A 60,948-nucleotide genomic window follows, 5' to 3' on the forward strand; every position below is an offset into this window, starting at 1 on the left:
TATAGTCCCCGGCTCAAATGGAGCATGAAAAAAGTCTTTATAATCGACAGAGGCAGAAAATGTGGTCTCGGAGAAAACAGTCTTACGATTTTAAACTCGACATAACCTGAGTTAGCTGTCATGGTGTTTGTAGACTCAGGGATGACTGACATAGAGTGTGTAAGTCCAGGCTTGGAAAGAGCAGAATGAACAAAGTCTGTTGTATTACTATGCCCAGGAGGAACACAAAAAACATTTCTTTAAGCATGAGTGGGAAATTAGCCTCAGAAAAAACAGCCTCAGAAATTGTAATTCCTGGCTTCGACTGAGGGAGATGAAATGAGTCTTTTACCTCCATAGTTCCTAAATAAATGGCCTCAGAATATACAGTCTCTATTTCACCAGGCTTGGATGGAGTAATACATAAGTCTTTGTGACTCACCGCATCTACTGATGACCGCCGGTGGCACGGAAGTTTCTTCCTCCTAGAAGAGGGAGCGGTAGCAGCAGGGAAAGCTGATGGCGATGTGGAACAGCTCTGACATGGCTTCCCCTGCTGTGGTGTGGAAAAGTTGGGTGGAGCGAAAATTATTCCCAATGCTTTGCAGAAAGCCTGTGCTGGCATGAGCTGACCGCCCACGGGTAGAGTGTGCTTAAAACAGTCACTTCCACTGACCACTGGAGCTCTCTCGGTGAGCGAAGGATGACGGCGGCGTGAACGCCGCTTTCTCTGGGAAAAAGGAGGAACCGACATTTCGGGTGGCGTTACGTCCGGTGGCTTGTGCTGGGAGTCCTCTGCCGGGTCGAACTGCGAATTTTCCGGTAGTCCGGGCAGGTGAGCGGTTGGAGTTGGGCAATGAAGGTGCAATGTATTGAGAAGAAAATCCTGTATTAGCAGGTGAACAGAATTCAGTAGCCAGGGGTAACCAGAAACTAATCGCTGTAGCCGGTTAGCTGCAGCGTGATGTTACTCCTCCTCAGGAAAATCCAGCCACTGGTTACCATATTTTTCGGAAAGGCACACCGGATTATAAGGCGCATTAGGCGAAACAAAATCAGATCAAACTTTACTCAACTCATTCTTCTAGCTTCCTCCACTTCCGTACCATTGATTCATTAATGACAGAATTTAGATGGTTTTTAACTCTCAGTGATGCCGCAGTGTTCGTTTGACTTTGGGACCTGAGCAGACGGAGTTTTGGACCCAGATTCCATTACGGCTCCTGACTATGGTAGCGGTAATGCTCCAGCTGCGGCTTTGTAGCTTACCAAAGTCGTATTAAAACATTTTTTGAGTGCCGTGTACCACATAAAATTGGTTCGAGGTCAGTAAGCACAACCAGAATTCATACATAAGGCGCACTGAATTATAAGGCCTACTGACGATTTTTGAGAAAATTAAAAGGATTTTAAGTGCACCTTATAGTGCGGAAAATACAGTAGATAGCTGGTCCACAGAGTGAATGATATCCTGCCGGAGTTCTTCTGAGGGGGCGAGTGCTGCTGGATCCATTGTGTGGTCGCGTCATTCTGTCATGAAACAGCTGTGGCAGGCAGGATGTAGGACCCAAAACACAGAACACTCAGACGGAGGAATGAACTCAAAGAGGCTGCTTTATTATAACATGGAGCACAGAGACAGGCGTGACATAAGACACGACTGACTGGGGAACAAGAATAGCAATAATAATAATAATACAAAAATCAAAACACTGGGTCACTGATCCAGGACCGTGACAATCAGACCTGGGAATGCCTGAGGATCCCCCAGGAGGAGATAGAAAATGTTGCTGGAATACCTGCTTAGTCTGCTGGCACTGTGGCCCAACTTTGGATAAATGGTCAGACGGACTGTTTCAACACCTTCAAAATAATAGCAGCAATCACAAAGCCTTTTATTGAGAAAAGCAGGAAAAGGAGGTAGCCAGGAAGCGATTGCTCCAATCAGAATATAAATGTTTCCTCTTAAGGTACGGGGATAAACCGCAACCCTTTCCTCACAAGAACAGAGTTCTTCCTGTAGAGGTCAAACCATCAGCTGTCTGATGAACCAGCAGATGGACCACAGGGCTAATTTTCTCACAGCAGGACAGTCGGGCCATTGCTCACTCTGCTTCCTAAAAACCTGGTTCACTTAGAGTCCACATGTAGCGAGCTGAAAGGTCACCAACCCTCCAGAGCCCTGTGCTCCACTGTCCTGACCTTTACTGTGAGTGTCAGCGTTCAGCGTGCAGGTTTCGACCTCAGCGTGATGCTTGGGTCAAATCTCCACAGATGTCCTGTAGGGTCCGATATTTGACTGACAGCTGGCAGCTAGGACCCGCCAAATGGTAAATCTCCTCATTAATCACACACATTAATCACACACATTATAACAGCAATTTGGAGTTGCAAAATTTTAAGTTACAGACAACACTGAACACTGAACTCACCAAGCACCAAGCCCCCAGGTGATTTTCACCTGATGCTTATGTAAGTGCAAAATTTGCCTCATCAAGGTGATTTAAGCATGAAGCATGGGTCCAAAAGGCTTGTCTTCCCACAGTAAGGTTATATGTGGAGCAATGTTGGTGACAAAGAATGACAATAGGGACCAAAACATAAAAAGAAATATCTAAATTTCATTTCAGCATTGCACATCTGAAAACATCAAACCTGTTGGGAAAACACTGCCCCCTAATGGTAAAAAATAGAGTTAAGTCCCACAGAGGGTAATTACAAAAAGATGTGTAGATGTGTTTTATAAACTTAACTGCAGTTTAGTGAAAAACTAATTACACCTTTAATGTTTCCTAAGGAATTAAAATTAATAATCAGCAAAGGTGAGAACCTGTATAAAAGAAGAAGTATTTGTATTATGCTGGTCTGGAGAATTCAGACCTGGAGATGTGGAGCATGCTCAGAAAAACTGACAGGAGAAAGCCTCTACTCCAGAGGCGGAGCCAGACATTTGAAACACCCGGGGCTTAGCCCTAAAGGGTAGTATGCATGTGGGATTTTTTTTTTTTTTTGGGGGGGGGGGGGAGGGGGGGGGGGGAGAGAAATGACTGAAAGATTAATAGGCTCTGTTTTGAGTTTTGTTCAAAAAAGAATGACTTCATATAGGGAAAAATATATATCACATGTGCAGGACACCTTAAACTAGTTTTTTAATTAAGCAGCAAGGCAGAACAAGGTCGGGGCTGTATCAAGACACAGGGACTAAACCCCAATTCAACCAGACCCAGAACTGATCCAGAATTAAAACAGGACTACAACAGTTCAAAATCAGGACTACTGAGGACTTAACCAAGACAGAACCAGAATCAGAACTAGATGATAGTAGCACTAAAAATCATCATAGACCTGCACTACACTTATTTTTTAATTTTACCAAAGTACAGATTCAGAAAAGTTTATATAATTATTTAGCCTTGTTGTGCAAACAAGCCTGCATAACTTAATAAATATATAACTTGAAAAATAACAAACCTAAAAAGAAACACTCGGTACGAGATACATGAGGACCTATGATACGGTGATACTTTTGGTAAACAACCATTTGACTAACATGTGTGTCTCACCTGCTCTTGTTCATCTCTGTTCTGTTCCTCTCTCTCTCTTTGTGCTGACAATCAAGCCAAACACCAACATCATCAAATATACAGTTGAAACCAGATATTTACAAACTCTTCAGATCAAAACACAAACACTTTTTTAATTGTAACATCAAATCAGACTAAATGTTTATTTTTTTAGATTGATAAATATAAAAACATATTTGTTAACTTTAAGAGTAAAGAGAGAAACTATCTGTGTTTCTTAATTGCAAATGGCACCAAATTGTATTCAAACTTGAGCCACACTTATGGAGCTCCACAGTTCTGTTCCTGGTGTTTTGGTTGACATCTCTTGATTTTCCCATGTCAAAGAAACAGGCTCTGTGTTTTGCCTTATATGCATCCACAGCTGTGCCACCAGTTTACTCACATGGACTCTACGAACCTATCAGAAGCTTCTTCAGCTCAGAATGGAATCGTCTGGAGTTTTCTTATTAATTAACAATAAACTTAGTGTACACGTACTCCTAAATTTGATGAAAGTGATAAAAAAACAGAAAGCTCTGTCTCTCTTTATTCTGACATTTAACTAATTCAAAATATATTTCAATATTTATCCAAAACAAAACAAGTTTACTCTAAATTGATGTTGTACAGCAAAGAAATGTTCTTGTGTTTTCCATAAAGTGTAAATATCTGGTTTCAACTGTGAATATACTGCTGTGTATTGAAGTTCCTCTTGTTTTGCATAGAAATATACTGAACAACATACAAAGCATAATATATAAAATACTACCAGAGTTTTTTCTTTGAAAGAAGCCCCTTATGTCCATTCTTGTATATCAGTGCATTACTGAAACCGATTTATTTAGCCGTGGAGGGTAACAACTGAAAATATGAAATAAACACACATGTAAGCTAAGACTCTCTAAAGAAACAGCATTGTTGTTGTTCGGCTTTTCATTTCGCCATTTGTTGATTCCCTTGAAGAGCGAGTAATGTAATATGGGTCAAGTGATCAGTTTGACATCAATCTTTCGTGATACACCGTCATATTTACATTATTTGTACAGTACGAATGATTTGCTTTGGTACCTGGTCGAACTTCAGTTCTCCTCTGTCTGCCTGGCTCCGTTTCTCCAACAGCTCACTCGCAGGCAGCAGCTGCCCCGCCCCGCTTAGTGCCTGAGCTCGGATCATACCAATATCCAGGGGCGGAGCGGGGGGGTGGCTTACGGGGCTTAAGCCCGGGTTGTTTTGTCAGAAGCCCGGGGTATTTTGGAGTGTAATTTTTTCATAGTTAGATGCCTGGCTGACAACTGTATAAAACAAAAAGTACACACAATATTCGAAGCACATAGTGCACACTGTGGGAATTTACGACTGTGCGTGAATCCCCCCCTGATATTGGTATGATCCAAGCTCAGGCACTAAGCGACTGAGCGAGGGGGCGGGGCAGCTGCTGCCCGTGAGTGCGCTGTTGGAGAGACGGAGCCAGCCATACTAAGGAGAGCTTAAGTTTGACCAGGTACCAAAGCAAATCATTCGTACCGTACAAATAATGTAAATATGACGGTGCATCACGAAAGATTGATATGAAACTGATCACTTGACCAATATTACCTTACTTGCTCTTCAAGTGAATCAACAAATGGCGAAATGAAAAGCCGAACAAATGCTATTTTTTTTAGAGTCTTAGCTTACGTGTGTTTATTTCATATTTTCAGTTCTTACCCTCCCCGACTAAATCGGTTTCAGTTATGTACTGAAATATAAGAATGGACATTCGAGGGTTCTTTCAAAGAAAAAACTCAGGTAAATGTTATTTTATATATTATGCTTTGTATGTTGTTCAGTATATTTCTATGCAAAACAAGAGGGATTTCAGTACACAGCAGGATATTCACATTTGTAACCAGATATTTACATACACTTTAGGGAGAAAACATAAAACATTTTTACTGTACAACATCAATTTAGAGTAAATTTTTGTTTTAGATAAATATTGAAATATATTTTGAATTAGTTAAATTTCAGAATAAAGAGAGACAGAGCTATTTTTATCACTTTCATCAAATTTAGGAGTACATATACACTAAGTTTATTGTTAATTAATAAGAAAACTCCAGACGATTCCATTCTGAGCTGAAGAAGCTTCTGATAGGTTCGTAGAGTCCATGTGAGTAAACTGGTGGCACAGCTGTGGATGCATATAAGGCAAAACACAGAGCCTGTTTCTTTGAAATGGGAAAACCAAGCGATATCAACCAAAACACCAGGAAAAGAACTGTGGAGCTCCATAAATGTGGCTCAAGTTTGAATACAATTTGGTGCCATTTGCAATTAAGAAATACAGATAGTTTCTCTCTTTACTCTTAAAGTTAACAAATATGTTTTTATATTTATCAATCTAAAAAAATAAACATTTAGTCTGATTTGATGTTACAATTAAAAAAGTGTTTTTATCTGAAGAGTAAATATCTGGTTTCAACTGTATATTTGATGATTGTCAGCACAAAGAGGGAGAGAGAGGAGAATGAGGACAGAACAGAGATGAACAAGAGCAGGTGAGACACACATGTTAGTCAAATGGTTGTTTACCAAAAGTATCACCGTATCATAGGTCCTCATGTATCTCGTACCTAGTGTTTCTTTTTAGGTTTGTTATTTTTCAAATTCTGTATTTATTAAGTTCTGCAGGCTTGTTTGCACAACAAGGCTAAATAATTATATAAACTTTTCTCAATCTAAATAGTGGACTTTGGTAGAATTAAAAAATAAGTGTAGTGCAGGTCTATGATGATTTTTAGTGCTATCATCTAGTTCTGATTCTGGTTCTGTCTTGGTTAAGTCCTCAGTAGTCCTGATTTTGAACTGTTGTAGTCCTGTTTTAATTCTGGATCAGTTCTGGGTCTGGTTGAATTGGGGTTTAGTCCTCGTGTCTTGATACAGCCCTGACCTTGTTCTGCCTTGCTGCTTAATTAAAAAACTAGTTTAAGGTGTCCTGCACATGTGATATATATTTTTCCCTATATGAAGTCATTCTTTTTTGAACAGAGCCTATTAATCTTTCAGTCATTTCTACACCCCCCAAAAAAAAAAAAAAAAAAAAATCCCACATGCATACTACTCTTTGGGCTAAGCCCCGGGTGTTTCAAATGTCTGGCTCCGCCTCTGCCAATATCAGGGGGGATTTACGCACAGTCGTAAATTCCCACAGTGTGCACTATGTGCTTCGAATATTGTGTGTAGTTTTTTGCTTTATACAGTTGTCAGCCAGGCATCTAACTATGAAAAAATTACACTCCAAAAGACCCCGGGCTTCTGAAAAAACAACCCGAGCTTAAGCCCAGTAAGCCACCCCCCCGCTCCGCCACTGCTCTACTCTCTACAAAAAACAAGACAAACAACAACACAAAAACATGGCAGCACAGCTTAGGTTTGAAAAGCTGCATCTGAACAAACCAGAGGACTTTACAAAACATTATCCTTTGGACAGATAAGACCAAAGTGGAGACGTATGGTCGTAATGCACAAAACCACACACAGCGTGTCAGCTCTAATGTAAGGCCATCTGTCTGATATCCCAGGCACAGCAGCAAATCTGCAACAGAATGACTGAAAAAGAAAAGAATCAAAGAGTTGCAAAGTCCAGACGTCAACCTGATTGAAATGCTGAGGTGGGACCTTAAGAGAGCTGTGCTGTGCATGAACCACAAGGAGCTGAAACAATGCTGTAAAGACAAAAATTCATCCACAACAATGTGAGCGACTGAAAAATTCATACAGAAAATTATTAGTTTAAGTTATTGCTGTTGATGGTGTTTCACTCTCAACCAGTCACAGATGATGGCTAACCCTCTCTGAGCCTGGTTCTGCCTTAGGTTCCTGTTGAGTTTTTCATTCCCACTGTCACCAAGTGCTTGCTCCTATTGGCTCACTTGATTGTTGGTGTTTTCTCTGTATTATTGTAGGGTTTGTACCTTACAATATAAACCATCTTGAAGCGATTGTTATTGTGATTAGGTGCTATATACTGTAAAAAAAACAAAAAAAAACAGAGTTCAGTGGCGGTGTTTCTACAAGCTATTAAATCATTGATGTACTTTTTTTTCTGAAAAAAAAACTTGTAAAAAAAACCTTTAAAAACCCCAAAACAAAACACTGTAAAAAATGTTGTGCCTCAAGAAATGGAGTTTGTGCTAGCTTGTGTATTTTGAGTGTGCTGTACATAAACCTAACAATACACCAAAGTAAAAAGGCTCTAAAATGTTATATTTTTATACAATTATAATATCAATATCCTAGAGCTTTTTTTTTTAGAAGAGTACTTATACTGAATAAAAATTTATCCTTAATGTGCTACAAAACAGAGATCTGAGTTTTTGTCAGATTTCTGTGGTACATAGAGCGCACTGTTACAGAAACTCTGTTTCTGAGTTACCTGACCAACAATCCATGGAAAGCTTCACTATACATCCAAGTCTAAGAACAGCATTACTAAATGTAGGCTTGGAAGGTAAACATTCCCATCACTCTTTGGAGCTCTTAGTGCAGAAATATTCTTTACCTACTAAAATCAAGTCGAAATTATTGACTGAAGCAAATATGCCCATCAAGACTTTTCTGTATGTGGAAAAAAAAAAGCACAGATAATTCAATATAGATAAGTCATTTTCAAACAGTAGTCTAAATTAAAGGCAGGACATCATTTGCTTTCAGAGTGAATGAAGAGTCACTAATTCTACATGACAAAGTCTGTAACGAGGTGAAGTGAAGCGTGACGATCACTGCTCAGAGTGAGAGACGCGTCATGCCCTCGAGCTAAAATGGTAGATCAGTTTTAGAAAATAGATATTTGAATGCAGCCGTACACCCTTCATGTTATTTATGTTATCTATCCATGCAGTAACGTAAAAGGAGACCAGAAAGAAAGACAAAGAAGGACCTCGTGTTTCCGTTTTCCCTGCTTTGACTTTCAACCCAGCCTCAAATGCTCACACACCACCCAGTTTATGTGTGACATGGCTCTCATCATCTTCTTTCTCATCAGTGTGACAAATCGGGTTGGATCAGCGCATTATTTTGGCGACCCCAGCGAGCAAGGAGTGTAGAGAGGTTGTCGGATAATAAAACCAAACCTTCTTCCCCCCTCAGAAGAAGCAGACTTTCTTTATTGGACAAAGTTCTCGCTCACTCTGAAACTCTCAGTTTTAGAGTGGACTCAATTCTCAGGGTGCGTTTAATGAACGCATGAAGGCACAGCGCAAATAGAACACATCAGAAAAGGACATTTTTTCCCCATGGTAGTCCAGACATTCATAAGATTTCTACCTTTTATCCAGGTCGTAGAGGCCATTTAATCAATGACTTCAGATCAAGAGTTAGGTTCCTCCAACCTGCAGCATCCTCGGGCAAGGTGCTGAACCCCAGGTCTGTGAACATTAGGTTAAAGCTGCATACAAGAAAGTCCTTTGAGTTCATTGGTTTTACCTGTTCACTTCCTTCCATTTCTTTTCTTGCATCTCATTAGAATAGAATAGAATAGAATAGAATAGCCTTTATTGTCATTGTACAGAGTACAACGAAATTGGAGTGCCACTCCCTTGGTGCAAGTTTCAATAATAAATATAAATGTAAAATATAAAAAGTACAAAAAAAACAATCGTAAGTACTCAAACAATAGTATGTACAATATATACAGGATAGCAGCATTAATATAATGACAGTATGAATAGCAGCATAATATAATGACAGTGACGGTATGGAATAGGTTCAATTGTTTTTGTGCTTATTTACTACGGTGATAGCTCTGGGAAAGAAGCTATCCCTGAATCTGTTTGTCCTGGTTTTATGTGACCTGTACCGTCGGCATGACGGTAATAGTTCAAACAGTTGGTTGCTGGGGTGAGAGTGGTCCTTGATGATATTGCCAGCTCTGCTGAGGTACCGAGAGTTTGCAGTGACCTCCAGGCTGGGCAGAGAGCAGCCAGTGATCTTCTGGGCTGTGTTGATGACCCTCTGCAGTACTTTCCTGTCTGCAGCTGAGCACCCTGCATACCATGTTGTTATGCCGTACGTTAGGATGCTCTCTATGGTGGCTCTGTAAAATGTCACCAGCAGCCTCTCCTCCAGGTTGTTCCTCCTGAGCACTCTCAGAAAGTGGAGACGCTGCTGGGCCTTTTTAACCACCGCTGTAGTATTTGCAGTCCAGGAGAGGTCATCAGATATCTGCACGCCCAGAAACCTCATGGAGTGTACCCTCTCCACACAGCTCCCGTGAATGTAAAGTGGGGCCGGGTCTGCTCTGCCCTTCCTGAAGTCCAAGATAAGTTCTTTAGTTTTCGTGGTGTTCAGTTGGAGGTTGTTAACTGAACACCACTCAGTCAGTCTGTTGACCTCATCTCTGTAGTCCGACTCATCCCCCCTTGAGATGAGTCCAACCACTGTGGTGTCATCCGCGAACTTTATGATGGTGTTTGAGAGATGGGTAGGGGAGCAGTCGGATGTGTAGAGCGTAAACAGGAGGGGACTCAAAACACATCCTTGTGGAGACCCGGTGCTGAGTGTGATGGTGCTGGACCGGTGGGGGCCGAGTCTGACAGACTGTGGTCTATTTGTCAGGAAGTCCTTGATCCAGAGGCAGATGGGGGTGGAGAGTCCCAGGTGAGACAGTTTCTGGACCAGGATCTCCGGGATGATATGATTGAATGCTGAGCTGAAGTCCAGAAAGAGCATTCTCACATAGCTTCCTCGGTGCTCCAGGTGACTCAGCGCAGTGTGGAGCGCTATGGTGATGGCGTCCTCGGTGGAACGATTTGTCCTGTAGGCAAATTGGTGGGGGTCCAGAGTGGGAGGCAGACCGGCCCTGATGTGCTGACAGACCAGTCTCTCAAAGCACTTCATCACTACAGGCGTAAGTGCAACAGGCCTGTAGTCATTTGGGCTGGCCACAGCTGTCTTCTTGGCGATGGGGATGATGGTGGAGGTTTTGAGGCAGGGCGGGACGGTGTTTGATGACAAGGAAAGGTTGAAGATTTTAGTGAAGACTCCGGTCAGTTCGTCAGCACATGCTCTGAGAACCTTTCCATGTATTCCATCAGGACCTGCCGCCTTCCTGGGATTCACTGACCTTAGAACACACCTCACTTGGTGCTCCCTAAGTGTTAGTGTGCCAGTGCTGGGGGCGGGTGGAAGTGGTGTGGCAGCTGAGGGCTTGGTCGTCTCAAAGCGGGCGAAGAAACGGTTTAGATCCTCAGCCAGTGAGGCATCAGTCCTAGATGTTGCCTGGTTATTGCTTCTGTAGTTGGTAATGTGATTGATCCCCTGCCACATTTTTCTGGGGTCGTTGTCAGCAAAGTGATCTTCAATCCTCCTCCTATAGGCAGCCTTAGCTTTCCTGATGCCTCTACTCAGGTCTGCCCTGGCCGCCCTATACGCAGCCCTGTCCCCTGACTTGAAGGCAGTGTTGCGGCTTTTTAGGAGGGATTGCACTTCGCTATTCATCCAGGGTTTTTGATTTGGAAACACCCTGACCCTTTTGTTGACGGTGACATTGTCAACACAGTTCCTGATGTACGAGAGTACAGTGTCCGTGTACTCCTGGAGGTTGTGGCTGGAGAATAAATCCCATACAGTTGTTGAGAAGCAGTCCTGCAGTTGAGAAAGGGCTCCTTCAGGCCAGGTTTTTATTGTCTTTGTCTGGGGCTTTGTTTTTCTCAGCAGGGGGGTGTAGGTGGGGGTGAGGGACATGCAGAGGTGGTCAGATCCAGCCAGGTGGGGGAGGGGTGTCGCTCTGAAAGCATGCCTGATGTTTGAATAGACATGGTCCAAAGTGTGTTCTCCTCTCGTAGCAAAGTCCACAAACTGGATAAATTTAGGAAGCACAGTCTTTAGGCATGCTTTGTTAAAGTCGCCGGCGACAATAAAAACCCCATCGGGGTGGGCAAGCTGTTGTTTGTTTATGGTGTTGAGCAAGAGGCTGAGAGCCGTGCTAACGTTAGCATCCGGCGGTATATAAACAGCTATCACAATAACTACTGTAAACTCCCTCGGGATGTAAAAAGGTCTGCACGAGACTGCCAGAACCTCCAAATCAGGAGAACAGTGTGTGTGAATGATCCTGCTGTTACAACACCACTCGTTATGCACGTAAACACATAGCCCCCCTCCTCTGCTTTTACCTGAGTTGCTGTTTCTGTCATGCCGGTGTAGCGTGCGGCCTGCTAACTCGACTGCAGCGTCGGGAATCAGCGGGTGAAGCCACGTCTCCGTAATAAGAATAATGCTGCAGTTACGTGCAAAGCTTGTGTTGGCTATCTGTAGCTCCAATTCGTCAAGTTTGTGGGTGATGGATCTGGCGTTCGATAGGAAAAGGCTCGGAAGTGCTGGCCGGTGTGGATGTTTGCGTAGCCTAGCGTCTGAGCCCGACCGGCATCCCCTCTTCTGCTTTCTTTCCCTCCGTCGCCTTCTACGCTTGCTGGGCGGGCAGACCATCCACGGTGACCCTGGCGGTCTCGCTATCTCCACCAGTTACAGTTCCTAGGTTAGCTGTCTTACATAAATCCAACTTTGGGTTGGCTCTCCTACCAATTTTGTTTATTGTTTTACCAGTTTTACTCCCTCAACCACACACCCACTCCGTGGTGCTCTGAAAAAATGTGTACACATGAGTTTCAAAGAAGCTTCTCAGTAATTTCAGACTATTAAGCCTCAAAATCAGCGAGAGTAAGACCAAGATCATGAGGATGAAGCAGACAGGCAGAGGTTCCCTAGAAGAGGTCCACCCATTTACCCATCTACTGGGAGCATGGGGGACACGCATGAGTGGAATGGATGCAGATGTGATGGAAAGAAACAACAAACTCAAAGTGCTTTTCTGATTCTGAAGCTGAGGATGTTTAACACCGGTGTGAAAGCTATACTACACTCTGAAAGCTGTCTGTGCAAAAGATTACAAGTGAAGACTGCAGACAAACTTTCATAGTTCATAGTTTACAGTCCCATGACTAACTTGCTGACTTGGCAAAACATTACTTCATCATGATGGTCAGTACTGGACAGTCGGTAGTACTGCAGGACAAAAGTGTTTTGAGCCAAGACTACTCAGATCATTTATCCATGGAGGAGAAACAAAAATATGAAGAGAAACTATGAATTCTGACACTGGAGACACTCCTGGAGGGATTTGGAGAAGATTGCCCAGAGTTGAGCAAGCTGGTGGGGAATCGCCTTAAAGCTTAAAACTGAAGTCCACTTCTAACTATTTTAGCAGAAATTACATTTTATGGCCGGAGTTGGTGGCCATTTCTAAAATGTGCTAACATTTATGCTTATATCCACCTGTGAATGATTTCCCTGCACAAAATAAGAGAGTTTAAACTCAAATATGAAAAATGTGGAACCATAAATCCTTCATGGCACCAACAGGTGAACGTGCTGTTCCGTTTTTGACAGCTTCTCTTGTTGTTGCTGTTTGTTGTCTTGACTTTGATACGATGATGCTGAATAATTCAGAAGAGTTTTTAGCATCCTGCTGCTTTTTGGTTTTCAAGGAAGCTGCTGAAGCTCACAGATCAGGCTGACCTAAAAGCTCTGACATCTCAAGGGGCGATCACAGCAGTGCCTGTGTGTGTGTGTGTGTGTGTGTGTGTGTGTGTGTGTGTGTGTGTGTGTGTGTGTGTGTGTGTGTGTGTGTGTGTGTGTGTGTGTGTGTGTGTGTGCGTGCGTGCGTGTGCGTGTGTGTGTGCGTGTCACATGTCCAGACTAGAGAGCAGCTACACAACCTTGACCCAGATAGTTGATAAAGAAGAAGAAAAGGATTCAAGGAAAAGGACAAGAGCATCAATACAAGAAATGAAAGGATGGAGAATAAAGAGGTGAAACAAGGGCAGAGGAAAAGAGGCTGAAAGAGAGAAAGGTGGAGATGAAGAGAAAAAAAAGGACAAGGGGAGAAGAGAGATGATGAAGAAAGAAAAGGTGGAGCGATGAATGAGTTTTGGGATAATACAAGATAAAGTAGTAAGAGAGGAAACCAAGAGAAGGAAGCAAAAGGGGGACAAGATATGAAACAAAGATGAAGGGAAGAAATTAAAAACTGTGAAAAAAAGAGATTTTAACAGACCATGGAATTGTTTTCATAGAGAAGGAAAGTTTTAAAACCAGAAGGAAGAAAGAAGTCAAAGAAAAGTTAACTGAGAAGCAGAAACAGCAAATCCAAGACATGAAAAAAGAAAGGAAGAAGGTGAGTGAAGAAGAGGATAAGGGAGTAATGAGAAAGAAACAGAAAAGAGGGGGGAGAAGGGTGGAGGACAAAGAAAATGAGGAAAATAGGAAAAAGTAAGAAAGAAGGATGAATAAAAATGGGAAACACTGGAAGGAGAGAAGTAGAAAGACAAGGAGGAAAAGGAAAGGAAAGGAGGGAGTAAGAAGATGAAGAAAATTAGAAAAACACAAGAAAAAAGGGGAAAAGGAGGAAAGGAGAATTAAGAAAAGGGAAAGAAGAGGAGGAAAGTTGGGAAGGATGAAGAAAAAAGATGAGAAACGTAGTAAGAAATTGAGAAGAAGAGGAAGGAAGACGATGAAGAAAATGAGTAAAGCACAAGAGGGGTAGAGAAGGAAAATAGGAGGAAAGAAGGGAGAAGAAAATTATGGTAAGAGGTGGAAGAGGAAAACATAGGAGGGAAAAATAAAATAAGCATCATAAAAGGAAGAAAACAGGAATATGAAGAAAAAATGAAAAGCATGAGGGAAAGAGTAAAAAAATGGGTGAATCGGAGAAGAAAAAGCAGGAAAGGAAGAAAAAAGCAGGAAAGGAAGAAAAAAGCAGATGCAGCAGATATGACTGAAGAGGAACAGATGAGGTTGGGAAATAGAATGAGGGAGGAAAGCAGGAAAAGAATATGGACAGGAGGAAAGTGGAAAGGATTTGGGGGGAAAGCTAAAAAGCAGAGGAGGAATAAAACAAGGAGCTGGGAAAGGGATGAAGTGAGGAGCATTATTGGAGGTCACCGCCTCCCTCCTGTTGGTCTGATGGATCCACCCTGACAACCTCAGACCACTGGAGACGCAGACTGTGTGTGTGTGTGTGTGTGTGTGTGTGTGTGTGTGTGTGTGTGTGTGTGTGTGTGCGTGTGTGTGTGTGTGTGTGCGTGTGTGTGTGTGTGTGTAGGTGTTTTCTTCTTTACCGCCTGCACCTCTGTCTGGAAACGTGCACGCACACAGAGGTCAGAGTTCACACAAGAATTGTTTGGTTGTTACAGATGGTAGACTTGAGATCCGTGACCAGGCTGCAAATAGAATAAAACAAAACCCTGATTAATGTTAGTAGAGTGGCTAGAGTGAATGAAGCCGGATTCTCTTTTCCTAAGTGCTTATGAGGAATTCTCCTTTATCACACTTCATGAAGTTTTCCATTGATGAAAACGATCCAAATCTTCACCCTAAGGATTGTAAATGTACTCCACCCCTACAGATTTAGACAGTGGAGCTTGAAACCATAGCTGTCCATTTACTGGTTGAACAGTGGGTAGAAACTGAGATAATAAGAACATACAAGCAGCATAAGTGGTAGAATGAGGAACTCAGTCATTTGGAAGGAGTTCCACATTGAAAGGAGGCAGCTGCTTAGGATGTCTTCTAGATGAGGTGTTTTGGGTGTACCCAACTGGCAGAAGACCTTGGGGCAGATCCAGGACATAGTGGTTAAAGAAAGTAGACACGAGTACTGGGAGGCTAGGCGTACAGCAAAGAGAAAGCTGGCAAAAGGAAAGGAAATGGCCTATAGTGAGTTGTATGGGAAGCTGAAATCAAAGGAAGGAGAAAAGAACCTGTAGTCATTGATTAGACTGAGAGATCAAGCTGAAAAAGATCTGCAACAGATTAGGATGATTAAGGATAGAGACGGAAATATACTTATGACTGAAGATTGTGCGCTTGGAAGGTGAGAAGAATAATTTTTGGAAGTAATGTATGAATAATAAAACCATGGGGGTGGCAGGGAAGTATGTGGCGGTGATGCGGGACATGTATGAGAACAGCAAGACATTGGTGAGGTGTGCAGAAGGAGTGACAGATGGGTTATGAATCAGCTCTGAATCCCTTCTTGTTTGCAGTGGTGATGGACAAGAGATGAGTTTAAATACCTGGGGTCAGCCACTCAAAGCAACAGACAGTGCACAAGAGGGGAGAAGAAGAGAGCACATGCAGGGTGGAGATGATTTATGACAGGGTCAAAGTGATGGTTTGCAAGATGATAGAGACCTTCTACGGTGCACAGTTTGGAGATTTTGGAGTGGTGCTGATGAAAACATGGAAGTCCGGACTTCTGGTTGGCAGCGAGCAGAATGAGCTCCTCAAGGTCGAGCGAATTCCCCCTTAATTTCAAGTTTTCCGACTGCTTCTATGTTTAAAACAATACTGGGGGGAATAAAGAAAAAGAATAAGAAGATACATGAACCAACTGAACAGTATTTTCCAGAAGAACAAGAGGACACGCACGCTGATATGGCTAACTCAGATGAAGCAAATGGCGCAGGGGCCAATCTCGAATCTTTGCAAGAGGGCATTAAAAATATCAGCCAACAAATCTTTGACCTCCGGACGGAGATGAAAGCTGATTTCAACGCATTCAAAGAAGACTTCAGGCGTGAGTTGAAAGACGACCTAAAGAAATTCAAAGAAGACACAAACCCACAGCTCTTGGCTAACAAGCTAGCGGTCCAAGAATACGGCGAGAAACTCGAGGAAGCTGAAACACGAGTGGCGGGGCTTGAAAGCTGGTCAGCGGTGGCCTATGACGCGCTGAGACAATCGCTAATGGAGCAGAGGAAACTAACCGAAAGGCTAGAAGACCTTCAGTCTAGATCGAGAAGAAATAACCTGCGAATCTACGGAGTCCCCGAAGGAGAAGAGGACAGCTCGGTAATGAGCTTTGTTGAAAATGTGATCAGAAGAGAGGCTAATACCTGATGGCACTGACCCACAAATACAACGGGCTCACCGATCCCTCGGTCCTAAGCCAGGTGCTGATGCCGCTCCCCGTTCCATTGTCGTCTGTTTTCTTCAGTTCAAAACAAAGGAAACCGTCCTCAGAAACGCATGGCAGAAGAAGATCCTCGTCAAAGACAAACCCATCGGTTTCGACCATGATTGCACTGCTACGGTAGTACAACAGCATCGTGCATATAGAGAAGTGAAAAGCGCACTTAAACAAAAGGGCATACGATTCCAATCCCCGTTCACAAAACTCACAGTCCGGCGGATGCGGTACGAGAGATGCAGCGGAGGGGATTTATAGTGGAGGAGCCACGCGAAAGAGGAGGACTCGACCCTACGTCTCAACTAGAGCAACTGGAGAAAGCGTCACCATGGCAACCAGTGACCCGGAGAAGCAACAGCGGAGCCACTCAGAGAGTGTGCGACAAACTACAAGAGTTCCAGCGCAGAACAACTTGACTTCAGAGAAGGGTTTGACTTTGTAGAAACTATTTCAGTGTGGGGGCAGATGAACATTTCAAATATATATCTGCCTTTCCTGAATAATGAATATGTTCTTTATGGTTCTAGTTGTGTATAATCGCTCTACCTTGAGGTAGCCAACAACTTAAGATAGGATGAGTGTGACTCAGATCGGGGTTCTCACTGATTCTAAGAGAGGGCCCTCACTTTCGGTGTGGCTCTCCCTCTCATCATTGTGTGGGGGTGTGTCATTTACCTCATATTGGGAGTCATATTGCAATGTTGTTCGAGTTTTGAATTCTACAGTTCTCTGTAATTGTTCATCTATTTGTCCTACCGTGTTTTGGTTTAGGTTTTGTTTGTTTTCGAGGTCAGTGGTGGAGGATCATTTTACTTTCACAACAGTAGCCTATACTATGTCACAGTGTCTGGAATTGATGTCGCTTAATGTTAACGGTCTGGGAAATCCAATCAAAAGAGCCAGAGTATTAACAAAAATTAAAAAAGAAAATAAGGATATAATCTTTCTGCAGGAAACCCATTTGTCACCACAAGAGAACGAAAAATTAAAGAAACTTGGATATAGAAAAACATATTATAGCTCTCATATCAACAGCCATAAAAGAGGGGTGGCCATTCTTATGGCGAACATAGTGTCATTCGAACTCTTTAAAGTAATAAAAGATAAAGAAGGACGGTACATCATTGTGAAGGGCAAAACCTTAAATAGTGTCTTGACTCTTGTCTGTATATATGCACCACCAAATAGTCACAAATCATTCTTTAAAGATCTTTTTGACCTAATCTCAGTGGAGGCAGAGGGAATTTGTATTTGTGCAGGAGACTTCAACGTAATATTGAATTATAATTTGGACACAACTAGTCAAACTAGATGCAAAACACATATAGGCAGACACTTGAACTTGACACTTGAGGAAACGGGTGGAGATTACTGCATCCTTCACAAAAGCACTACACACATTACTCAATTCCACACTCAGTGCACACCCAGACTGATTATTTTCTAATGCAAAAGGAAGAATGTCACACAGTGTTAGACTGTAGAATCGGGGTAGCGGATGTCTCAGATCATAATGCGATTTTTTTTTACAATTCAGTTGGACTCACTTCCAAGGAACACGGTTTGGTGCCTTAATGTAGGGCTTCTGAATAATGAATCTATTACATATGATATTAAACAAGAAATAGATACATTCATTAAAGAGAATGACAACGGAGAAGTGAACCCTCTAATTCTTTGGGATTCAATGAAAGCTGTTCTGTGGGGAAGCTTGACAGCAAAAGCTTCTTTTGTTAAAAAAAAAAAGAATTGAAAAATATAATCAGCTGACAAAAAATTTAAAAGAGCTGAAACAAATCATCAGGACTAAAAAGGACCCCATAACACAGAAACAAATTTTAGAGGTTAAAATGCAAATAGAAAATTTATTGAATCAGGAAGCGGAAAGAAAGGCAAGATATTTGAAACTAAATTATTATGACCTAGGCCCTAAATCTGCCAAATTATTAGCTCGCAGACTGCGAAAACAGCAGATAGATACAGCAATACACAAAATTAGAAACCCTATAACTCAAAAGTTGGAACTAAACCGGAAGAAATAGTAAACATTTTCAACAATTACTACCAAAATCTCTATCTGCAAGAAGGAAATAATAGATGTACAATCAATAAAAAAATGTTTGTACTCACTAGATCTACCTACCATCGGGAAAAACCAAAACGAAGTACTTACTAAGGAAATCGCAGTAGAAGAACTGAATAAGGCAATCAATAAACTGAAAGCCAACAAATCCCCAGGCAGTGACGGGTTCCCCGCAGAATGGTAGAAGGTATTTCGGGAGAAGCTTAACCCTATCCTGCTAAGAACTCTGAACTCTGAGGAAGGGAAGGATAGAGATAACTGTGCAAATTATAGACCGATATCTATCCTAAATGTAGATTACAAATTGTACACTTCAATTATAGCTAAACGAATCGAACTGTTCATTAACGATATAATTGAGGACGACCAATGTGGATTCATTCCAGGGAGGCAAACACAGGACAATATCAGGAGGACATTGATAGTAATAAATGGGATGCAGCTCTTATTAGTCTGGATGCCGAAAAGGCTTTTGACAGGGTTGGGTGGGGATTCTTGTATCAGACCTTAGAAAGATTTGGTTTCACTCAAGACTCAATAAAATTGATAAGGGCAGTGTATCACCAACCTGTAGCTAGACTTAAAATAAATGGATCCCTATCAGCAAGATTCAGCCTGCATCGCAGAACAAGGCAGGGATGTGGGTTAAGTCCCATACTTTTCGCATTATATATTGAACCTCTGGCTCAAGCAATATGACAAGAGGTAGAAATAAAAGGGGTCTTTATAGGAAAAAGGGAGCATAAAATAGGATTATTTGCGGACGATGTAATATTGTATCTGAGGGACTTGAACACCTCCCTTCCTGAGCTTCTGGAAGTAATAGCAGAATTTCATGAATGCTCGGGATATAAACTAAACATCGCAAAAACACAAATGATTCACTTCAATTATGTACCGAGCAAAGAAATTAAAGAAGGCTTTAATATCAATTGGAAAACTAAAAACATTTGGGTGTCTTCATAACAAGAAGCCCAGCTGCATTGTACACTTCAAATTATTTTCCGATCACGGATGATATTAGAAAAGACTTGGAGAGGTGGTCAACATACCCGTTGGACTTTAGAAGCAGAATAAATGTGATAAAAATGAATATAATGCCAAGGCTGCTGTACATTTTCCAGGCACTGCCGGTTGAAATCCCATCTCAACAGTTCGAGGCCTGGGATAAAATGTTGTCGAGATTCATATGGGGAGGCAAAAAGGCAAGAGTACGCTTCTCCACTCTGCAGTTGCCAAAGGACAAACCTTAAATTATATTTCCAGGCAGCACAATTACGCCCTTTATGCCTGTGGTGTGATAATTCATACACTGCAAAGTGGAAACAGATTGAGACACAAGATAGCACGGACTATAATGTCCAGACACTGTTAGGAGAAAATACCTTAACTGACATTATTAAGTCAAAACTCGATCCCATATCCCAGTTTTCATTACAGATATGGTGCTCTATTGTCAAACATTTAAAACCGCAAAATGGCCAGAGGAAGTTGAGATGGAGAGCCTGGGGTTTTAAACCAGGACAATATGACAAGGCTTTCAAAGAGTGGACCAACAGGGGCCTAACTGCTCTCTGTTTAATTACCAAAAAGGACAAAGTCAGGAGCTTTCAAGAGCTTAAGGACATGTTTGAATTGGAAAACCGGGATTTCTTTCGATATCTACAACTTCGAGATTATTACAATAAAGAGATAGCTGAGGCTGAGATGATTAACCCTCTAATTGAAACGATGTGCGACGCCTACCAGCAGAAAACTACTAAACTATCATCCAAATTATACTCTAATTTGATGAAGAATCAAAGATTTACCTCTTTATATGTAAAGACAAAATGGGAACAGGAACTAAAACTGTCAATTACAGATGAAACATGGTACCAGTTATGTGGTTCACTTCAAACGTCTACAAATTCCCTACAGTGGCGGGAATTTAATTGGAAATGTCTTATTAGGTTTTTTTTATCACTCCTCACATTAGGAGCAAGCAGGTGGGCACACAGCAGCCTTGTTGGAGAAGCTGTGGTGAAGTGGCAGCTAACCACTCCCATATCTTTTGGTCTTGTTCTAAAATTATTCTGGACAACAGTGAATGATACCTTACAAAAAGTCTTTGGTTACAAGGTCCCTGAGGACTGTACTGCTTTATTTTTAGGAAATATTGATGATAGAGTTAAAAGAGAGGACTTATATTTAACTAAGCTTCTTCTTACTGCAGCAAGAAAAGCCATTACTAGGCTGTGGCTTAAGCCCGAGGCCCCAACTTTCACTGGACAAACATAATTCAAAAAGTATGTATGGGAAAATAACTTTCGCATTACGACTAAACTACAGCTCTTCACTCAGAACTGGAAGAAGTGGTCAATGTTGATCATTTCTGACGCAAGAATTGACTTTACTCTCAACAACAACGACATGTATTCCCCTGTGGATTTTTATGGATGTAACTTTTATTGTTATTATTAATATTATTATTATATGTGTACTTTATCTTTAGACCTGCATATAATCTGTACGAGGTGTTCAGTGGCGGAAACCGATATTATTGTCCTTTATGTGGACAAACGTTCTAATCTCTACAAATTTTCAACATGAAGGTTTTGGTTTCACAAAATTATGATCAAATTCTAACTTGAAATGGGGTTTCTGCGGCCGAGCTAATCTCCTACTCACTGTAACTCCTCCACTGCCTCTTTTCGTCTTTATAATTTTTTATGTTGTTGTTTTTATCTTGTTCTTACTCTTTTTTTTGGATTACTATGTAATGTTCTTTAAGTATTTTCTGTTTGTTAAAAAGAAAAAAAAAGCAATGCTAATAAAAAGAGATTTGCAAAGAAAAAGAAAACATGGAAGTCCGAGCTCAGATTTTCATTGGTAGTTACCAGAATGTCCGTGATTAGAAATGAGTACGTAAAGATTGAGCGGTTTGGAGACAAAGTTAGAGAGGCAAAGGCTGAGATGATTTGGGCATGTGCAGAGGAGGGATAGTGGATATATCTGAAAAAGGATGTTGGAGATGGAGCTGCCAGACGGGAGGAACAGAGGAACACTTCACTGAACAGCATTACTATTAGACTGATCACTTTGACCCATTGTTGTAGTTTTTCAAAGGTAGCAGCAGTAGTTTTACTGTGGTTGCAGGTTTAGTGTAGCTCAAGTACTTGTGACTATGATGTGCACATAGCACATCATTATTAAAAAATAATAATAGCAGCAGAAACCAGTCACACCAGCACGAGTACTCAGCCTTAGATGTGTGTAAAAATCTGCCAGATTGTTTATGAAGTTCTGATCTCAGCAGTAATTAAGTATCAGACAAATGATGAAGGTGGCGATGGTGACGATGACAGAAGTGATGATGTTTATTCAGAGGAATGGGTTCACACTCAGCGAGGAGCCTCCATCAGACTCTTTAACATCATCACAGCACAAGTGTTCTGATTTCAAAGGATTTTAAACTTTCTTTTTTTTCAGCACCCGAGATAAAAGAACTAAGTGGTTAAAATGTTGTATTTAAATATTTTCTTCATTTTTTTTAATTAAACGAGCACTGTGTTGATCAATCCTCAAAATTAAAATGGGATTGTTATTGTTTTGTTTGTTATATATTTTTTTTACATTTTTGTATTTATTTTATTATCAATATTTGTTATTTTTATGCTTTATTTATTGTTGTTTATGTCTCTCCACTGCCTCACAAATTTAATTTGTTTATAAGTATTTATCTGTTTATCTATCCTATAATAAAACACTTCAGCCTCCCCCACCAACAAACTGGCTGGAGAGGTGGTCAGAGACAAAGGAATGTCTTTGATCCTACAGTTTGAACTAAGACTTACAAATTTAAGTAACACAATGACAACATTCAACAATTTGACTCCAACAGTTGTCAACAATAACAAATTTCACTATTTATTCTGCTATTTATTTATTTATTGTTTTTATATTTGTATTTATTTACATTATATTGTCATCATTATTGATTATTTTTTATCTTTTATTTCCATCACCCATTTAAATGTATCTTTTTAAACATCAATTCTTTCATTACTGTTAATATTGCTCTTTCTGATCATTAGTTAGAATTACTTTATTTCTTCCTCTCGTCCCACAATTTCAATTTTTAGTTTATTTATTTATTTTTATTCTTACACCTTTTATTTCATTAGCATTTATTATGATTAATTAGTGTTTTTCATTTAATTTTTTTTTTTTTTATATTTATTTATTTACTTTAACTCCACGTAACACCCTGTCTTCTTCACGCCCTTACTCAGCCTACTAGTTAGGGGGACAGCAGTAATTAACAGTCACTTGTATTTAATAAATAAAGACATTCGTCATCACTTCCCTGGGCGTCCACTCGCTGTGTTTCAATCAGAGGACCTGATTGAAGACTTGACAGCGGCAGGGACAATCTGTTCCCGCCGGCACACCCCGTGTTTTCCTGACCTCCACAACCTCTCCGAGTCTCTTCCTGTCACCCAGTCAGAGCTGCCACGGCGGATCTGAGGAGGGGCGTGAACAGGCCGCCACGTCACTCTGCCATTGTCGGAGCTGTTGGCACCTCAGTGCAACACACACACACACACACACACACACACACACACACACACACACACACACACACACACACACACCTGCATGTTAGTGTTTTGACAATAAGAGCGACGAGTGATGGTCCTGTCCTGTAGAGTTGTGCGTCTATACTGAGTGTGTGAAGCCCTCTAATTTCATCTAGCGCCTCTTTCCACAGCTGGAAGCAGGCGTTTTTAGAAGGATTAATAAGTACTCACCTCGTCTCACCTCGTCTCACAGGTGGACGATGGCACCGCCTCAGAGGACAGGTTCCAGCAGCAGTCTTTGTTCTGCTTTGGTGAACTCATCATTCAGGTTCATCATGTGCTGCAGGCTGAGGACATTAAGAACGCTGGTTTGGTGTTTGAAGCTGCTTGGTTTTAGTCTTCTTAGGCATCAACTAAAACAGACTTGATTCATTGCTGAAGCTGCCATATTTGTGCTACAACTACTATTCCCATTCCCAGCCAGAGGTGGCTAAAATTAGAGACTTTCTTTATTTAAATAGAAGTACAGATACCTGTGTTAAAAAATACTCAAGCAAATATTTTTATTCGAGTAAAGGTGAAAAAGTACAGGCTCTGAAATCTCCTCAAAGTAAGAAAGTAAAAAGTAGTCGAATAACTTTTTGTTAAGTTAACTGAACCTTGTGCTGTATTAATATAATAATAAAGTAATATTAATAAATGAGGATAAAAATGTTTCAAATTTAAATTCCAACTCTAATGAGTGTACTCGGTTTGACCTGTTATGTAGGACATAAGCAGCGAAAGTGAATTAAAAAAAAAAACTATTTTCTGCTGCCTATATTGTAGAGGGTGACCTTACCTCCACACATAAAAGGTAAATAGCGTTCAGTCAGGGGTTACAGTGGGATTCATCAGGTGGATGAAATACAGGCTCAGCTCAGGGAAAAGAATCATAACTCACAATAATTTCTAACATGAGCTCCAGTAGGTTTTCTTAGTGCACATGATGTCAGCTGACCGCTCTTTGTAGAAAAGATCAGATTTGAACACCATCAGGTTGGTTTTCTTGGAGCTGGACATTATCACACTTGGACAAGACGATTGAACACAGAGTTATCCAAGGAAGCCACATCCTTCACGTAAATGAGAAGATCATGCAAGTACACATATATGCTAATCGGTCCTAAGTAAGAAAGAGTTTCAGTAAAGCTATCAATAGAGGCCAAAACAAATGTTCACATTGGGCTGTAAAAATTGTTTACTAACGAACCCCAGGTGGTGATTAGTGGAACTGCAACTTCTGTCAGCTTCTTTTAATTTTTCATCCCCAGAGGCTGATGCTTGATCTAAACCTGTGGTCCTCAAACTCAAAGCCAAAAACGTTCACTCCCACCAGCCCACAGTTTTCATCATGATCAATAAAATTATCATTAAAAATTAAAAAAGGATCCAATTTTAGTTTTATTGACGTAAAAGCCACATTTTGAGAACCATTACTACTCGTGCTGCTGCTCCGCCTGCGGTCTCATCCTTTTCTAACAGACCTGCTTCGCCCTCTGGTGGCCAGCAGCAGAAACTACACCAGATCTGCTCACAGCCTTCAGTAAATATCACAGCGTGTTTCACTTACAGCTTCTGATGCAAATAATGAATACAGTGTAAAGAAATTATGGCTGTAAAACCGTTTGAAAGCAATTTACCAAAAGAAGAGAGAATAATGAAAAATGAGCACAGCAGCTCGGGAAAAATACTGATAATCAAACTAAATTGGTTAGTGAAATAAAGAGCGACTTTAATGTTCCTCTCTGCAGCAGCAGGGGAAGAATATAAAGCTAATCCTCCTCCTCAGGGATTATCTTCATCTTCCACTGTCAGGGTTTCTGTCTTACTGTAATCCTCCGGCTCCATGATAGTCTGACAGCTGTTAACACAGACACCCAATCAGCTGGACACATTTGTGAGACAAGGAGGAAGTAAAAGTAAATTCAATATAGGTGAAAGGAGTGTTGGTACTGGTAGTACTGTGTACTGGGAACAGAGGAAGTACTGATAGCAGAATTAGATATAGAGGAGATTTAACAGTGATCACAGACGTAGTCATTGTTGTATTTTCGTAAATATATGAATGAAAAAAAGTGTATTTGTTGATTTTATTGTATTCATTATGAACAATAATACCTGGAATATTTAAATAAGATCATCAAGTAAGATTCTTGGTAAAGATTCTGGGTTTTTATTCAGAAGGAAAAAAACGGGAGTAAAGTTTTACAGAGATTTTTGATGTGATCGTTTCTGGACTCTGAAGTTTGAGGGCACTTTGAGGAACGGTGCCGCTGTTTTACACAGATCTGATTGGTCACTAGGTGGTGGATTGGTACATGATTATGTCTCATTTGGAACATAATCTGCTCCGCTGCTTAAAACGTGATCCACCTTGATAACATCGAGAACAGACGATCATCTCCGAAGTTTCAACCTCTGGTGAATCTATCAAGTTACATAAAACTTCTTAAAATCCACAAACTGTTGCTCTGTGCAGATTAAAAGCTAACAAGATAGAGGTTAATGCACACCACATCAAACTCTGTTTGGCTTTTAAATGAAAATAAAACCAGCTCTTTTCCTGCTCCACCTGAGTCTCAGTCCTCAGGACATCATGGGAGTCCTGAGGGAGTTATCGCTCATACCAAAACACACTGATGCTCCTTCGTCCTTGTCTCATTGACCTGAATTACTGTTTTCAGAGAGAAACCTGAGCTCAAATTGTATTGTTTTTGTTCACTGGGTTAAATCACTCTCTGCGTCATTGGGTCTGCTGGGTTTGGGGCTGATAGTTTGCACTGCTCTTTGTAGAGTTCTGGTTATTATTGAAGTGAACTTGCTGAGTCGTTGTATATAAATTATAGTGAACTGTTAATAAAGTGGAATGGAAAAGTATTTCCCCCTTTTCTCATTTCTTAGTTTAGTTGGGTTTTTTTTTGCATATTTATCAAGCGTGCATATTTCAACCCATCAACATATGTTAATATTAGACAAAGAAACCCCCAAGCCAAAAAATAGCTTGTCTCACAAAGTAAAGCAGGATAAAAGATCTCAAACACCAACACATCAGGCCACGAACTAAAGAAACAGCTAAGAAACAAAGTCAGTGACATGTATCAGTCTGGAAAAGGTTACAAAGCCATTTCTAAGGCTCAGGAACTTCAGTGAACCACAGTGAGAGACATTATCCACACAAAGAAGAAACCTGGAACAGTGGTGAAGCTATGGACTAAAATTACTCCAAGAGCTTCGATGGCTCATCAAGGAGGTCACAAAACAAAATGTAAAGGACTGCAGGCCTCCCTTGCCTCAGTTAAGGTCAAAGTTCATGATTCAACAATAAGACAGAGACTGGGGAAATAGTCTCCATGGGAGAGTTCAAGGAGAAAACCACTGCTGACCAAAAAGATCACAAAGGCTGGTGTCATATTTACCAAGAACACCTAATCAACCCAGAGAAAATGTTCTGTGGACTGACTGCTTCAGGACGACTTGCTGTAACTGATGGAACCATGAATTCTGCTCTCTACCAGAAAATCCTGAAGGAGGATGTGCGACCATCAGTTCATGCTCTGAAGCTCAGGAGCACTTGGGTTCTGCAGCAGAACAACGATCAGAAACACACCAGCGAGTCGACCTCTGACTCGCTCCAAAAAAACAAAATGAAGGTTTTGGAGTGGCTGAGTCAAAGTCTGGAGTTAAACCAGATTGAGAAGCTTTGACGTGACCTTAAACAGGCTGTTCATGCTGGAAAATCATCCAGTGTGTCTGAATTAAAGCAAATCCGCAAAGAGTGTCTTTGCAATTTCCTCTGCATCCAGTTTTTAAAAAAGACGCAGACACTGATCATGAAAGCACACAAATCACCCTTTCTTGTGATGGAACATCTGATCTCGAAATCTCGAAAACAGATTTGTTATATATTGATTTAGTTTTGAGTTTTTTGCTTTTCGGTTTGTTTTCAGTTGTTTTCTTTTCATTTGGTATATGGTCAGTATGTGGATGCACCGACGCCTCCTCAGGGTGGTTATAATGATAAATACTACAACTGAAGACATATTTTTTCCATTTTTTCTTTGATGATCCAATTTTTTTCCACACTTAAATGCAGCTGTGTGTACGAACCCTGCTGTAAACATGCAGGAACATCGGGGAGATAAACACAGCGGCGCCTGCGGTCAATCAAATCTGTCCAGACCTCCTAATTCTCTGCTCTGTGGCCCAGTTTGGCTTCAATCTCTTAAAGCTCCCATCTCCTCACCCACACCACACCACACCACACACCAACAGCACACCAACAGCGCTGCGTGGTGAATAATTGACGAGTCCTGCCTCCTCTCCCTCCCTCTCTGTGTTTCTTTCCATCACTCTGTCTTTGTGTTGTCGCTCGCCGGGTTCTCCAGACCGTGAAGACCCGCCCCTCCCTCTGCTCCATCACGTCCACTCTCCACCTGCTGTTGGCTGGATGTTGACGACTGTCAGCAGGTAGACAGACGGACGGAGGGGCAGGCAGGAGCAGCAGCTGCTGGTAAGATGAAACCGTTCTGTTACGGTCAGACAACACAGACTTTTTGGAGGTTTTTATCTCACAGGCTGCATCTGCTCCTCATTCTTCTTATTTCTCATGTTCAGGTATAATTTTATTAGAGGACGACATAGTGAATGAGTCTGCTGAGCATTCGTTTCATTTAAAGGATGTTTTTACTGCCGTCGCCCTGATGGGGACCCTTTTTTAAAACTGTGAGAGTGCTCGAGTCATGTATGTGATTTTGCTTTCTCGCTGCACCCAGTTTTCTATACTCAGATGAACTTTATTCATTCCCAGATCTGTAATCAATAAACTCCTTTTTTTAATGAATAGATGATTATTAGTTTTTTGTTTTTATCAACAAAATCAGTTTTGGTGACACAGGAGAGCAGTGATGCTTCTCTGGTATTATAACATGCTGTTAAACCTCTCGGTGCTCTATTCTATAGGATTTATGTTCAAATTCTGTTGTTATTAAAATCTATCAGACTACTTTTGACATGACGTCTGAATTCACGTTTGTCCATTTCAGAGGAGTAGTGCAGAGATGCTGCAGCTTTTACTAAATTATGACGAATCAGTCCGGCCCCCTGATGGCTTTACAAAGTCTGACAGTTTGCACAAAAGGAGTTTTGTTTTTTTTTACTCTGTTTTGCACCTGCAGGCAGATGTTTGAATAGTTTTCAGTTCCACAGTCAGCAGCCTATTTCCTGGAAATCTTTCTTGGAAAACTCCCAAAATCCTTTAATCACAACTCTGATCATCACATCAGGCAAAGATGAAAAATATTTTTCCATGTTTTTTTTTTTATGATAAATATTTTTGTCAGTTAGTTTAATTATGGTGATTCTCCATCAACAGCTTCACTTTAGCCTCCCGACGGCCACAGCTTGTCATGTCTTTGCATTTTGCTTCCAAGCAGCCAGACTTTGTTGTCATTTTTTAAAGTGGTCTTGATCAATCGTTCTCTGATAGTTTTTACAGTTTTATGTTGTACATTGGATGTTTTTTCATTCACTTTTACTTCAGTCCTTGTAACTGACCGTTATTGGAGGAATGTTTTTTTTATTTGTTTGTTAAAAACATAATTTTTTCCCATTTCTTTAATTGAATTTTGACAGAAGGTGATTCTCAGAGAGCTTTTAGCTGAAAACTTGCATGGTGTGCAGTCTGACCTTAAAAGATTTGAGGAAACTGCAAAAGTGGATAACAAAAGAACAAGTCTCAGTCTAAAGAAAACTATCTACAGTATCTGAAAGTCTTGTCCTTGAGACATACAAAACAACCTGAGAGATGCACCTGGACCTTCATCTACTGTTCACTGAAGCCTCAGAAATGGTGTTAGTGGAAGGAAGCCATGCCTAAGGAAGGAAACAGGGAGAAAAAGCTGATATCTTGAACATCTTGTCAAAATGGAGAACCATGTCTGAAGACTAAATGAATCACTGCACCTATTTCTCATTCAAATACTGCAACACAAGTTCAGGAAAATAGTGAAAATATGTCAGAAAACCAAGAGATTCCTGTTATAGCCAGTGTATTTGTTAAACTAGATTTTTTTTTAATATACTAACTTTTAATTACTTCCAAAGGTCCACGTGCAGTGCCTTTTTATCCACTAGGGGCAGAAGCTCACTTAAAAATTGTGTTTTTACTGCAAAATTTCACCAGAACTAATCAGCAACTTTTTAGTTATTTATTTTTTCTTTCATTATATTTTTAATTACAAAAAGTGCTGTAATATTAGGAAAAATAACATTGCAAAATAATATATAGCACTGCAACCAAAAAGCAAAAGTGAAAAAATATATTAATAATTAAATTAAATCAAAACTACTGAACATTTTAAAAGATAAAAACCTCTTAGGCTTCAGATGTCCAGTATGCATTATTAAATAATAAAAAAAATAGCTTCAGTATAACTAAACCTTCTAAAATGTGTAATTACAGCATCTCTTTAACTCTGTAGAGCTGCAGCAGCTCTTATTTAAATGATCTCTGACGCAATGTGACAGATTAGCCCAGGCGCGACCCAATCTGGCTTTGCAGACTAATGAGAGTGGGGCATAACTCAGGGTTTTTTTTTTAAGTGAGTCTGCGTTTCAGTTTAGGTTTTACTGAGCATTACTTTCTGTATTAGTGAAGTTCTAACTGCGTGTAAAGTTGACCTTTTTCTTCTAGTGTCTCATACGCTTGATGCCTTTGTCCTCCAGTCCTCTTGTGTATGTCTTCATAGTTGATGCAACTCTTTTTGTCTCTGACTAGTTCCTGTTTTACTTTGAGGGTTAGAGTTTTTTGGAACCTGTGCTATATTTACTTCTTTTGTCTGAGTGATTCCTCAATCAGCCCTCGGTGTATAAATAGTCCTGTCCTCCTCTTTGTCGCCTGTAAATGTTCATGTTTTTTCCCCATGTGTTGCCTCGTGATCTCCTTTCCCCCATCGTTGTTACTCCTGCGCAACCTCTTTATGGCAAAGGTGGTCTGTCTATTTGGACAGTTAGTAAAGGGTTTTTGTTGTTTCTGTTAGAGTTGTCTGATTTGGTTTTAACACCCAGTGGTGTTTAAATGAATGTTCATTTAAACAGCCCTGGTTGAATGGCAGAGCTGTGATTGAATGTGGGGGGAAAATCTCAGATTTTTTAACATCTGTTTTGTAATGATGATTAGTTAAATCTGACTGCTGTTTTTTACAATAAAGGAATATTTTCCCTGACCCATTTCTGATCATAGATCAGATTGGAGGATATTTAAATGAGTTTGAATGAATTTAAATGAGAAAATCTAAAAATTCACCTTTAAAAAGTTTGCAGTGTCATCAAGGTACAGTGGCTCTCTCTCTTAGCCTTTTAGGCTGGATTTCTCATTTATCTCATCACAGATAGTACTGCATATGTCTTTATGAAAATTTTAAATTCTCAGTGCTGTAAAGAAGTCCTGCTGAAAGCTGTCATTTGTAGATTAGTGGATTTATGCTTTGAAGTCGAGCTCCCACACAGGGTCACAAGATTAGTTTAGAGCTCCTGTGATGAAAAAAAAGGATTATTTTTTTCCCACAGTTGTTTTAGTCAGCATTTACAACTTTTATAAAAACAAAGAAGATTCAGGTCTAACTCACTGTACATTCAAGAACAAATGAAGGCAACAGCATTTATAGGTAGAGATCTCCAGCTATCTGTTTGTTTGGTTGTTTTTCTCAGTTATAAAAATGTCGATTCGTCAGAAACACAGAAATATACAGCTGTAGTCAGAAATTTACATCTGCTCCTTATGGGCAAGAATGTAACTGTAATTTTGGTATTATAATGATTTCTTTGAACTGTCTTTTTCAGGCGGGGAATGATTGTACAGGATACATTTTTAATAACTTTAAAAAACAAGAATTGGCTGCACAAGTTTGAATTTATATTGGATTTCCTCTAATCCACACAGGCTCAAATATGTACATACACTCACCTAAAGCTTTATGGTCAGACGAGACAAAGATTGAGCTATTTAGGCCAGCGGTCCCCAACCTTTTTTGCACCACGGACCAGTATAATGTCAGACAGTATTTTCACGGACCGGCCTTTAAGGTGTTGCGGATAAATACAACAAAATAAAATGATACGACCAAGACAAAAACTGTGGTATTTTGTACATTTAATAATAAACACGAATTCACTGTGTAATTGTGTAACTTTATTAGCAGTGCTGACAACACTGAGAGTAACCTCCTCCTCTCTGCCCCTTAATGCTCTCTGGTCGCTATGGTAATGCCTAATTTCTTTCAAAATAAGCCACACAACTACAACACTGGAAAAGACCCAGGGAAACCGAGTTAACGATAAAAACCCTAAAAACCATAAATTTCACATCTCAACTCTCACGGTCCAGTACCAAACGACCGGTACCGGTCCGTGGCCCGGGGGCTGAGGACCGCTGATGTAGGCCACATTGACCACAAGTATGTTTGGAGGAGTAAAGGTGAGACTTTCAAACCTAGGAACACTATACCAGCTGTCAAGCATGGTGGTGATATCATCATGCTCTGGGGTTGTTTTGCTATCAGTGGTACTGGTACAATGTAAGCTGAACAAATTTCATGGAATAATATAATAATATAATAGAGGAGGACTAGCTCCAAATTCTTCAACTTCACCTCAAATCAACAGTCTGACAGTTAAAACTTGGACACAGTTGGGTGTTCCAACATGACTATGATACCAAACAAACATCAAAACTGGTTTTGGTATGGATAAAGCAGCCTCACATTAAACTTCTGGACTGGCCTTGCCAAAGCCAAAGCGGATGATGCATAAAAGCCAGGACCGTGACTGGAAACCAACCAATTTAAATGAACCCTACCAATTCTGCAAAGAAAAATAGTCAAAAGAGTTTAAAGGGTTACTCTTTGTTCAAAATGTAAAAAGTTGAAAACATAGTTGAAACATAATGCTTCATTTTTTTCCTCTTCTAATCACTACAATCACAAATCTTCACACTAAATCTATATATATTTCCTGCACAGTATGAGATTTGTGTATCCATGTCACAGTCCTGAAAGAGGTCACTGAGTGGTAAAATCCTTCCTTGTTGTTTCAGAGAGCCATCATGAAGCTGGTTTTGCTCCTCCTGCTGGTGACGGAGGCATCCTGCAGGTCTCACAGCTCTGGGTGTGAGAAGGGCTGTGACTGTCGTGGAGACCTCAAGTTCACCATATGCTCAAGGGCTTCCTTCACACGGCTCCCCAGCCGAGTGCCTCCCAACACTGAACGCCTCGACCTGTCTGACAACTGGATCTCCATCATCCCCGAACGCACCTTCAACACCACTCGCAAACTACGGGTACTCCTGCTGCAGAACAACAACATCAGCGTGGTGGAGGATGGGGCCTTCTCACATCTGGAGTTCCTCCAGAAGCTGGATCTGAGCTGGAACCAGATCACCACTCTCTCTGAGGGATTCTCCATTGGCCTAGCCTCACTGCAGGAGCTGCAGCTGTCCCACAACCGACTGACCACCCTGGGCAGCCGGACCTTCCGGCACCTGGACAGCATCCAGCGATTAAACCTGACCAACAACAGCATCCAGACCATTCAGATGAGGTCGTTCTCCTCAATGAGCCTCCTCCGACAGCTCCACCTGCAGGACAACCAGCTGACGTCTCTGAGGAGTGGCACTTTCTCCATGCTGCGCTCTCTCGAAGTCCTCAACCTGGCCGGAAACCAGATCAGTGAGGTGGAGACTGGTGTCTTCAAGCCACTTGCCAGCTTGACGTTACTCAACATTGCCAAGAACCAGCTGACCACCATCTGCTTCAAGACTTTCCTGAGCATCCACACCTACAGCACCCACCTCCTGCTGGAGGGGAACCCCTGGAACTGCGACTGTGACCTGCAGAGAGTTTTCCGGAAGCTGCACAGCATCCAGCGGCTCTTCCTGGATGACTACTACAACCTGACATGCAGTTCGCCACCTGACCTCCAGGGCTACCTTCTGATAAACGTGGATGATGAGCTGTGCATTGCTGAGACGGTCACTGTGCTCATCATAACCATCACCGTCATCATCACCCTGCTGGCTGCCATGCTGATGGGTGAGAGAAAGAGGAGGAGGAGGAAGAAGAAGGGATTCCACTGGACGCAGCAGGGAGACTTTTCAGACGAGTCAGACTACTGAAGCAACTTCTGTTTCTGACTTAAATATATCACTCTTTCTTTTCTCGCACTGTAGTCTGATAGTATTTTCAACCAAGAGTGCTCATAGCTAGACTAGAAGTGGAGTTTAAAAAGTCCAGATAGAAGCCTCAGTGAGATTAAAAACCTGTTTTTCAAAAGTGACTTGGCCAAGAAGGCAGCAGAGATTGTATCCATCCATCCATTCATTGCATTCTACATATGTGAAGCTGGGTTGTGGTCACAACAAATCTGTTTTTAACTGAGGATTTCAGGGCATGAACTGATGGTCGGACATCCTCCTTCAGGATTTTCTGGTAGAGAGCAGAATTTGTGGTTCCATCAGTTACAGCAAGTCGTCCTGAGGCAACAAAGCAACTCCAGACCATCACACTACCACCACCATGTTTGACTGTTGCTATGATGTTGATTTTATGAAATGCTGTGTAGGTTTCTTTTGTTCTTTTTCTAACCCTTTCCAGACTGTTAGATGTCAGTCTAACAGTCTGACTTTGATTGTCAGCTGTTTCTTTAGATCATGACATAATGTGTTTCTTTTTGAGAATATTGAAATCAGGTTCAATTTTATTTTCTTGATTCAACTGGTGTGGTCGTAATCAGGTCTGGGTGTAACTAGTGACATTGAGTAACCACATTTTTTTGGAAGGCTATATTCAGAGTCAACTTGGGTGTGTGTGTGTGTGTGTGTGTGGGGGGGGGGGGGGGGGTAGATGCTCATACTTGGGTTATCTTTGTCTATTATTTAAATGTATTTGATGATCTGAAACAAGTAATGTTCTTCCCCACGGTCTCCTCCCAGCTTTGGAGGGTTCCCTCCCAGAAAAACTCCCAAAACGCCCTTTAAAGCATGTCTGTTATGACTGAAGGGAAGGTTGCTGATTACACATGTATACACACAGATAAGAGGGAACCAGCTCAAGGATAGATTTATACAAAAACCAGCCAGCGGGTAAGCCTGCAGACACACAGAGAACAGAAGTGATTTCCACAACCATTTAGCAATATATATATAATAGATCATTGCATTAAAATGCTCCAAAAGGCACCAACAGCATAAGCACAATCAAAAGGTCCAGTTGACTGACAGCTATATTAGAGATAATCCATTACAGTCTATCTTTTCTGCAGCAGTTTCAAGAGCATGAAAGGCTAGACAAAATTGTCCTCAATCTCCTGTTGCTGGAGCTTTCACAGGACTTCACCAAACAAAGCCCATTTTTTCTACTACTGTTGTTGTTGTGGTAGTGGTTGTGGGTCACAAGGTAGAGTGGGCTAACAGCTAATCGTGAAGGTTGCCCGTTCCAAACACAGTTCCTGTAGTCTGCATGTTGAAGTAGATCGGGTAAGATGCTGAACTCTGAAGTGCACCTATTTGAAATAGAGTAGAAAGCACTATTTAAGTACCAGTCAATCAACCTTTCTTCAAAGAGGCATGTCCTTTGCCATTTGTTTGGACCGGTAGTCAAAGACTGCTTTCTAGTTAAGCACTCAAAGTGTTTTCTTACCACAAGCCTCATTCACCACACTACCCACACAGTCATACAGGTGCTTTTTTCTATGCCTAAGCACCTTGTCTAACATTTGCACACACACTCTCACTCCAATGGTTGCAGCTGCTGGCTGTAAGGTGCCCATGCGGGGGTCTTTATGTGTGCTGGGGCTTATACCGGGCTCCTGAATTAGTTGGAAGTCAGAAATTCCAAGTTCCTAATTGGAAATTTTTTGTGGAACATCCCCTCAACTTGGATTTCCCACTCGGAAAGTTGGAGCAGACCAACATCCTCCGAGTTAGCAATCAGAGATGGCTCCCTTTCAAGTACTAACCAGGCCTGACCCTGTTTAGCTTCTGAGATCAGATGAAACCAGGTGTGCTCACGGTGGTATGGCCTTAAGTTTGGTATGGCCATCTTTAAATCAATAATCATGAGTGTGTATGACTACAGCTCCTTAGGTACAGATTTTTACTGCTCTGAAAATGACTGTGTGACATGAGACGTTATTTACTTCAAGCGGCTGGGTGGAGTGTGTGGTTTCCTGGTGATGTAACTTTATGATGCCTTCCAGGAACTCTCATTGCTCTTGTATTTAAAGCCAGCAGTCCTCACCCACCTGTCTTTACACCTTTGTTAAATACGGCATGAATTATGCTCTTCTGCATTTGCTCTGTTTGTTCTGTAAAGCAAAGAAGGTGTACAAATAAAGTCCTTTCCATCTCATTGATTGTCACGGTGTTTGAACCAATTAATTTCTGTCACAAAGAAAAATGGAAAACGACATGACACCTTTCAGACTTGATGGTGATCATGAAGGAACATTTCTGACTTAACAATAGAGCCAGTTTACACAGTTCATGATCTTTACAGCTAAATTATAATATGAAGCCTTTTAAAGAGGAAGGTTTGATTACAGCTCCTCTAAAACTGGGCATGAGTGCATTAAACAAGAGAGTTTCTGTATGATTATTGGATAATAATTTGATATTGATCATAAGAAAGATGCAAAATGCTCCTTATGGTGAAAAATGTTTTATTGTTGTAGACTAATAAGCCTTCAGGGAGTCCTACAGTCATTTTGAACTGCCTGTGTCTCTTTAAAAATGAATTATTGCTGTGTTTTTGTATGTTTTGACTGCGATTAATGGCACTTTCCCCTTTAATTGAGGCACTGGAGACGTTTAGGCGGAGTCGCTTTGTGGCATCAAGTTGCCAGAATTTACACCTGGCAACTACCGGATGTGACGAAAACTTAAAAGCACAACGGTGCCATCAGCTTTGAAAAAAGTAGGCTCACAAAACACACAAAAGTAGCAACATTTTTGTTAAATAAAATGAACAAATGTTTTTTTTAAACTTTCTAAAACCGAACATGTTAACTTTTCTAAAACAATTTCTTCCCCAAGATCCACTAAGAAATGTTTAATTTCTAATTTTAAACTGTTTTCCCCTTATTTCTAAATACTGTACCAATGTGCTTATGGTAACATTTTATTATGTGTTCCTTGAACAGATTACAACATTTTTTAGACTTAATAATTCAAAAACAAAACAAACGGTAAATTATAGAAAAACAAAAATGAACTTTATTCAGTCTTTCATTTAATTGTGAAATTTAATTTAAAGGTTATTATTTTATATTTCTGAGAGGAATTACTCCAAACTATTCAATAATTTAAAAATAAACACAATTTAATAAAACAATAAGGTAGCGCATACGCATGAGCTTTATTTTGGAAGTCTCGGCCTGTTGTCGTAGAGGTCCCAATGGCGGGCTTGACCGCGGCGTCTCTGTTTTCTGGACAGGTGGAAGCTCCGGTTTGACGAGCTGCCGTTGTTCTCAATACAAAGACAGGCGGAGACGAGAAAGACCTGAAATTCCCCCCGAATTAAAACATGAACTTATGTCGGAGACTATAAATATTTTACAGAAAATAAAAGCGGTAGTTTGAACGTTTTTTGTGAAAAATGTCCGCAGGAGAAGAGAGAAAATTGAAGAGAAACTGCGCAGTCATAGTTTAATGGGAGCGGTGACCTGAGCAGGTAAGAACATTAGTTTGCGTTGTCGTTAAATTTGTCCTTTATTTTAAATTGAGTCTCGTGAAATACATGTTTAAAACGTTTAATTTAGGTTACATGGTAGAAGTCCTGACATTCGGAGACACTTCCTTTGTGTTTAACCGGGTTTAAATGAGCGCCAGCACTTCCTTAGCACTTCCTTAAATTACCCCTTAAACGTTCCGACTTTGGTTTGTTTTATACAATTTAGATAACCCGTAGTTTTGTTTAACATGTCTGACACTTCCGCGGAGACCATCACTGATAGATGGACGGCTTACAAACTGAGGTCTGAGGACCTCCAGAGGTCGTATGTTTGCTGAAATATCTGTATTGGTGACTGCTGCTCAGCTTTCAGTTTTATTGTTGTCACGATACACAAGTGGATCTCAAAGTAAGGCTTAGGGACCGTCAGGGAGTCTAACCTGGCCGTCTTTGTATAAAAACAAAATATCAGCACCTTCAAAGTACATCCACAAACACTGACGTTACACAGGTCGGATTATAGTACCAGGAACTCGTCCATTTAGACTGATTTAATTTGGGCATGGGAGAGTGTACAGATTGTTTTAATATATGTGAATACTGTGACACAGAAATATGATGATTTCTTTGCTTTTTACCAATTTGAATGATACTCTACACATTTAGCCCCTTCTAGTATGGATTATATTACCTAGCACCCGTCAGGGCCATTTAAAACACAGAATGAGACTATTTGAACCTTTTATTCTACCTCTGAATGCTTGGATTCACAGTTTTTCTAGCATGTAGACCTCATGACACCATGTCTAGACCATGTACCACTACCTTGGTACTGTTCTAATCTGGATTATCATTCATTACCAAACCGTTTCAATAAATGTTTTGAAAAACAGTTTGACATGTCTGTAACACAAAACATATGATTAAAGAGAGTTTTTTTCTTTTGGCTAGTGGACCACATTAGACTCGATCTAGACCATCACCTGCTGCATTTAGACTCTTTTAATCTATAGATTATGTAATCAAGAAAACATCCAGGAGAGTTTCAAATTCAGATTCTGTGAGACTTTTGTCCCATCTGGAACCAGATTACTTGATAGCTTTTAACCATTTGGTTGTATTTGACACCAGGTGTAGATCAAAAATAACTACATGTTAGAGAACAAAGAGCATAGAAGTAGTGCGAAGGACTTGGTCTGAGTATAGAGTCCATTTGTTAGTGGTCTGAATGATGAGGGCTACTCAGACCATGGCTGGTGAGGTGAGTGTGCAGGGATGGGGTGCGGTGTTAGCTGACAGTCCGAACGTCTTAGGGGAAGAAGCTGTTTGTGAGTCTGGAGGTGTGGGACCTGATTGACTACCAAAGGGCAACCGGTCAAACAGGTGGTGGGTGGGGTGCAGGGGTTACCTCTGATGGTCCTGGCTTTCCCGAGACAGGAGGACCTGGTGATGGTGTACAGGGGTGGCAGAGGGCAGCCATAATCTGGATTATATTACCCAACATAGGTTCAGGTTAGGAGCTCTGTTTAAACCGTAATCCTTAAATTAATATTCCATAATGCTACTCTGAATAGATGGGTTGTTTTTTTTAAAGCAGCTTGTCTACAGTATTCAGAACTGCCTAAATGTTCCTCCAGAGGCAGATCTATTTATACCGGTTGTCTGATTTTGGCCACAGTCAGACAAGTATTGTTTTTGGAAAGTCTCCAGAGAACTCAGCCCTTTCACAGAAATACAAAGACATGTCGTGATCAAGGTTTGCTCTTTTTATTGTTTTCTCTCGTAGTCAAACAAGTTATCCACAAATGTTCTTTTTCTGTTTTAAAAATTATTTAATATTAAAACATTTCTCTTAATCTTTCAGGTTATTTCTGGGTGTTATTAGCAGATTTCTGGTATAACTTATATTTTAGCAGAAAACTACTAATGATGTCTCACAGTGAAGTAGTTACAAGATGAATTTAGCCTCATTTGGTTACTCTGGCGTTGCTCTAACCCTCATTTCCTTATCTTCCAGATATGCCAGCCGACGACAAGGTTGCCATCCTGACAGATGATGAGGAGGAGCAGAAGAGGAAGTATGTCCTCGCTGAGCCATTTAACACCCTCTCCATGGCCCAGCAAGAGGATGTCACAGCGCCACCAGGACCCGGCTCTGACATGGCACGTGATCAGGTGGCAGCAGTGGCGGCCTCACAGCCAAATTCCATGGACTGCTGCGAGAGGACGTGCCTCCGCATCAACAGCCACCTCCTCATCTCCAAAGTCTTCTATTTCTTTTTCTATGCCGCCTACGGCTCGCTGCACCCCCTGCTGGCCGTGTATTACAAGCAGCTCGGCATGTCAGCCAGCCGCAGCGGGCTACTCGTCGGCATCCGCTACTTCATTGAATTTTGCAGCGCCCCCTTCTGGGGTGTAGTGGCGGACCGTTTCAAGAAAGGAAAAGTTGTGCTGCTGTTTTCTGTTCTGTGCTGGTTAATGTTCAACTGCGGCATCGGGTTTGTCAAACCTGCGGAAATGATATGTGAGGAAAAGGGAGCTTCTCTCTCCACGCCGCTTCCACCTGTGGTAACGGTCCAGCCTCAGGATAATGTAACACAACCAAGCAACTCCACCAACCACACCAGAAGTCGGCGAAACGTACTGGAGCTGCATGTGGAGCATTCCCACGTGCTCCACAGGCTAGAACGTAGTGTGGATGCCAACATAACCACAACATACTCTCCATTTAATTTACTAAACACCACCCAGCTCGTACCAAACACCACTCTGCAGACCACCACCAGTTCTGCTCCAGCACCTGAGAAAAAGTACCAGATCATCTACAACAGGGACCAGGTGGAGTCCATCTTCCTGCTCATCCTGCTTGTCATCATCGTGGGCGAGTTCTTCAGCGCTCCCGCCGTCACCATCGTGGACACGGTGACCCTGCAGTATCTTGGTAAAGCCCGCGACCGCTACGGCCTGCAGAGGATGTGGGGCTCTCTGGGTTGGGGTCTGGCAATGCTGCTGGTGGGCATCTGGATTGACCACACTCATATCACCGTGGCGATCGAAGGCACTGGTTGCGCTGTGCCCGATTTTCGCCTTCACAACTACCAGCTCGCCTTCATTGTCTTTGGTGTTCTGATGGGTGTGGCGTTGATTGTGGCCACTCAGTTTTACTTTGAGAAAGGCGGTGAATACCAGCAGGAAGTTCCAGAGGTGGTGGAGGACTCGGCGAACACTGACAGGGAGTCAGTCACTTCAGAGCAGACCCCCAGCAACCCCAACACCACCCAGGAGTTCCACTACAGTGACCTCCTCAAGCTGTTGTGCAGCGTGCGCTACAGCTCCGTCCTCTTTGTCGCCTGGTTCATGGGCTTTGGCTACGGCTTCGTCTTCAGCTTCCTGTACTGGCACTTGGAGGACCTGGGCGGGACCACCACGCTCTTTGGGGTCTGCTCCGTCCTCAGCCACATCTCAGAGCTCGCTGCATATTTCACCAGCCACAAGTTCATCGAGCTCGTGGGACACATCAGGTAAGAACAAACACTACAAGGCACCAAAGCTGCTCCTACATATACAGAGATTTTCTCATCACACATCAGTTAGTAGCTGGTAGTTGGTCGCTAAAGAGCATCCCAGGTTCCACTTGCCTGGCTAACCGTAATACCACTCTCTCACTGCCAGTGTATCCTTCACTTTCATTGGTTGTTCTTTAGTCGCTTGCTTAAAAATTTTAAAAGGTTTCGCACACTTTGCGTCGTCAGTGGTTGTGTGGCTTGTTGTCATTGACATTTTCTGTTGTATGTTGCTGCTAGCTGCTTCCTGTGTTGATATTCCTTAACCTCCTAAGACCCAAACTCATTCATTGCATGCTTTAATTTTTCTTTGCTATTTGGACTGATTGGGACCTGATGAATGTAAAAACAAAGAATTAGCAGATCTTTTTTTTTTTTTTTTTTTTTTTTTTTAACCTAAAATAAATGAGATCCACATATGAAGACATTCGTTATAATTTTGATAGAACAGTGGCAGTATAATGTCCTCGTAAGTGGATATCAGGCCCTTGTAGGGCGACCGTGGCTCAGGGGGTTGGGAATCGCATCTGTAACCGGAAGGTCGAGGGTTCGATCCCTGGGCTCTCTGTCCTAGTCGTTGTGTCCTTGGGCAAGACACTTTACCCTACCGCCTACTGGTGTTGGCCAGAGGGGCCGATGGCGCGATATGGCAGCCTCGCTTCTGTCAGTCTGCCCCAGGGCAGCTGTGGCTACAAGTGTAGCTGCCTCCACCAGTGTATGAATGTGAGAGTGAATGAATAGTGGTATTGTAAAGCGCTTTGGGTGCCTTGAAAAGCGCTATATAAATCCAATCCATTATTATTATTATTATTATTATTATTATTATTATTGTAGAGCAAAATTTCGTATTTTGGTCTACACAACCCAAAATGTGATGTCCACATATGTGGCCGCCAGGTCTGAGGAGGTTAAGGCTGCTTGGAGATCACGTTTACTTTGAACTTTTTTCTGACTTTTTTTGTCCCAAATATTTTTGTTTTTGATAATCATGGGAACCAAGACAGAAACATCTGGTAATTAACTAATGAAGTAATGAATTATTTACTAATTATTTATTATCATGCTGTTAGGTTTCACATAGGTGATGTTCCCCCTTAGATACACAGTACTATCTCTCCTTCTGGGCTATTTAAAGAGCCAGTTCATCTGTATTACCATTGCTGGAGCATGAGTTCCTTTTTCCTCGTGTTCAGCTGCCTCTGATCTAACTCTTCCACCATTAAATCAAAGAAATCTGTAAGCCGTTTTAAAAAAAATCCATCTTCTCAAATAAATGACCAAAAACAACTTCCATGCTTTCTTTAAAGACTTTTTAAAAGCAAAAACTCTTGATCAACCGTTTAAACTGTGCATTCATAGCATTAATGGTGGGTCCAAACAGTTCAGTCATCGCCTCGCTGTGTTTGGTGTCAGAGCTGTGACAAGTGAGCGCTCCTCTTTGGGACAATGCGGCCATTGGATTCAGGGTCGGACCCTTCGGGTAGCTTCGACATCTGAGAACAAGGGGTTAGATTTCACAGATCCATCTATGCTGTTGACTTTCAAAGAGCTCTCAAGTCTACGCGAGGTGAAGATGGAGCAAATTTAGCTGAAGTACTTAATAAATACACCTGCTGGGCATGCTGATATTTCTGTTCCTCGCGTTAATCAAAAGCCTTGTACGAAGCCACTGATAGTTGGGAGCATGCAGCAATTACTCAGACAAAATGAGGCAGTCGTAGAAGCTAGACAAGGTCTATAATGTAACTGAATAATGAATGATGAGCACCGTTTCTCTGGTGTCAGACGTGGAGTACTTTCTGTTTTACTTTTAGAGGCCTCAAAAGAGAAGAATTTACTCAGCTGTTCACTGGCAAAAAGTGAAAATAGTGGGACTCTAACTGACATGACTGTGACTGTGGTTACCAGACCTCCAGTTAGCAACGAAATTTTTATTCATAATGTTTCAGAGTATTTCTATTCCCCTCAAGGCTGCTGATTATCTTAAACTACACACATTTCACTTTTCCTTTATTTAGAATAACAAAAATACAGCATATAATATAAGTTAGTACATGAGCAAAACACAGGGCATGAAAGTAGTAATGTCTTTGTTACTCCACTGGGAGTTAGAAGATTAAAACTGGGGAATATTTAGACTGATTTAACTTTAAAGTAGAAGCAAAAATATAAATAAACTGAACAGGAATGCTCACTATGAAGAGGTGCTTATGCAAGACATCAGTGGGGATTTTCACACGGACACAGATCAGAAGCTATTTGATTTCAGTGCCTCGGACAGACAAATCGGGCACATCATCGCCATAAATGTCAACAAACAGGGGAAAAAAGCAACAATAGGATGAAAAACCATCCAGCTGCTCGCTATCTCAGATTTTAAATGTTGTAACATGTTGTAGAGCAATAGTTTTCAAATTTTTACATCAACATGAGACGAGGAGTAGGAAGCTGATAGAGAGGGAGAGCTTCAGCTGTTTGAGGGTCGGTTTGTCATTTTTCTGATCCAACTCATTCCTCAGATCAGCATCTTCCTCCTTCATACAGTCCTATGACAGATGTCCACGCTTGTAAGCACTTTCCAGAATTGGCGCCTTGGGAACTTCTCCTGGCCACCATACGGCTGCGTTGACGTGACAGACCTTAACTTTCTCTGTGATCACACTGGGGACTTTTAGTTCACTTTCAGAGCTGATGGTAGATTTTTAAGTGACTAGAAGCATTAGCAGAAATGTTTTTGGAAGTCATCTTTGCTTCTTGAAGCTGTGAAGCCTAATACCATTTTCCATGTTTCATTTTAGCCAATCAAAAGCAGCTTGCTGTGTCATTATTTCATTATGTGTAAAATCCAGACACACTGGTTAAATATATTAACAGTAGCTCCTTTCTGTTCATATGCATTGAAACCTTTAGAAATTTTAAAGCAATGAGAACATTTCACCTGTTTTTGAAAGCACCTTTTCACAGAAGACAGTTACAGCCTTTACAGGCCCACAGGCTGTCTGGCTCCTCTTAATCTGCATTAGTGACTCTGTGTGTGTATATTCAGTCTCATGCAAACACGCCCTTCATCTTCCTGTGTTTTCAGGATGTGACTCTGTCTAGTAAGCACACTTCCTGCTTCACTGCAACGTCTGAGCAGCAGCTTCCTCTCTGGTGGTCACTTGCTTTCATTTTAACCGATGAGAGCACGTCAATAAGTGACCTCGGGCTGAAGGTTTAATGTGTTGACCCTTTTAAACCGACCTGTTAGCACAGAGAGACCATCTGCTACTGCTCAGATGGGCTCAGTTTAGCACTTAATGGAGTCCATCTTAGAGGACGGACTGAACTCGCAATGTCCAGAATCTAAAGATGTACTTTCTTGTGAGGATTATCGCAGTTTCCCACCACACCAAATCAGATATATTAGCTTTATGTATTTAATGTTGTTATTTTTAAAGTTTCTGTTCTGTGCTTTGTTGTAACACTTGAAATATTTTGGAGGTTTAGATCATTATCAGACAACAAGGCAGCCTGAAACATCATCACAACTTAATTCATACTTCTTCATTTGAATACTCTTTAGAATATGAGAGGGAGAGAGAGAGAGAAGGAAATGCCGATATTGGGCGCAAAGAGGGTGCTGCAACAAAAACCTCTTTGTAATTGCTTTACTGTGGTTGCCTGTGGTTTGCATGGAAGATGCCGACTTGTCTGCAAAAACTTGCCAACTACTCTCTAAGCGGTCGTGAAGCTGTGAAAAGTATGAAGCGACCCATACAAGGAAATGCAGACTATTTGGTGTCATCCACGTAACCAAAGCAATCGAAACAAGATTTTTGGTGCAGTGCGCTCTTTATAACTATCCATCCATCCATTCGCGTCCGCTTATCCTTTTCAGGGTTGCGGGGGGCGCTGGAGCCTATCCCAGCTGTCATAGGGCGAGAGGCGGGATACACCCTGGACAGGTCGCCAGTCTGTCGCAGGGCCAACACACAGGGACAGACAACCATTTGCACTCACATTCACTCGCACATTCACACCTATGGGCAATTTGGATTAACCAATTAACCTATCCCCACAAGCTGCATGTCTTTGGACGGTGGGAGGAAGCCGGAGTACCCGGAGAGAACCCACGCAGACACAGGGGAGAACATGCAAACTTTATAACTAGTTTCATAATAAAGGCGGCCAACCAGTTTGGGGATACACATTTTTCCCCATCAGCCAGAGGTTGCCAGGAATGACGGTCCAATCTCTAGGCCTGTGTGGCTGAGGCCTAACAGCTCTCATTCGTTGTTATTATCTTTGGGAAATGCTGACAACACGACCTTTCCCTGTAACGTTGTTTTCAGCGAGAGAGCTTGTCGAGCTCAGTGTTCACACACCCAGAGAACAGAGTGTGTCTGTGTGTTCAGTAACGCTTCAGCTGATGAGCAAACATTAAAATAATCCCGGTGATGAGCGCGATGAACTCGGTGCGTGTTGTGCTGTATTGTTCTCGAAATAGCAGCACAAAGCCTCCTTGATGGGTACGAACAGCACCACAGAAGAAGAACAGAAAGATTAATGAGGCGAACAGTTAAATACAGGCTCGTATAACGAAAATACTTTTTCCTGTTTTTGTAGCAACAAAAAACCACCAGGATAATTCAGTCAGCTGACTTTAAAGACTTTTTACCAGCTTGAGTGTTTGTCAGTTTTTCAGCATTTATGCTCTGTACCATTGGGTCATAACTTCAATATTTATTGCAATAAAGAAACAGTTAAATAGGACAAATTATTTTTGTCTGATACCCAAACTGCAGCAGGTTTGGGTTCAAGAAGAAAGGCAAGCAGATCCAGACGAACTGTTGCTCGTTTTTAGTTACAGGATGAATTTGTTGTCTTTGCTGACGTGGAAAAAAAAAGAACAAAGCTTAAACAAAGATTCAAATGATGAACGATTATACTGACTGAAGGTGTGGCCTTATCACAACCAGTTCATCCTAATGGTCATACTTGCAGTAAAACTAAGAATCGGGATGCTTACAGGATAGAAACAGTTGAAGACATTTCTTCAGTCCTTGGAAAGATGTTATTAGGATTTAAAAATGCATATCAGTCTTACCAAACATCACTAAAGCAAAGAAACAACAGCTCAGGATTGAGTTGGTAATTCATTGCAACAAGTCTCATGCTTCTTCTCTTTCCTTCCTTAGAGTGCTGTACATCGGGCTGGCCTGCAACACAGCTCGCTACCTGTACATCTCCTACCTGGAGAACGCCTGGATCGTCCTGCCCATGGAGATCCTTCAAGGTAACCCTTTCTCTGTCTGTGTCTGCAGGGAGTATTAGGACTTCAGGACCCAGAGGACAGGGCAGGCCAGGAAATGGCTTTGTTTGTCCAGCATGGCGCCTTATCAGACAGCGTTTCTCTTCCTACAGTATCGCTGGTTAGCAGAAGGCTGTCAGGGCTGCAGCAGATGACAGAAAGCTGTAAAGTACGAGAAAAAACTGAAGGGAAGGGAAACGGCCCGGATTCTCAACTGCACGATCTGTATTACTCTGTGTTATTTCCTTTATTGTAGCAGCATTGCAACATACAGAGAGGATATTAACAGAGGTGTTGTCAGAAAGCATGTGCAGGGCGCTGCCGGACTTGAAAATAACAGAGAAAAAGTCGTCTTTCTCGGAGTCACAAATCAGTCGAATGCAAACTTGCAAACCATGTGTCACTTTTTTCAGCCCGGATAATGAACGCTGGCTTTTCTGTGCAAGCAGCAGCTTTCTCAAAACAGGGCTGATCAGTTTTAAAAAGGAAAAGACTGATTATATTATGTCATAGGTCCTGTTTATGAGCGGTTTGTTTCCTGTTCGGGAGCTGCTGCGGTTTACAGAACACTTAGCAGTAATCTGTCTTCAGTCTTCACTCAGTCAGTTCAGTTTCAGATTCACAGTTAGTGGAAACTAAAGCCACAGTTAGCAGCAACACGGATTTATGCATACATTTAAAACATTTTTTTTACTAGATATACATTTTGTATTTTTATTTAAGTTTTTTTCCATTTTTATTTGTATTTTTGTAAATATAATTATTTAAATTGTATTTTTTATTTTGTGTTTTTATGTTTTTTAATTTTCTGTTTTTAATAGTTTTAATATTGAATAGAATATATATAATATTTTTATTATATATTAATTTGATATTTTTTTATATTTATATTCCCATCACACCATATGAATTGGCATCCCAGATTATTAACACTGTATTTCTAATTTATCTTTGACTTTATTTAAGCAATGCAAAGTAAGGTGAGAAATGCAGTGTATACAATAAAACTACAGTGAAGACTTGAGCAGTGAACAGCTGCTCTCTGTGGCTCACTGGTTTGCATGAGACATCCGCCCTGAGAAAACACCTCTGCCTCGCAGAATAAACACGTGAAAGCTGCATCGGGGCTTCAGTTCTGAGTGCTCCACCTGTTGGTCCAGCGTTACGCTGAGTATGACACAATTTCAAAAAGTCTAAAAGTATATTTAGCATTTGCAACACATGTGGTGTAAAAACAGGGAGGGCTGAGGCAGCCTGCTTTTTACCTCGATGCGATTAGCTGGTCTGCAGAGAGGAAGCTGAGGTGAAGAAATAAAACTGTCACTGCAGGTTAATTAAACATATATGTCAGCATTTATTTATTCTCCAGAGTCCACAAATGGTTGACACTTGGCAGTGGAGAAGTAAGGACAAATAATTTAACTTGTGATATTTGATCTTGCAATGCATGAAAAGCCAAATTTTCATAGACTTTTTTTAATTCCACAGTAGAGCAATTCACTTACTCAAGGGCCAGGAAGAAAAAGGTGAATTAGAAATAGATTTAGATAATAGATAACAATAGAAAAATAAATAAGAAAGAATGCAGCAGTCAATATCTGCAGGTTATTGACTCTTGATTGGAGTTTGGAGGCAGCACAGAGAGCCAATCTTTGTCTAAGAGGAGGCTTTAATGTGTGGACATTAATGCTGCGAGGTACACAAATGCATTATAGAGGCAACACTCTGCATGTTTAATATCATACACTCATGCAGGTCTGCTAATATGAATGCTGCTATTAGGGGTGTTAATAGCTTTAATATAGTTTAAATTCTGCATCTGTGCTTTTCAAATGTGCCCTATAGTCCACTAATGAAAGTTATCCAAGCTTCATGACATTGACTTTAAATGTGATGAAATGTTTAAGCAAACTTATTTTTGACTGAAAGTGTTTTTAAGTTGAAAATCTGGCCAATTGTTAAAAAACATAATAATTTCAGAGGCTCTGCCTGTATTTGTTCAACACATGCTGCTGATGTAATGACTCTAAAGCTGAGATGTTGGAGTTAATTGATTACATCAGGATGCTTGAGTTTATTTAGATCCAGATTCAGCTGTGACCCTTTGTATGTCCCTGTTTGTCCTCCAGGTGTGACCCATGCCTCAGTTTGGGCAGCTTGTATCTCCTTCCTGAGCGCCGCGGTCCCGCCGGCTCTCAGGACGTCGGCACAGGGAATTCTGCAGGGCCTGCACCTCGGGCTGGGTCGCGGCTGCGGAGCCATGGTCGGAGGAGTATTCGTCAATTATTTTGGTATGAAACGAGCACGTGAGGCGGAAATTGCCTTGCAGCACACTGGCTAATGTTTAAATGCAGTACCGGTGTAGTGTAAGTTGTTTATTTGAGCTGCTTTAGGGTAGGAAACACAGGAAATATATGAGTTCGCCTTGCTAATGGTTTCTCTGTTTGCTCTGCAGGTGCTGCAGATACGTTCAGAGGAATCGGCATGGCCTCCCTCGTCATCCTCCTCATCTTCTCCTTCATCCAGTGTCTGACCGGAGACACTGAAGGCAAAGGTGGGAAAAATGCATACAAATAAACAAGATCGCAGATATGCACATTAGGCTTGTTTTGTATGTCACTAAGTAGATTGCAGGTTTATAGTGTCTGCAATATTTAGAAAACTAAAGCATTAACTAATCTTGTCTAATAAGAAGTATAAGAACACAGCATAATAATCACCTTCTAAAAGGAAATTGATGAAAAGTAGCTCCATAGTGTTGAGGTGTACAGATTTGCCTAACAAGTGAAAGATTCCTGGTTTGATCCCAGGAGGAAACACTACTGCCTTGACCTTAGCCCCTTGTGGATAAAGGAGCAGCTTAAAAATTAAAGCTGAAACTATGTGATCCGCAGTAAACAAAAGCTGTGCTTCCTGTTGATATTTTGAGCCGGATGTTGAATCACGGCTGGTCATGTTTCCACTGCTTTTGCTGGGTTTGTCCCTTGGGGTTGGGTCTAAGTGTGTCAGGATGTTCATGAGTGACGTGGATTGGTGCAGTTTTACAGATAATGTGGTAATGAGAGGGCTTTGATCGAGAGGAAAGTTCCTGATTTACCAGTAGGTCTACATTCTAACCCTCACCGGTGGTCATGAGCTCTGGAGAGTGACCAAGAGAGGTGGAGGAATGGAGGAGTATGTCTGGAATACCCTGCTCTAGATTAGCAGAACAAACTGTTTTAACTGATGCTTTTGCTGTGACATGATACACATTCAGATCCTTAAAATCTATATTTTTGTGCCCGTCGTTTTGTGTTTCTTCCCTCTGCACCTTCTTCCAGAGGACAAAATGCTAGCAGAGAACATCCCTGTGCCCTCCAGTCCAGTCCCGATCGCCACCATCGACCTGGTGCAGAGTCACGCACCCGACGGCAGCCCGGCCCCAGTGCGACAGGCTCCCTTGTTGCCAGTAAGGAAGACTAAACATCAGGAGGATCAGGAGGACCCGAACAGGCCGGCTTGGATGCTTTCCGGTGCCCCCTGGGTCACCATTGCCTTCGCCTTTGTCCAGATCAAAGAGATGATCAGCCTGGCAAAGAACAGCACTCGAGACCCTCACCCACTGCAGGTGAACAGACAGTAGCCAAGCAGAGTTTTAGTCATGAGCACATGAAAAGAAAAGCAAAAATCTGATTTAGGAGATAAAAATGTGAGAACTGGTCATTTCGGAAGACTTACAGTAATGTTATGTTTGGTTCAAGTTGTGGGAATATTAAACTGGGACTCTCCTGAATAGTTTTCTGTCTTCTGCAGTCAATTTAATACAGTTTTATTTGTAGAGCGCCATATCGCAGTATCGGGGGCCTCAAGGTACTTTATACTGACAGAATCTAAAAGCCGCAGCACGTCTGTCACTCTCTGAAGCCTCAGTATAGAGGCTTCAGAGAGTGTATAGACTTTTAGCTCAGTCTTTTTAGGAAAGACGAAGCAAAAAGGGTCGGAAAAGTGGCTAAATGTAGCGACAGCTCTGTCAGCAGTGAGGTGAGCTGAAGCGTTTAGATTTCCACATTAAAGAAAAACTAAAATCAGTGATTGCATAGTTGAGAATTTGACATCCATATAACAAATATGTGTTTCCCAGAGAATTGGATCATTTTTGTTGCGATGGTGAGGCAGGATCTGCGTGTAGATGTTAAACACTTTGTTAAATTAGTTAGTAAATGATACCGTTTTTAATTAGTGATAATAAATAGTGGAGCACCAATCAGCTGCTGCTGTAGTCTTCATTTCATGGACGTACTCCATCTCCAGTGCAGCTGGTGATGCTAGTCCTTGTTCTGTCAAGCTGGAGGTCAGCCCCACACATCCCAGAAGGTGGAGTTTCAGTTAGAATAAGCAGGGAATAAAACCTGAGACAACTCTATGCCACAGCAGCAACCTGACCTGGTTGACCCGGACTTTCAAAGTAAGAGTGAAGTCATTGTGCGCTGAATCAAACATGATAAATGTATTAGTGTGTACACGAGGGGTGATCAGAAAGTTCTGAGAGCAGATACCTGAATATCAAAAGCCTCACCTGATTTTATCTTCAGCTGATCTCTAATCAGATCAGACTTGAGTTCTCAGACTGTTTTCAGTGTAGCTGCTTTTTACAGAAGGGCCTGTTACGTCCGTGTGTACTTGTGGCTCTGTAATGTGAGCTGGATGTCCTCCACTGCATCAGAACACTGATCCTTCAACTTTGTGCATTTCCCAAAACTGGAACTAAAGTCACAGGGAGGCAAACCTGGTACACGGGGCAGGAGGTGAGCGAGACCTGTGTTCAGTGCAGTGGCAGTCGGCATTGGGAGCGACCTGCGTGGTTGTCCTACGCAGAGCTTTACAGACAATCATCTGTGTTGTAGCTATGCATTATCACCAGCAGCTTTCTCAAAATATGTTGAACAACCAGTAATCTGGGCTACTTAAGCTGCTGTTACTGCTGTTCTTTAGCTTAGAGCCATTCCCAAGTTTATTTTGGGCTGATGGTTTGTTCCATATTACGTTCCTTCCAACTAATGGTGGGATATACAAGCAGTTCAAGATCAAAAATAAGTCGACTCTTGATTGGAGTTTGGAGGCAGCACAGAGAAGCCAGTCTTTGTCTAAGAGGAGGCTTTAATGTGTGGACATTAATGCTGCGAGGTACACAAATGCATTATAGAGGCAACACTCTGCATGTTTAATATCGTACACTCATGCAGGTCTGCTAATATGAATGCTGCTATTAGGGGTGTTAATAGCTTTAATATAGTTTAAATTCTGCATCTGTGTTTTTCAAATGTGCCCTATAGTCCACTAATGAAAGTTATCCAAGCTTCATGACATTGACTTTAAATGTTGTGATGAAATGTTTAAGCAAACTTATTTTCGACTGAAAGTGTTTTTAACAGCTAAACACAGGTTAAAAAGTCCAAAAGAAATCTGAGCAGAAAAATTGGGTTTCAATTTTAGGATCGATCTCAAATGGTTTGATCCTCAAGATTGAAACCAAAAGGATTGTCATTATCATCCAAATCAGCCTGTTAAAGTGCATCTGAGCCTACAGCAGGCATATTCAAAGTAGTTTAACTGAAGTAACCTAACAGTTGGACATGGGTGTCTGTATGAAACCAGCAACTGGCTGTCAAATAAAACAAAGAAAGTATAATCCAGCAGTTTTTCAGCAGTGCTTATTATTAATTTTCACATTGACCTGGAGGGTCAAGAAAATACAAAACTAAAACTACACCTTTTAATTATTATTTTTTTTAATTGAGCTTAGTTTAATGTAGTTAAGAAAAGACTATCTTAGCTTCAACTTCTTTTATGTCCTGTTCCCTGATTTTCTTCAGACTTCTGCAGCTCGTCTCCTCAGAGTTTATGAATTCTTATAGAATTAACTTGTATAAAAAATTTTAACAGTGCAAATTTCAAAACTATATTTTCTGTATATCGGTTTACATGTTTAAAAACTCACAAGAACCCAAAAGTCTGAAGCCTGTCAGAGCTTCTTGTGCTGATTGTTTTATTTATTCATGTTTTGTTTTTTTTCATGTTTCTTCCCCTCACGGGTGATCTTTGCTCCTGTTCTAGCACATTTTCAAACCTACAGCATCTTATCTGCATGATTTATCATCACCATCTGCTATACCCTGTTGTTTTTGTGAGAACTGAACAAAGTCCTTAACTCAACATAGCCAAACGCCAGCGTTAATGCTTCTAAACTGATGACTTTTAAGCTGAAAACTGCCCGAGACCTGGCATTCATTATTAGATGCAATCCGGGTCAGCCCGAGGCACGAGTTGCTTTTTGTAGTGTGTAAGTGGTCAGACTGTGACTTTCAGGAAGAGATCTAAAAATAGCAGCCAGCCTGTCTGGTTAAAAGAGGATATTCCTGATGAGGAATTTACTGGCGATCCAAACAGGAGTAAAAACAAATCAGACTGATCGACAAGTATAAAAATAAGAAAACGGTTAGAAGTGAGCTCTGTCAGTTATAGACATCAGCACGATTTAAATCAGGGCAGGCTTTTGATTTGTGGACATTTTACACGGTGTGTAATTTTTTTTTTAATAGCCACATGCCGCTGTAGCTGCTGTATTACGAGGCGTTGTGTAATAGTAACTCACTGTTTCCATCTGTTGTGTCTGAAATGTCTCTTCTTCATGCTTTAACTCATTAATCTGACACTTCCTCCTGACTGGCTGCCCACACACACTGAAGAAAGGTGAGATGGTGTTGCGTGCAAAGGTTGATGGAAAACTACTGTGTGTGTGTGCGTCTGTGAGGTGGGGGTGTAGTTCAGGATTTTCTGTGTGTGTTTTCTCATGCATGGGGTGATAACAGTGACTCAGGCATACCTGTGTATGTGTGGGCGTGTACATGCATGTACGTCTTTGTGTGTCTGTGAACCGCCCACACCTGACTCTTGACATCATGTGATGCGCTTACATGTATGGGTTTCTCCCCGGTGATGTCACCTCCAACCCCACCCTCTGGGGGTGGGGCCTGAGGTCTGCTTTTGTGGCCGGGAGCTGATCTGAGCTTTACCCCTGACTGATGAGGTATTTAGATAATCTGTGCTCGGTAAAGCAGCTACTTCAGTCTTTTGTTGCTTTGATGGCACTACTGGTGTCTGCAGAATTTCCCAAAACAATATATTCTGTTTTTAAATATAATATATCTTTAAAACACAACTGTTATAGACTTTCTGGCCAAAACGCATTTAATAATTTTCATAGTTAAAAAATACTTATATCATTTTCTTTGCTGAGAAAAGAAGATGATATGCATAAAATAATGTGTTATAAAAATCGCATGCTTATTTTCTTAACGTTGGTGCATTTTCACTCACATACTGTTTTAGCAATTTAGACTTTTTATTGTGTGACCATAAAAGTAGGTAAAAATGTGACCTGCCAAAGTATCGCAGATGCAAATGAGCTTTAAGCTAACTCTAGTACAGTAGCTCAAATAACATTTATGTTAGTATTGTACACAGTCCCTTTCAAATAAAAATAATGAAAAAAATAACCTAAATATCACCTGTTTGTTTTGGGACTCAATGTTGGCATCTTGGCCAAACAGTGAAACACTGCGTTCTCAACTAATGCTAACAAGCTTTTATTACCATAGACTATATGGGTGCATCACACAACCTGTTAATTGTGCTAAGTGACAGACTAATTGGAATATAACTCACCAAAACCACAGCATAAACTACTTGGATGTGCTGTCTCTAACTTTAGTATCCAGATAGATGAGTTATAAAAACAAATCACCATGCATACAGTTTTTATGAAGAATTATACTATCCAAAAGAGGGGGGGAAACAGAATTAAATGTATCCCATTTCCTTGTTGCGATTACACCACAATAACTGTGTAATGTTTAAGTTAATAATTACAATTGCAGATAAAATGATGTAATGTTTGCTATGGGAAAAATGAGCCTATCTTTTTCTTTTTTTTTTCCATAATGTAGCAGCCGTGCAAGCAAATAAATCAGATTTTGTCAGAGTCTTATTTAATCAATTTGATCTGAAGATTAAATATGACTCGTAGCTGCACTTTGCTCTGAGTTTAGTTTAAACACAGTAAAATAATAAAAAAAATAAAAGCCATGCTGAGCAGTAAATCCCCTATAAGGGGATAAAACACAAGATTTTCATTAAAGCTGCTTTCATCCTACAATTTTCAAATGTAGGATGAAAATTATAACAGCTTTTGTATCACTAAATTCAATTTTAACAGTTAAAATATTTTTACAAACAGATATAAACAAAAAAAAAATCTGTAAAACTGCAAAAAAAAAAAACACCCACATCTGCGAAAACAAACACCAATGATGTTAAAAATAATGGAAACATATGGTGGACATATATTTACTTTATAATGAAAAGCTAGCTTTGTTTAATATTTTGATCCTTTTTTTTAATGCAGTTAAATTTCTTCATTTTCGTATCCTCACCGGCTTTTAGGGAGATTTAAAGCTCCTACTTCTAATCATTTTTCCACAATATTTACTATCATATGACAGCATTTCATTTAATTTTCTTAATCTGTCCTTGATAAATTTAAGTTACATTAAACCTGTGTGCAGTATTCAGTGGCTGTGTGATCGCAGCTGCTTCTTATGACGAAGGGCTAGCATTTTTAGTTACAAGTCAATGTCTTTTTTACAAGTTAAATAGTGTGGGAGTGAGAGTCTGTTTGCAATACTGGAGTTATGAAACTGTAAAACACTGCAGTAAGCTCTGGGAGTAAACACAAGCTCACATCTAGGAGCCACTTTTGTCGTTTTTGTACAATAACTTCAGGCTATTTAATGAAGTTACGTATACTATGACTATTTGGTGATTACAGGCCTTCAATATACATACAGATGCACAATTTGTAATACATTCAAGTAAATGAGATTTACTTATTTAAAAAAACATTTATGCCCTTTTTAAAAACTGAAGCCAAATCAATTTTACATCCACAGCCAAAAATCTGATCTCATGGAAAAGCATCATCTGTAGTTAAATGACAACATTCTAATGTGTGTCCAGCAGAGGAACAGGAACCAGAACTGGTATCCTGGAGGTTCGATCTGTTTTCCAATGATTTAACAGAGAAAATATCAAAAAGACCCTTTAAAGTTTCGGGTGAACTTTAAAGGGTCTTTAGCATCTGAAGGGTCTCATTTTTACCTACATTTTGGTACCAGACCCATCTTCTAGTTTTTTTCCTCCTGGGTCAGAATAAATGTCTAATGTAGTCATATTTGAACACACTGAGCATTGCTTATGGCTCTAAAATGTAGAAACAACATCAATAATGACATGTTCTATATAATAGTTTTAACATCACTCGAGAAACTCATCGAGGTTGAAATTTGGTTCAAATCTTTAAAATTCAAGCACAGAGGTGTCGTTGCAGTCGTGCAGCCTCACTAACAGTGTGGGAAATCTTTTTATTCATTAACCACCGACAAACACATTCAGACTGCACCGATGTTGCCGTCCAGCCTGCACCGTGCAGGCTCCTTAGAGCGCCTGGAACAGAGCCAGGACGAGAGAGCTGAGGTCTGAAGATGACCTGGAGGCAGTCAGAGTAGCAGAGGAAGTTCAGGGAAGGTTACCCAATTCTTAAATACTTGTCATAGTTAACATGTTATGTAAACAGCTAGTGTTAGCATTAGCACCCTTGTATCCATGTCTTTGTTGGCTAGTAACAGCTCAGGCAGGTTTTTCCTGCTAGCATTTTGTTGGAAGCAGTTAGACATGATCTAGCAGATGTAACCTAAACTGTTGTTCGGCAATTGTGCCACATGTTCAACTGGCTTCTTGCCAGCCGCCCTCAATGTTTTTGTTTCTCATGTTGCTAGGTGCATAATGAGCGGGCGGTGGCTGAGTACGAGGCGGTGGCAACTTCGCACAGAAACTCGAGCGATGACGGCGCACACCCGCCGAAATCCACCACGGAAACTCCCACGCAAGCAGACACCGCCCACACCTCACACACAGACTCTGACAAAGACCAAACGCACCCTGCGTCAGACGGAGGAGCGCCCAAAGACAATACGGTCTTCACAGAAGAAAACCCACATTGAGTGTTCATTTAAAAACTATTGAATGCACACACAGAGGGCTTTAACCCCAGTGTGTTTCATTACTGCAAAGTGACCTGTCTAAACAAGTTCATCTGTCCTCTAGTTCAGTGTTAAAATCCTATTGTGTGGTGAAGTGATTCCTCTGCAGTTTATAAACACTGTGTCCAGATTATTCTAAAAGCTAGTGTAGTGTGTACATATGATTGTGAAATGGGGGATTATCCTTGAATACTGGAAGCAAGCTGGGAATGGTTTAATTCTAGAGGTGGAGTGGTTTCTAAACTTCATTAATGGATGGTTTTTGCAGCAGGTTTGAAACTGATCTCTGCGCACTGCAACACCTTCCAGTGGACTGTGAAGGAAATTCCTTCATTTGTAAATGTGCCTCTTGATATGTTATTTAACTTAATTTACGTTTAAAATGGGAAGAAAACTGTTGAAGTGTTTTTAAAAGAAGTAATGATACAACGTGCAGCTTTGACTGGACGACAGCACAAATGACTTCATGGGATTTTAACTTGTGGCAGGGATTTTCTTTTTGTTTTGTTTTGTTAATTCTACTGTAATACAAGAGTTCTCAATCTGAATGTGCCGTAGATCATTTTCATGGCCACGCTTCGAATGTGTGGAGCTAAATTCACAATAAAAGCCTCTCAGTTGTGTCTGGCTGAGTGGTTTTAATTTGAAGCAGCAGCATAAGTAACTAACCGTGAAAACTACCACATACTGAATGAGAAATACAGCAAACAGAAAAGCTTTACAACAAGTTTAAATTCAACCTGTGATTACTTAGTATACAAATGAAATCAGAAACATTTTTTTTTAATGCACATAAAACGGAGGCTATCTTTTCTACTGAGGGCCTGCTTTTCTAAAAATCAGTGTTTATTTTTTTCTTGGGGAAGTTTAACCCATTTAAGTTAATGTATCATTTTAATGTTTCTCTAAAAGTTAACTAATGTCTGTTGTTCTGGAGCTCTTTCTACGATCCCCAAAGATTTCTGTAATTTAAAAAAATGTCACCTTTCTCTTCCCTCCTCATAGAAATGACCTCTCCTTTCTCCTTTTCTTTGTAGAGTCATGATGAGGCACAACAATGTAAATTTAGAGGTAAATAACAAACAGTAAATTATACATTACATGTGCACACTTTCACCAAAGTTTTGTCTTTTTTTTTTTTTTTTTGTGTTCTTCCCCTACGTTTCCACTGTTGCACAAAAAAAGGAAACCGAAATAAAACAGTTGCATAAAATAATGAATCAAATTGCAAATACTGCAAATATATTGGTGAAAAAGTGCATAAAAATCAGGCAAATCTAGTTGCAGTAAAAATAAAAAGTTTATTAAAGAGAATAAATAAATTAGATTTTTACTGATTTTCTAATACTTTGGTGATAAAAATTTGAAATAATAATAATACGCACAGCCTGTGACGGCACACCTTCACAGTGCGTGAGTAAAAATTAATTTGTGAAATTTCTTGAAGATATAGATGATTTCTCCTGTGAGAACTTCTCTGATTCTGACATGCAAATAATAAACTGGTGCTTATTAAAATTGGGTTTAATTCATTCAAGCATAAAATGAGTGTAGACAGTCTGTAACCATAACTGTACAATGAGAATGATTCAGGTTAATGCAAAGGCAACCACATGAAATATAATTACAGTTCAGGTAGTTAATGGCACCGTATTATTCGCAAGATTATCATGTGTGGTGTTAACACAATCTCCATATTTCATGTCTCAAATGTCGCGGGAATAAAGCGAATAACCGAGACATAAAAGAAAACCAGAACAAGCTCCGTCACGTTCAGGGGGATGGTAAATTAGTTTGCCCCTCATATGACAGTTGACACTGATATAGCTATAATGTGGTTAGAAGAACTATCTGAAAAACAGTTTATTACAAAAACAAGTACTGTTGGTTGTTAATGTATTTTTTACATAAGCTTACAATAATTTGGTTACATCTGTGGTCTGTCTGTTGGGAATCGCTGTAATACTTAAAACTGTATTTTTCAAATTCCTTAAATACATTTAATTTATTTTTTTCAGTGCCGTTTCAGGTTGTGGGTACCTTAAAAATGGACAGAGCTGGAAATGGGAAGAATATTTTCATTCTTGGACTCTACTAGAGTAGCTTTGTATGATTCACAGTTCAAAATAATCCGTATTTATCTTAAAATGGGTCTCACTTCATCCCTTTGACCAGCCTGGGAATACACTGCACTCACTTAAGCGCTTTGATTCCAGCAGACGTGTTTCAGAAGTGTCTCTATGCTCGGGCGTAGAAATCAGATAAAGTTTCAAAATAAAAGACCCAGAAGATTACATTTCTAAAACACTCCTGATGTGATTTGAAGGCATTGCAGCATCCCACACTCAAACCTAGTGTATCCCCAGTAGGGATGACAATATGTAAGGACGTCTGCTCTTACTGATATCATAAAGAGCAAAAGAACTGATAAGATGGCGTTTGGAGTTTGCGGCTCAAAAGGGTTGCTTGTACATACGTTTTGTCCATGTTTAACGTGGGTTTTGGCCACTGGAACAGAAGATGGATGCAAAAATGTAGGAAAAGCAGATTTGGTCCACATAAAGACGTTACATCCTCTACCTTTGTTGCTCCTTGACAAATCAGATTGTTGAAGTCTCGTGGGAGGAACTGCTGAGTCTGTTAATTCTCGCCAGAGCTCACTGAAGGAGCTGTGATGAAGAAGTGCCTCTTCTTAATCATCATTATTATTCTAACTTCTTATGATGCGATGTTGAGCAAAGACCCCTTTACTGTGCTACACTACACTGCCAACAGCTGACACGCTCTCTGCTTCCTGTCTTTTATTTTCATGCCAAATAGTTTTCAGTATTGAGTGTTTTTGTGCCGTATGTGTAGGAAAGCCTTAAAGACGAAGCTATTCGATGTACTGTAATGATGTGCGGTCAATTAAAGGACTTTTGGAAAAGGCCAATATCACTCCTTTAGTACAGTAATCATCCAGTTTTAATTAACTTGATGTAAATGAGTGTGTAAATGAGTAGCCTTATATTGCTTTTCTTTCACAGGTGTGTTTGGTGTTGAGTAATTTGAAATATTCTGGGGTATTTTTAATGTATATGAACTGCACTGAAAAAAAACCAGATATGAAAATAAGCCCCAAATTTCTCTAAAGACACAAACTGGAGAGTGAGTCAAATTGTGAATGTCTGTTAAGTTAGGAGCCTTTTAAGAAAATACTTAAATGACTCATAGGTCAGTGTTAAACGGCTTAACAATCAACAAGTCATTTCTCTGAAACTGGTCGGGTAAAAGGACTGGACTGAAAATAAGTGAAAAGCAGCCAATGTCCAAAGAATAACTTTAAAAGACCACCGGAAAGTCTCGAGAGCCATTGCTCAAGGCCGCTTTAAAAAAAAACAATGACAGGAAAGTCAGAGTATAAAGAAATGAGGGGTGGCTCAAGACTTTTGCACAGCACTATAACTCCACCAGTAAATCAAAGCTTACACCTCCCCTTTGCTCATGAACAAGACCCAACAATACAAAAACTCCTCGTCTTGCGAAAGCAACTAATCCCAACCTAGAGTGGATACGCCACACTCAATCCGGCTGAAAACCATCACCTCAACATCTGCTGCTGACCTGACGCCCTGAGTGAGTTAGAGATGATCTACATTTTGATGAAGCCAGAAAGACCACATCACCTGAAAAACCAAACATTCCTCTAAGGAGCATGCCTTAATGTGGCTAAAATTAGTGCAATTTTTATTGCAGTAGGTTTCACGTAAGTAAAAGTAGAAACGTTTATTCAGAAATCTACTCCAGTAAAAAGTACCCCAAAGGTAAAAGGCCACATGATTCCAGTGTAATCTATATGACTATTTTTCTATTGAAATGAGGGGTGTTGTGATTGATTTAAATACTTTAATGTTTCATAGTTCATCTGTGCAAGTGTGCAGCATTCACACTGAGGTATTTCTGCACTGGTGCTCAGCGTTTGTGTGCTAAAGCAGCCACTTGATGGCAGTAGTGCTCTGGTGCATTTACAGAGTCTTAAATGGACTCTGCCAGCCTCTATATGTGTGTGGAGGGTTATTGAGGTCGTGGTGCGCCTGCTACTGATGGGTGTGTGTGGGAGGACAGTAATAGGCTTCCTCAAAAACTAGACTATGTGCTGTTGTTAAAAAAAAAAGGAAAGGAAGAAAAAAAGAAATAATAAAATCAAAACCCGTCTTGGCACGCTCAGCCTGTCTGATATCCGTGGAGAAATTTCATCAGCCCCGGTGCTGTTGATGCTGTTGTTGTTTTGTCTTGCGTGGTCCTTAATAATGAACAGTATAATGGTGTTGTTTTTCTTCTGAGGTGTCATGACCGCGAGCTGCAGAACAATGCCACACATTTTAATTCAAATGGCGCGGAAGGTCGAGAAGAGGCCGGCTTTTCTGTTCCCTGACATGTCTCTGGAAATTGCAGGGAATTACTGCAGCGCTGACCTGCAGACGTTTCCAATTAGTTGAACAAAGAGAGTCGTGCATGTTGGTCATTACTGCATCTTGCAACTTGATTATTTGACTAATGGGAGGAGGGGGTAAAAATGCAAATAAATGCTGCCAGTTTTTAGTTTTGGTACCCAAAAGCCACATTAAAACACATTTTGCTGTAAACTAACAGCTTTCTCCTCATTTTCAGGAGTCAAATAAGGCCCTCACACCCCGAAGGTCATTTTTCACCGCCTCACCATCTTAGCATCTTTCTTTTTCCCCTAACCTGCTCCTTTGCTCTTGCTTTGTTCCCTTTAAGCTGAAGAACAAAAGCTAATGTTAATGTACATGCTACAGAGCCTCATCCAGAGCCTATTTTCTTAATTGTACCAATTACCATTGATATTAAAGAGCATTCAGTCCTGGCCAGCTGCTGCCCAGATACAACCTGAAGCTATTTTTAGTTCCCTCGCCTCCCTGTGCCGTGACAGAGAGGCGAGACAGACACCCTGAGGAGGAACTGTTGAGTCAAGGTGACGACGGCGCCCG

General features: G+C 40.9%; 2 protein-coding genes across 2 annotated transcripts; both read left to right on the forward strand.

Annotated features, from left to right (window-relative positions):
• The first annotated feature begins 27,616 nt into the window (after positions 1-27,616).
• LOC308394097 (uncharacterized protein) lies at positions 27,617-34,092 on the forward strand. Its single transcript, XM_080878273.1, has 2 exons — positions 27,617-27,754; positions 32,336-34,092. Exon 2 carries the CDS (start codon positions 32,345-32,347, stop codon positions 33,410-33,412), a length of 1,068 nt encoding a protein of 355 aa, XP_080734399.1. The 5' UTR covers positions 27,617-27,754; positions 32,336-32,344; the 3' UTR covers positions 33,413-34,092.
• Positions 34,093-36,720: 2,628 nt separating this feature from the next.
• On the forward strand, positions 36,721-58,882 carry LOC308393797 (major facilitator superfamily domain-containing protein 6-like). The gene is made up of 7 exons (XM_080877805.1): positions 36,721-36,965; positions 38,983-40,486; positions 45,709-45,806; positions 47,951-48,112; positions 48,277-48,375; positions 49,142-49,428; positions 55,694-58,882. The coding sequence occupies exons 2-7, from the start codon at positions 38,985-38,987 to the stop codon at positions 55,916-55,918; spliced, it is 2,373 nt and encodes a 790-aa protein (XP_080733931.1). The 5' UTR covers positions 36,721-36,965; positions 38,983-38,984; the 3' UTR covers positions 55,919-58,882.
• The last annotated feature ends 2,066 nt before the right edge of the window (positions 58,883-60,948 follow it).

The sequence above is a fragment of the Rhamphochromis sp. 'chilingali' genome, assembly GCF_963969265.1.
Source record: "Rhamphochromis sp. 'chilingali' genome assembly, chromosome: 3".
Classification (NCBI taxonomy): Eukaryota; Metazoa; Chordata; class Actinopteri; order Cichliformes; family Cichlidae; genus Rhamphochromis; species Rhamphochromis sp. 'chilingali'.

Excerpts from the sequence above, each read along its gene's own strand:
- LOC308394097 (XM_080878273.1), top strand. The coding sequence starts at position 32,345 with ATGAAGCTGGTTTTGCTCCTCCTGCTGGTGACGGAGGCATCCTGCAGG.
- LOC308393797 (XM_080877805.1), top strand. The coding sequence starts at position 38,985 with ATGCCAGCCGACGACAAGGTTGCCATCCTGACAGATGATGAGGAGGAG. Across the intron at positions 45,807-47,950 it reads GCCCATGGAGATCCTTCAAG|GTGTGACCCATGCCTCAGTT; the intron begins GTAACCCTTTCT and ends TTTGTCCTCCAG. Across the intron at positions 48,376-49,141 it reads CGGAGACACTGAAGGCAAAG|AGGACAAAATGCTAGCAGAG; the intron begins GTGGGAAAAATG and ends ACCTTCTTCCAG.